Below are 71,174 nucleotides of genomic sequence, written 5' to 3' on the forward strand. Positions count from 1 at the left end.
TTCATAAAAGAACCCGGATATAATACATAGTATATATAATAGTAGTCTCTTTTCGGGTTCATTGGGGCTGTCCACATAAGCAGGGGGATTAAGAAAAAATAGGAGAAAAAAAAAATAGTAAGTAAGAGTCTCAATTAATTATGTTTCATTTATATACTAAATCTCTTTTCAAGAGTCCTAATTAATTATGTTTTCGGGCTTATTGGGGCTGTCCACGTAAGTAGGGGGATTAAGAAAAAATGGGAGAAAAAAAATAGTAAGTAAGACTCCAAATTAATTATGTTTTCTTTATATACTAAATATCTTTTCAAGAGTCCTAATTAATTATGTTTTTGGGCTCATTGGGGCTGTCCACGTAAGCAGGGGATTAAGAAAAAATAAATAGTAAGTAAGAGTCCCAATTAATTATGTTTCCTTTATATACTAAATGTCTTTTCAAGAGTCCTAACTAATTATGTTTTCTATTTCCTAATCTATACACATCCAAACAAAAAATAATAAGGATTATAGGAGAGGCTCTCTTCTTCAAGAGTCTTAATTAATTATGTTTCCTGTTCCTAATATATACACATCCAAACAAAGAATAATAAAGATTACAGGAGAGACTCTATTCAAATCAGGAGAAAAAAATTGCTGATAAAAAAGCTATAAAAAAAAGTTGCGAGAAAAAAAAAACTAAATAGGAACTAAAAGTCCTAATTCTTGAACTTCTAAGTATCCCATATTCTCGAGTTCTTCAATTTACAACTATTGTGCTGATTTCAAAAGTCTTCTTTCACTACCTCCCCAGTATGTGTTGATTTCAAAAGTCTTCTTTCACTACCTCCCCAGTATGTGTTGATTTCAAAAGTCTTCTTTCACTACCTCCCCAGTATGTGTTGATTTCAAAAGTCTTCTTTCTTTTGATTTGTGTTTACCATAAAGTTTGGAGTGTTAAGGGAGAAGGTAATACAGGTCTAACATTAGTACATTTGATTGTGACTTCCGAGATTGACAAACCATACACTTTACGTATATATACCAACCCTAATTGTTTATCAACTCAGTCTACTTCCTCATCTAGGGAGAATGTTAAGTTATTTATTTTAGTCGTCACTATCTATATATTATCCATATATTTTAGTATGTTCTATAAAAACGTTAGTAAGTGGATCTAAAGCTTTAAACTTTACATGTATAGTTTTGGAGTCATATGAGCAATTCTTGATCAATAAATTTTTTTAAGTAACTATTTTCACTCACCTAATCCTCATATACTAGCTGTATTTTATATAATGTGTTTAAGACTTATATTTCCTTTTTCTGTAGTTATTAGCATGCCCCATCCATGCTAACGGATAAATTTCTTTTGACATAATAATAAAATTTAAGTGCATCATAAAGATGTAAATGTAGTTACTTATTGATGGATCTGATAACCAAGTATCCCCCATATTCTATATTGTTTTTATTTTTATTTGTTTCAATATGTGGTTGTTAGTTATTTTTTTTTCTTCACTCTTAATTTCCTAAGACCAATTAATTTCTAGACCAATTCGTGCATGGGTAGACATAAATGATTCTATCCATAATATCTTTAAAAGTTGAAGTAATCCAAACTTACTTTCATGGTTGTTATTTGGTTATATTTGCATAATCTGATAAGTTCATGGTCGTTGTTTAAATTTTGAATGGGGTTCTTAGTGTTAGTAGTGTACTCAAGTTGGAATGAATTACTTTATACATATTTAAGGTTTGTGTGTTAGTAGTTTGCATCCCGATGGTATTTTGGAGTAGATAAATTTCTCAAGGAGTGTCAGTGGCGCTGCCAGAAATAGGAGATTCTTACATGAAAACACAAATAGGAGATTCTTCAACAGAATGTGAGTTAGTAGACTAAAAGAGGTTATATATATATATATATAATAATAATAATAATAATAATAATAAGTAAACCTTGCAAATATAATACAATATAACCGAGTTAGGTTGTGTTTTGTGAAGTTGTTGAACTATATATTCAAAACTTGAATCTGTACTTCTAAATTTTTTGGTCGCATTAATTTTATTGTGTACATATGTCTATGTTGGAACATTTATGCCGTTCAGACTACCATTCTTCAAATGCATACTTAAAGTAAAATGATGTAAATCTACATGATAATATAGATACGTGAAGGAAACTAAAAGGTTCCATGATCATGTACCATAATAGTTGAGTAATATGTTCATATGGATTTATTTTCTTAAAATTGAAGTTCAGGCACACAACATAATTAATATATATTTGATATTTCTTAAATTTTGTGGGAGTCGTTTTTCCTGATTTTTTGGTTCACAAGTTAATGTTTAATGTATCTTAAAGTTAAAGCAATCGGTACTGCGTTTTTCGACCTAGTTGGGTACGTTTGATTGATTTTCTAACCTGATTGTTTTGTATGTTCTTAGATTCAGGTGTGCTATTAATCTAATATAATGCTTATTTTCTTTCACATGCGTTGTTTTACTATATTTTTGTTAGCCTTACGCTACTTCATTGGTACTTTCGTCCCACTTACAATTACAAAAGGAAGGATTTCTTAGCACTTGGTTTCTTTTGCAACAAATCGAAGACGAAGAATCTTAAAAAACATCACATTTTGGGTATGAATTTGAAGGTCTCGGTTCTCCAAGTCATGGCTCAGTCCTGAAGGTTGGACGACTCATTGATGCTTATCTAGCAGAAATTGCACTTGATCCATATCTAGGTCTACGGAAATTCATTGATATCATTGAAATCTTGCTTGACTATGCCCGAGTTATTGATGATGGACTCTACAGAGCAACTGATATATATTTAAAGGCAACTTATCCAACTTTTTGTTTTTGTTAGTGTTGCAGTCTGAATTCATTTCTAATATAGAGTGATGCTGTGATTCAGTGTTAATTCGACTCTTTCTTATGTTTTACTTCACTTTAATTTGTGATGGGATTCTAATTAATAGATTTCTTTCGTAGAACAAAATTGAAATTTTTATCACAAGTTTGTTTTGAAATTTTCATGTTTTTAAGAGTGATTTTTTTTGTAATTGCACTATTAGTAAATTAAGTATTTATTTGCCTTCTATCACGGACCACATTCCACATTTGTCTCTTATAGTTTTCAAATATTAAACCATGAAGAGGAGTACCTGAGTTTTTTTGGAAAAAGGGTCATTGAATCAATAAACATATCAGTGCTCATGCTCTTTAAGTGATAACATGAATTAGCAAACGATGAACATTCTTATTATCTGCTTTGAGGATTGTACATAACGATAAATAGAAGTTGGTATTACACACCAACTTTGATAATTATCAGGAAATAAAAAACTGGACACAAATGCATTGAACCAACCCTAAAGAATAATTAATGGGAAATAGGATAATAATGAGAAATCGCAAGTTGGATGCAACAACATTGAACTAACCTCAAAGAATAATTAAAGAGAAATCGAAAAATGGATGCAACACTGTATTGAACTAACTTAGAATAATTAATGGGAAATAGGAAAATGGATGCAACACTGCATTGAACAAACCTCAAAGAAAAATTAATGGGTAACCGGAAAATGGATGTGAGTGCATCAAATTAATCTCAAAGAATAATTAATGGGAAATCAGAGACTGGATGCAACACTGCAATGAACTAACCTCAAAGAATAATTAAAGGGTAACTGGAAATAGGAGACTGGATGTAAATGCATCGAACTAATCTCAAAGAGTTATTAATACAAAATTGGAAAATTGAATGCAAATGCATTGAACCACCAACGTCAAAGAATATTAATGGGAAATTAGAAACTTAATGCAAATGCATTGAAGAAACCTCAAAGAATAGTTAACAGGAAATCGGAAATTGGATGTAACATTGCATTGAACTAACCTAAAAGAATAATTAACGGGAAATTGAAAATTTGATGCAAATGCATCGAACTAACCTCAAAGAATAATTAGTGGAAAATTGGAAACTGGATGTAACTGTATTGAACTAACGCCAAAGAAAAGTTAACGAGAAATAAAAAATTGGATAAAAATGCATTGAACTAACCTCAAAGAATAATTAACGAAAAATCAAAAACTAGATGCAACTGCATAAACTAACCTCAAAGAAATAATTAACGAAAAATAAAAAATTGGATGCAAATGCATCAAACTATCCTCAAAGAATAATTGACGTGAAATTGGAAACTGGATCCAAATGAATTTAACTAACCTCAAAGAATAATTAACGGGAAATTAGAAGCTGGATGCAACTGCACTGAACCAAATAATAATTAACATGACATCAAAAACTGGATGCAAATCCAGCTAACTAACCTCAAAGAATAATTAATGGGAAATCGAAACCGGATGCAAATGCATCGACTAATCTCAAAGAATAATTAACGAAAAATAAGAAACTTAATACAAATGCATTGAGCTAATCTCAAAAAAATAATTAGTAGGATGAAAATTGGAAACTGGATGCAAATGTAATGAACTAACCTCAAAGAATAATTAACGGTAAATCGGAAACTGGATGCAACACTGCAATGAACTAACTTCATAGAATAATTAACGAGAAATCGAAAACTGGATATAGCACTGCAATGAACTAACCTCAAAGAATAATTAACGGGAAACTAGGAACTGGATACAAGTGCATTGAACTAATTAACCTCAAAGAATAATTGACAGACAATCGAAAACTAGATACAAATGCATTCAATAAACCTCAAAGAATAATTAACGGGAACTCGAAAACTGGATACAAATGCATCAAACTAACCTCAAAGAATAATTAATTGTCGGAAACAACATGAAACTGCATCAAACTAACCCCAAAGAAAAATTAACAAAAAATCGGAAAGTGGATGCAATTGCATCAAACTAACCTCAAAGAATAATTAACGGAAAATTGAAAACGGGATGCAACTGCAAGGAAGTAACTTTAAAAAATAATTAACAGGAAATCAGAAACTAGATGCAAATGAATGGAACTAACCTCAAGGAATAATTAACGAAAAAACAGAAACAAGATGCCAATGCATGAAACTAATCTCAAAGAATCATTCAGGTGTAATAAAAAACTGGATGCGAATACATCAAACTAACATCAAAGAATAATTAACTGGAAATCGAAAACTAGATGCAAATGCATTAAACTAACCTAAAAAATAATTAACGGAAAATCGAAAATTGGATGCAAATGCATTGAACTAATTAAACTCAAATGATAATTAACTTGAAATAAGAAACTAGATGCAAATGCATTGATCTAACCTCATAGAGTTATTAACACGCAATCCAAAACTAAGTGCAAATTCATGGAACTAACCTCAAAGAATAATTAACAAAAATTGAAAAATGGGAAATCAGAAACTGGATATAATTGCATTGAACTAACCTCAAAGATGAATTAACATAAAATCAAAAACTGGATACAAATGTAATGAACTGATCTCAAAAAATATTTAACGGAAAATCAAAAATTAAATGCTAATGCATTGAACTAACTTCAAAACATTGTTGTTTTATGTGTAATGGAAATGTCTCAACAAGTATATGATTGGAAATGACTTGCTATTCAAGTATATTCAATATGAATTTCGCCTTATTGGGCATTCTCACAAAAATTTTATCAAACTTTTATTATTAAACAACAAAAAGAACTCGAAGGGTTTTTATAAAAGTGTGTTATTATTATCATTATTTTCTGGAGTGTGATTTTCATGTTGTAAGAAATTTGGATAAGTGACCAATGTAATATTCATATCTTATAAGTGGATCTATCTACATAGTTCAAATATTTTTTAGAATAATTTAATATAACGGTACCCGTTCGTAGGACGGGTTCGAAAGCTAGTGTCATACGGAAAGGAATGACGAATGAAGGGTGTAGCCAACATGTGACATTTTTGAAATCCGTGAGGTGGTAGAGCAATATAATTACCTAAATGCATTCATCTTACTCCCATTCTCCTGTCATGCATGGTTCAAGTATAATTAATTAATTATAATCTATGATTCCATTATATATTTTTTTTCTTTTTTTTTTTCTTTTTTTTAAAAAAAAATATTTAGAGGGTTAAAACAGACCCACATCGGTTACATCGAAGGATCCTAGCATGAAGACTTACGTTGCTCCTGGAGAGACACTAGCCCAAAAGCTTACATTGACTGAATGTTCATCAACCCCAAAGGGAAACTAGCCCGAAGGCTCTCGCAGATGCACCATTTTGAGTAGACTCACCCGTATCCATCTGCCTCGTAGCAGCACCCTGGTCACTAGCCTGAAATTCTCATGGCCCAAAAACCCATTACATAATTACACAAGAAAGAAATCTCAACCAACACTTTGTGGTATTCGAACTTGCAACTTCTCCCATGAGAAGAGGAATACACAACCCATTGAGCTAAAAACTCCCATGAGCAGAGGGATACACAACTGTTATATTGTTTAGTTATAGTGTTCTTAATCAATCTCAGACAAGGTATCTTTGAATGGCCGGTAAAAGGAAGAAAAAGCTGTTGGTACATATGCCTACTGCCATCTTTTTTCTTGTTTTGTCTCACCAAGATCCTTTCCCATCACATTCATGGACAACTAAGAAGGTCAAAGTTTGTTTTTTTCCTTTAATTAAAACAAGCACCTATATGTGGTTAAATAGTTACACATTAAATATGCCATCTCCTTCTTTCGCCATTTAAATTTAAATTTAAATTGAGCAATGGATGAATGACACTTGCGGTTAGGATCTTGTTTAGAAAAGAGTATCAGATTTTGTTGCAAATCAATGTTTAATTAAGTGTTTGCAAATCCATGTTTCAATACGTGGTTTTATGGCGTACTCTCTTGCAGAATGGGTTATATCTTTTCAATTGTCCTGTCCAGTATCATGCAACATATCAGTGCTCTAGGAAAAAGAAGAAGACTGTAATACAATAGATTCAGCTTCTTACCAGAAACACAAAAGTAAAATAAATTCAGCTAAAAGCCTAAAACCACTTAATTAAACAAGATTGTGCCAAATGGCTAGCTTAGAACTATCCCCGGCCTAGTCCCCTACTAATAGTATTACTAAACGCTCAAATGTCATTAACTTGCTGTCCCTATATTAAAATACTTCATACTAAAGTCCCAATATTAATATACAAAGGAGCTTAGTTAGAGTATAACATACAAAGCGATCATTTACTTGATCGTAGACAACATAAACAAGTGACCTATTGGTTTCATACTAAAGTCTCAATATTAATATACAAAGGAGCTTAGTTAGAGTATAACATACAAAGCGATCATTTACTTGATCGTAGACAACATAAACAAGTGACCTATTGGTTTGTAGAGTTCGACAATAATTTTAATAACTTTAAGTTTAAACTTAGGGGCCTAGACAAATGAATACTTCGAAGTTTTAATGATCATGCTGTAGGGACGATGTATTATACTAAGTATGTAGTTGACAAAGTTGAAAGTTATAATATGTATAATAGTAAAGTACTGCGCAATTGAATGGATCCAAAGCAAAAAAGTATTGGTCACCTAGTAGAAGTGGTTGAACTTATGGCCGTGGTTCGAATTCGAGATTTGATCCTTCCATATGCGCATAATATTAGGAAAACTCTAACTCGGTCACTCCCTTTCCGCTTAGATCTAATCCTGCATCTATGTCGGATATTTGAACGATAACTACTGTTAGGTGTATACTTCGACTGCTTTTTTTCAGTTGCAACATACGCAACACTTTGATGCCTAGAGTTCTGATTTCAGCTCATTCAGTGCTCATAGTGCCTTTGAATGTGCTCGAGCAGAACACCCCTAAATTTCTTCTACAAAATGCTCCACAAGCTCCTAATTTCCTGGTCCCATGTGGGAACCTTGGTTTGAGCCACATCAATTAATGCTAAGCATCGGCTCAAACACACCCAAGCATCGGAGGAAGTAATGCCACACTGAATTACTTCGATCAATCTCAACTTTACATATCATTTCAGTATTTCTTTCAATGGCTAGAACATTGCAGAACTGGATAAATAGTTTGTAGAATCGTACATGAGATATCAGTTACTCTACTCGAACTTTAACTTAAAAACATGTTTATGTACATACACATTGTTAAGAATGAGCATCTTCACCTTTTATTTACATTTTGTTTGAGGAATTTGCAACAATCAGTTCCAACGTTTCACATTCTTCAACCCTTTTGACTTTTGCTTCGCGTTCTGAAAAGCCATCCTCTTTTGTTTCTTCTGGGCTTCTTTTTCTGCCTGTTGGGGAAAAAGAGGAAACAGAAATCAGAATTCCCTACTATAAAATTTTAAAAACCTCATCATAATTATGCCCTACCAGATTTTCTCAAAGAACAGGTTGTATACATGTGCTTAATAATAGCTAATATATCCCAAGTACACACCGTGCAGGTTCAATAACAAATAATGGACGAGGCAACACGTAGTGGATTCTTTAAGCTAAAACCTACTTGATTAACAATCAAACATTCTTCGAAACACTTGTCAAGGTACATAACTTGGCAGTGCATACCTTTGACATTTTAGACTTAGCTTTCACCTTCGGGGCCTTCTCCTCTAGCTCTGCCTCACGTTGGAGGTTCTCTCTAGCATCAAGGTTCTTTTCCAGATAGTACTGCAAAGTTAAAATCAGGTGTTAATAATGGATGAGCTATGAACCTATTTTATAAGCATCCACATGTATATCTAAGAATGATACTGGAGGCTCCACAACTGTTATCCACCATTGCATTACAGCCATTACTTAAGGTGTTGTATGAGAATGCACAGTTAAGCAACTTCATATTATATTGCTATTTGTTTGCGATATGTTATACTACTAATGTACTGGTATCGTTAGCTATATGTAAATAGTGTGTAAATGGGACATACATTGTAATCGCCTGCATAATCTTGTAAGTTGTTATCCTTGACCTCCACCACTCTATTAACTATTTGTTTTATGGAGTATCGATCATGGGAAACAGTAATGACAGTGCCTTCGTACTCTGATATTGCCTCCTGTTAAAACATTAGAGAATATTCTCAGAGCAATTTCAAGATTCAAAAATTCATGAGTTTTGAAGAGAACAATATAAAGTTGTAATACACTGCGGAGGAAGGAAATGGCCAGAAGTACCTCAAGCATTTCTTTTGAAGGAATGTCCAAATGGTTGGTTGGTTCATCCAAGACTAATAAAGTTGATGGTTTCATCATAAACTTGCAAAATGCGAGTCTTGCCTACCTTATACGAAAACAAACATAAGGTATAAGTTTTTCGAACAGTTTAATTGACAAATATATTAATGCAGAGGAAATAATGAATCAGAAATCTTCCGTCAAAACAATGAGTGGGACATCGAAGTACACATTCTAAGAACCCATGAAAAGTATATCTGCTTTTTTGTTGTAGTTCCAACCACAATTAGGAGCAAAAGATTCTAAACACTTTTATGATGTGTAAAGATAAAACGTAAAGAACACATAACTCAGTAATATATTTACATAAACTAGAAGTCTCATTCAAGTTACCTTCTCGCCACCACTCAAAAGGGAGACCTTCCTATCAAGCATGTCTGCCTTGAAATTGCACCGACCAAGGAGTCCTTTAATATCATTAAGTTTCCAGTCCTCTGCGACTTCTTCTACTGTCTCAAGTACAGTTTTATCTAAATCAAGGGCCTCCGCCTAAAACATAACCAGATTAATCTCATTAATAATGAGTTTACATGCAGAACCCCAGTGGCAAATTCTTCATATGGATGAAGACAGCTTTATCAAATAAAGAATAGAAACAGATAGACCAGGGCAACTTATAGGCAACATCATTTTTTTTGGACATTTCTTCACCAAAAACAATGGGCACCAACCTAAGAATTGAAGCAGGACTTCTTATTATTCAGGGACAACAGAACCCCAGATACCTAAGCACATGATACTATCGATGATGTACTACACAGCTAAGACAAACAGGGCAACCTCAGCAAATGTAAGAACACCTCAAGTAGTAACAAACCTGGTTCTGTTCAAAATAGTTCGGGAGAACATTGTGCTCCCCAATCAACACTTCACCTCCTCTAGGCTTCTCTAAACCCATAATCAGTTTAAGTAAAGTACTTTTTCCACATCCATTTGGGCCAATGATAGCGATTTTCTCTCCTCTCTGAATTGTAAGACTTGCATTGTTAAACAGCACCTAGCAACCAAAAGAAAGTGAATTAGTGATAATGACTAATGACTAAAAGAAGGTATGACGCTCAAACAGAATTTGATATTAATTTATCATATCTAGCATGTGTTGCAAGATGCACAACCCACCTTGTCCCCAAAGCCAGATTCTAGATTTTTCATCTGAACTACAAATTTTCCACTTCTTCCACGCTCAGGAAATCTGATCTTTAATTGTTTCCGTTGAAACGGCTTCTCTATTTGCTCCTCTTCTTGACGCTTTTCTAGCTTCTGTTATCACAAAATAAATAAATTAATTAAGTGTTGATTTCAATCCACAGAAGTATGAAACATCACATCTTCACACTAAAAATTGTATGGCATGTCAAGGATATTTAATAATTCTATCTTTTCACTATGAAAAAATTCCAATGATTGTGATGTAACAAAAAAAGAAAGTAACATGCAACTTATCTACTTGAGTATAGAATAATAGAAGTATACACCACCTCAATGGAGACGGAAGAAATAAAGGAAAGACCCATTTCATTTGTTTGTAAAATCAGGTTCTCATTTGAATGGTGGGGTTCATAATTTCCACAATGAGAATCCCATGTTATAATGGAATAAGTATGTTATAGTGTTATACTGCATCAGCCTCTACACAATGAATCCCTAGTTATAGTATACTACATTGCTTCCTTCCAACACTTAAGGTTGTCTTGTCAATGCATGAGAAACGGGATCACCCTCTAAATAAATAGTACATGAAAGATGTTTTTTTTTTCATTTTAGAACTTAAATGTAACTTGATGCCATTTCAGTAAAGAGGGTAAAATTTATACTAAAACAGTGACAATAAGATATAGCTGCAAAAGAAAATGGTCAAAATACATAGTATCTAAGTAATCTAACAGATGTTTTCAAATTTCCCTTTAGAACTTATACAAAACTTCTGAGTTACATTGACACGAACACATGTGTCTGTATTCTACACAGATACGAAGTGTCTGACACACGGTGAAATATTAAAAACTGAGATATATCACATACAATGTGTCCGTATTGAATCCGACACAGACACGTGGATACCTGTCCGACACTAATTGTTCTTAAAATATGGTGTGTCCATGTAACTTAGCAAAACTTAAAGCAGTTCCAAAATAGTTTCAGATATCGTTTGATAATACATGCAATATATTGCTACAGGAAAGATATAGAGGCTCTATGACCTTACCAATTGAAGCTAATAAGGATTCCAGTTTTAGTGAGCAATGATACGCTTGTGGTATGACTTGAAGTTTAGATTACTCAAATAAATTAAAGAACCTTACACCACATCTAACCATACCTTCTCTGCAGTAGATGCACGACCAGCGTTTGCTCCAGCGCTCAACCGGCTAATTATGTCTCGTGTCTGATCAATTTGCCTCTGCTGCTTTTCCCAAGCAATGTATTGTGATTCAAACCATGCTGCTTTTGAAGCAATATACTGAGAATAATTACCAGCATATGTTCTGGATACGCCCATATCTGTCTCTACAATTTTATTACACAGTTGATCGAGGAAAGCCCTGTCATGAGATATGATGACCATTGGAACATCTTGCTTATTCAGATAAGCCTCAAGCCACTCAATCGTGTCAAGATGTAGATGATTAGTAGGTTCATCAAGAAGTAGCAAGTCTGGATCCTGAAAATGACAGTACACAATTGTACTTAATTATAGTAAAGCTTTGAGAACTACATTTGGTGCTACTTATTTACAATGTGCATTTACTCAGATGCACCAGCCCAACTATAAGATTGTAGATCATTTATGTGAGTGTGTATGCAAACTAGACCAATTCAGCCATACGATATAAGCATAAACTCGTCCCTCATTTGATATCCTTATTCCTCCTACAGTACAGTACTACTTGTTTACAATGTGCATGTGCTCAAATGCAGCAGTCTAACTAAGATATTATCATCCATGAGCTGAGTGTATGAAAACTAGACCAATTCAACAATAAGCTTTGAGCATGATAAGCTCATTTAATTTCCAAAATCAAACAACAAAGGGACACACACAAAAGTATACCTGAAGCAGTATTTTCCCTAGCGACATCCTCATCTGCCATCCACTGCTAAACAAGGCCACTAACCGATCAGAATCTTCAGGAGAGAACCCAAGCTCAGGCATCATTTTATTAATCTTAACTTCCACCATATCCAAATTAACAGATTGAGCTCTCCTCTGTAACAAATCCATCTCATTCCTAAGACATAAATGGTTACAGCTTTTGGTAATAAACCTACTGGTCCAAGTATCTAGTCTATAGATAGAACATTGAAATAAGTGCTTCATTTTAAGAGAAATTAGGAAGAATATAACACATCAACAAACACTCTACAGAGTCCAGATCCAGTGTACTTATGAGTTATGACTTTATGAGCGACAATCCAAGCATCATCTTCTTTTTCATTCTGCTTTTTCTTAATTAATAACCGCATGATTAAGGCAGTAGTAACTTTTTGGTAAATCACCATGTTGGAGGTATCTTGTTTAGTTTGAAAAATATGCATGTCCATAACAGGCGCATACATAAACCCCATAAAATGACAGTGTGAGAGTTCAACACATTAGTGTCACACAGAATGACCCAAAGATACCTGATACACAATCGTGCTTTAGTGTACCCACATGCATTCTTAAAAGGTGGGAAACAAAACAGTGTCTGAATTAGAGAAATTTAAAAAATGGAGTGACCCTGCTACAAGTTTCATGGTGTCTAGCTGTCTAGTAAAGGTAATGGAATTCTGCTCATTGGTGATATTCCTGTTAGTGGAGTTGGAGTTCTTCAGCAGACTACAAACTATCATGATTATAACTTATTGAAAAGCTACCACCATCATGGAGAAAAGCTGCGAGTATATAGTGGCGGAACGGCACATTGGCGAAATTACTTACAGGTGTGATCACAAGATCTGCAAAGCTAAACCTCTACTCCATCCCAAAAGTGGGGGTTCTGGTTGTATCTTTCACTCATTAAATTAACTATTCTAGTCAATTAAGAGATAAAGGCCACTCTAATTCCCCCTCAATAATTAACTATGAGTGGGATGGAGTAGAGGTACCTTAAGAACGGTTAGCTTTATCATACAATATCAAATTTGCTTAAGATTTCTCTAATCTACATTGCGCATACAATTTGTTACGTTCTGAAGTAATATTCTAGTTCTGCAAAGGTTACCTTGATCAATTCCAACAAAATATCACGTTGGGTATTCCCCTGTACCAAATTCCCGTACAGATTAAAGAACAATGATGTGTCACCAAGTAACCAACCACTGTATTTATATAGCAGCCTCTGAAGCTATGCACCCATCGTTAGCATCAGATACAAACAGTCGACCTTTATACTAGCGCAAGCCTACCATTTGATGACAATCTTCCCCCAAAAAGAGCTCTGTACTTTCCTTTTCAAGGATAACCACGATCCAACCGTATTCATACTCCAACTTTCCTCGACTTGATCTTCCAAAAGACATCATTCTTATTGAAACTTCCAATGATCACCAAGATGTGCTATCATTTGCCAATATGTGAACCAGGCAACAACGACCTTTAAAAAGCCAGTGTTATGGGGCTCTTGCAAGTTACACCTCTCCACTTCCATGCAGCAGAGGTCATCAAACTTTGGTAAAACTGCCACAGATAATGCACCCAAAATTCTCTACACCTCAATCATAAGATTGGCTCATTTGTATTCAAAGTCAGAAGTAATTGTCGAAACTCATATTCTTAAATGGCAATGGAAGCCTCTTTTTATAAGGCCACCAAACACGTCAAAGAGTCTAACAGGTAGATGCTTGATTCTGACGTCACATGCAAACACGATGCAAAGTCTTTCTCATACCATCATTCCTAATCATCTTCCTAAAGTCGGCTAGGTTGCTGTCTACAATTTAGCAATCAGGAGATGGTGTATTCAATCTTCTGGCCTCACCTCCAACATCTTAGTAGCCCAATCCATGATGGTTGTGTTCCCATAGATTCTAGATGCACTCACTAGAGTTGCTAACATAGCATGACTCGGTCGGTATGGCATCTCTGTGATAATTTGCACTGCCTTTCTTAGCAAACCAGCATTCCCAAAGAGATCAACCATACAAGAAAAGTGCTCTATCCGAGGGTTTATCCTATATACATTGATCATCTTCGCAAACATCATTTGGCCCTCATCCACAAGACCTGAATGGCTACAAGCTGAGAGGACAGCAACCATGGTTATATGGTCAGCTTCGATCCCAGACATGTTCATCTCATCAAAAAGTTTAATGCCCAATGCCCTCGACCTTGCATTCCATATCCAGCAATCAAAGAAGTGTATGTAACTTTGTCCTTCACGCTCATTGAGTCAAATATTCTTTGAGCTTCCAACATCTTCCCAGATTTTGAGTACAAGTCTAATAGAGAATTCCATAGTAACAGGTGATCCTTCAACTCTATCTTTTTCATAATGTAACAATGGATCTCTTTACCATGTAAAACGTTCATTCTTAAGCCCACAGAATGGAAGGATGCTTGCAATTGTCAATGTAATTTGGTTTAATCCCAGTCAATAGCATCTCTCTAAAAATGAACGAGGCCTCATCATACAGATCCAAATAAATACAACCTGCAATAATGGAGTTCCAAGTAACCAGGCTCTTATTTTCACTTGATCGGAACAGTAAATATGCAAGTCTAAGGTCATTGCACCTTGAATACATTGTGATCAATGCATTTTTAACAATATCAAATCCATCAAAACATCTATGAACAGCATAACCGTGAAGCTCTCTCCCCATTGTAATAAAACCAGTTTCAGAGCAAGCACCCAGACCAATCACTATTGTGACAGAATCCAAATTAACTCCACGATACCTCATATGAGAAATCAATTCAAGTGCCCCTCTGTAATTAGCCTCATTTAAACACCCTGCAGCGATAGTATTCCAAGTGACGGTATTCACCCTGCTATTCAATATCTGCATCGTCTCAAACAACTCAAACGCATGATCCCATATTCCCTTTGACACATAACCGGAAATCATAGCATTCCAAGTAACAACATCCTTAACTGACATTCTATCAAATATACTACGCGCAAAATTCAGCTCACCGCATTTCACATACATAGTAACCAATGCATTTTGCACAAACAAATCCCATTCAATATAACTACCTTCAATACACTTATGTACTTCTTTTCCAAAACCCAAATCCAATTCATAACCACAAGCTTTAAAAACAGACGGGTAAGTAAACTTATCCGGTTTCACACCTAATCCAACCATTTGTTTATAAACCAAAATAGCTTCTCTATAAAACCCACACTTGACATACCCAGAAATCAACACATTCCATTTCAAACTAGTCCCATCTCTTGAATTACTCAAAGTAATGAAATGAGCATCAGTTAAATAACCGAAACTCGAGTAAAATGTAACTAGCTTTGGAACTAAAAGTGGGTGTTGCTCAAAACCCAAAGTTATAGCATGAGCATGAAGGTGTTTACCTAGTGAACATGATTCAAGTGTACTACTACTATTATTATTATTGCAACATAAAAAAAGTGAAGAAATAGAATGTAGTATAGTTAATGAATATGATGAAGTAGTAGTAAAAGAAATAGTCTTTCGTAGTAATGAGTATGTTTTGAATGATTTGAGTAAGTTACCTTGGTTTGAGAACACTTTGAGAGATGAAAAAATGGAATGGATTTGAGAATTTGAGTTTGGTTTTTTATTAAATGTTGTGGGAATGTATTTTTGGAGTTGGGATAAATTATTTTCAACAAATGTTGTCCATGTATTATTCATTCATTATTTCTAGTGTCTTCAAACAAAGAAAAAAAAAACTTCAAATTTGAGGATAGTGAATAAACCCTATAGCTTAAACCCTCCTTAAAAATATTTGAAAAAAATGTATATGTGAGAATGGAGGTGCGGGGAATCGAACCCCGTGCCTCTCGCATGCGAAGCGAGCGCTCTACCATATGAGCTACACCCCCTTACGTTAGAATCTTACAAACTAGTTTACTTATAGAATGAGAATAAAAAGGATGTAGTAGAAACATGACACTAGGGGTGGAACTTGGACGGGTGAGTCATAGCCCAGCCCAACCCAACCCAACTTTCAAATGTTTAAATCCAAGTCCTAGTCGGTATTTAAATTTTCAGCCCAAGTCCTAGCCCAAACAATTCGGATTTGGTCGAGTTGGTCAAATTTATCGGGTTTTTTTTTTGGAATTATGAGATAAAAAACACCAAAGTCCAAAATATCGCCGATATATATCGTTTTTTTGTACACCGAAGTGGAAATATCCGATATATCTCAACCGAATATTGAATATGTTTTTTTTCCGATATATTTCGTAATTTCCGATATAACGATATATATATATATATATCAACCGATATATCCGATATAAATTGTTGATTTTGACTGATATAATTGACGATATTTTTGATATAATCGACGATATTTCTGATATATTGACATACAAAACGAAATTTTAATTGGTCAACAAAAAAATGAATATCTCCAATATATATCGGTTTTTGGGTACATCAAGATATTTACCGAATTCAATATTTTGGTCCTTGAAAAACACTACAATTGAAATCTTATAATGAAATCAAAGAAATTTAATTGTTTGAAAGGGAAACTGACCTTGTTAAGTACATTATTCTCTCTGAAATAGAGATTTTCAACCTTATTTTTTACAAAAATAGAATGATTGAAAAATATACATATATGCATACGAGCTCCGGTTTTTAGGTTTTTTGATATTCTAACCCGAGCTCAACCCAAATTTAGCCGGGTTTTGATTTTACAAAACCAAGCCTGGACTACGGATCTGACATGTTAGCCCAAGACCAACAAAAGTCAGGTTTTAGTCCATCGGGCTTGGGCTAACCCGACCCAACTTCCACCCCTACATGACACGTATGAAATAACCCAGGATACAGTCTTCGTGATTAGGATAAGGATATAAGGAAGGAAAAACAGCGTTTCTGTTATCCTCTATTGAGCTATCCATCTTCAGGTACTACTTCTCTATATGTGTTTTATATCTCTCTCTCCTTTTATGTATATGTAGTTCTAGAAAAGCTGAAATCATGTTTTGTTATTTGAATAGAGGCATTGAAATGAGTATATGCATGATTTATTTATGATTAGGTTCACTGCAGTTATATAGAACAAAAATCTATCAAAATAAAATGCCGAAATTCCGGAATTTTGATTAAAATGCCAAAACCCTGCGATATTTTAGAGGTTTTAGCATATACTAATAAAGTTATAATGCTTTTTCATTTGGAAGAAATGAGCAAAGATAAGAGGACATTGTGGACGCCACCAATGGATAGATTGTTCATCAAGCTTATGGTGGAACGAGTGCGTGATGGACAATTCCTTGATGGTCAATTTAGCAAACATGCTTGGAAACATATGGTGGACAACTTCAAAGTGGAGTTTGGGCCTAGTTATGATATAGAGGTTCTGAAGAATCATTATAGAGCATTGAAGAAGAATCACATTGCTATAAAGACTATATTGAGCGAGGGTGGATTTGGTTGGGACAAGGAAAGAGAAATGATTAAGGTAGATGATGATAATGTTTGGGATGATTATATTAAGGTAATGGTTTTACCTTTTAAGAGTTTATTAGTTTTTGAAAACCATGATTAGGAACAAACTTACTTTTACTATACACAGGCACACCCGGAATTCCAAATGTGGAGAACTAAGTCTATGGTTGGTTATGATGACTTGTGCACAATACTTTGTGATCGTGTGAAAGAAGACAAGTATTTGAAGAACGAAAAATCTAGCGCGAGGAATGGGGAAAACCTGAATGGCGAAGGGTCCAAACGTCTAAATCTTGTTGGTGAAGGTCTAGGTGTGTATGGAACTCTCTGACTATGTAGTGTGTATTAAACTCTTTGATTTTGAAGGCTCTGCTAGTTTTGTGATGGTTTAGTACATATTAATTAAGTTACATTCATTTTAATCAGAAGGATTGGACAAAGAGATGCAAAATGTCGAGAACCTTAGTTGCAAGAGGACGGTCTGGACACTACCAATGGATCGATATTTCGTAAAGCTTTTGATGGATCAAGTGAATGATGGACAGTACCTTGATGGTCAATTCAGCAAAAACGCTTGGAAGAACATGACTGATCACTTCAAAGCAAAATTTGGGTCTAATTACAATATAGATGTTCTAAAGAATCATTATAGAGCACTTAAGAAGAATTATAGTTCTATAAGGATTCTATTGGGAGAGAATGGATTTACTTGGGATAAAGATAGAGAAATGGTTAAAGCAGATGATGATCACGTGTGGGATGATCATATCAAGGTTATTTCTTTTCCTTACTTCGTTACAGCTTATGAATTTTGATGGATTGTAATTGGAAACGAACGCATTTTTAAATTATATGCAGGCACATCCAGAGTTCCAAATGTGGAGGACTAAGTCTATGCCTGGCTATGATGATTTAAGCATAATATTTGGTGATGGAGGTGCTACTGGGAGATTTAGCCATGCACCTGAAGACAAAAATTTTAAAAATGGAAAACCGGGCAAGAAGAATGGGGAAAACTTAAATGGAGAAGGGTCCCAAAGTTCAATTCTTGGTGGTGACGATTTTGCTGATGACAGCCGAGAACCAAAAAATTTGGATAGTGAATTTGAAGTTTTCAACCAACCCAAAAGGAGTAAATCAACGCCATCAAGCTCTCGGAAAAGTAAAAAACCACGGAGAAGCACCGGGGAGGGTATGGTAGATGCAATTCAAGGCATGGCATCTGCAATTACTCTAATGGCAAGCAGCAAAAAGAGGGAGAGTCATGATCCAAGTACTAGTCTTACACACGAAGGAAAGCTGGTTGCTGCCTTAGAAGCGGTGCCTGATATTGATGACAGTACTTTTATGCAAGCTTTGGATCTCCTTGAGGATGAGAAGAAAGCAAAGATTTTCTTGGAGTTGGGGACAAACAGGCGAAGGGGATGGTTGATGTATAAGCTTCAAAACTAATCACTTGAAAATTGAAAATAGTTCTTTAGGAGTTATTTTCTTGATCTTTAATGTCGTTGTAGAAAAATGTACATTTTGCTGAACATGAATGAGAATTTACACATTTTAAAATTGCAAAGTTTGCATGTTAGTTGTGATTTACGTAATTGAGTTTTATTGATAGAATTAATTTTGATCTATAATATTGAGTAGTGTTTATATTATAGGTTACACCTGTTAAGTAGAATGAGATACTTTGTCAAAACTTCTGTAGAACGTTTTCTTATTGGTATGCTGTATTTCATTTTGCAATTGTACGTTGTCTTACCGTCCCTATTGTATTTGCACTCGTTAAATGTTTGTAGATCAGAGGTTAATCATGTCAGACTCAGATGAGAGGATACGATAATAGCAGTCGCAAGTGCTACTGTAGCTTTAGCAGCTTGTTATTATGAGTCCTACATAAGTAAAACTCCTTGCTGGAATTCAACCCTTAGTGGCGCAGAGTATGTGCGGAAAGTGCTCAATGGACATGGTTGGCGTTGCCAGAAAAAATTTCGCATGGGAAAACATGCCTTTTTGCGATTGTGTCATATTTTACAAACAAAAGGTTTACTTAGCCACTCAAATGGAATAAGGGTTGAGGAACAAGTAGCAATGTTTATGCTTGCAGTTGGTCATAACAAACGAAACCGTTTACTTCAAAAACGTTTTCAACATTCTGGAGAAACTATCAGTCGTCACTTCAACAATGTTTTGAATCACGATTATGGGACTATCTGGAGATTTTCTTCAGCCGGCTAGGTCTACAACTTCTCCTGAAATACTTCAAGATCATAGATTTCTTCCATATTTCAAGGTATATTATTTGTCATTGATTATTAATTATTCTGAACTATTTCGTTTATTCAAGACAGCTCATATATAATGTATCATAAACAGGACTGTGTAGGAGCAATTGATGGAACGCATATCCCAGCATTTATCTGTTCAAATGAGAAAGTTCCATTTACAAATAGGAAAGGAGAGGTTACCCAAAATGTTATGGTGGCTTGCGCATTTGACTTGCAGTTTCAATATGTTCTTGCCGGTTGGGAAGGTTCTTCTACAGATTCACATGTATTAGATTCAGCGCTAACTAGGGCCAATAAATTGCATGTGCCCGAAGGTACCTTGCACTTTTTACATCTTTGTTTGTTCTTATGGGTTTTCTTCTGCTACTAGCTGATATCTTCTATAATGTAGGTAAGTATTATCTTGTCGATGGCAAGTATGGTAATGAACCAGGTTTCGTTGCTCCATATTGTGACACTCGCTATCACTTAAAAGAATACGATGCCATGGGTCCTAAGAACTGCAAAGAACTTTTCAATCTTCGACATTCGTCATTGAGGAATGTTGTTGAACGTGCTATTGGGATCTTGAAAAGGCGTTTTCCTATTTTGACAGTGGCACCTCCATATCCTTTCGAAACTCAAGTGAAGCTAGTTATTGCATGTTGCATACTACATAATCACATACGAAGAGAGAAAACTAATGATGTGTTTTTTGAAATGGCTGGTTGTGAAGAACAAGATCGATTTGAAATTGATACTGAAAATATGATCCGAGGTCCTGAAGATCTTCATGGAACAACAGAGCAAGAGGTCGCATCACAGCTTAGAAGGTCAATTGCAGATGCAATGTGGAGTGATTATCAAAAGCTATGAAGTATGATTTGTTAACTTTATATTTTATTTTAGACAATGCAAGAATGTAATTCTATTTCTTGTTTCTCCTTTTGAAATGTATTTGAAGTAGAAAATAAAACAAACAGATTCTTTGTAACAGGTTAAGTATCACGGTATCACCCAAAGACACAGATAAGCTAGACCTGCGACACAGAAACAACTTCTAGGATGTGAATGGTAGACTTTGACATCAATCTGTGTGAGAGTATGGTCAAACAGAATTAGAATTGTTAATGTTCATTCGTAAGATTAACAATACTCTTTATAAGTACGTGCTGCCCCAGAAAAAAAAAATTAATGTTTTTGGCAGTGAAAGGAATTGTAAAATGTTCAGTTTGGTATTCAACATTGCCTGCATGTTTTACTTTAATCTACAGTATTGTATATCACTACAATTGGATTCTCAGTAAATCCATTCTTAACTGTAACGTACATATATCACAACACTCGATCAAAATTAGGTAGCTGTGTCAGCTCAAGGTTGCAACATTGGCAGTAACAAATCTCTTGTCAACATTGGGTGTGTTACTTGAAGGTCTGGGACCCCCTCCCTCGGCATTGTTGTGTTGCTTCCTCTTCATCTATCGCATATCACACCCGTCTGACACTAAAATGTCGACTAGAAATTGTCATTGTATTATATGTGTAATATCAAACATACTCGCACACGTTCTCGTCTTATTATATCTTCACCATTCTATGTATGTATTATTGCCTTGCTTGAGAATTTAGACCAATGCTGATTCAATACTTCAATTATCATGAAAGTACATAGTACGTATGGTCGAAAAACCATCAGTTCGTTGTGAAAAACAGGTAGGTCCAACCAAAACAAATCAATCTAATCACCCAAAGCTGTCCATGTTTCATGGTCGACTAGCCGTTAATATCACACACATCCATCTCTACTAGAAAAACCAAAAAGAAACCGTTGCTTCCCACCATTTCCTCTCAACCTCACTATCTCTACATCCTTCCCTACGCCCAAAGACTGTTTCAACAACTATCTTCTCTCCTGTCAACATTCCAACCTGTATACTGCCATTTTCCAACCTCCTTTCCTTCTTTAGTCTTTCATTTTTCGCTCTTTCCTTCAGACAACCTTTTGCTTGTGTCTCAAAACCCCATCGACTTGACCTCTTGGCCCTCTCAATACTTTTTGCCCCTTTCTACCATGGGTAATTGCTGCTCCCATGGGGTGCCCCCCGGAGCTTCTAACGATATAATGTCTGATCAGTTTCCTGTCAAAACTGATGCCAATCCTGGGAATCCAAATCCTCAAAATGCCACCCCAAATAAGCACCCGGCAGGCAATGTAGTTCTATCTGCATCGCCTGTCAAGCCGTCCAAGGCTGCACCCCTTGGACCTGTTCTAGGACGGCCTATGGAAGACGTCCGTGGGAGTTATACAATAGGGAAAGAGCTCGGTCGAGGACAATTCGGTGTTACTCATTTATGTACACATAAGGTTACTGGGGAACAATATGCATGCAAGACGATAGCGAAAAGAAAGCTTGTTAACAAGGAGGATATTGAAGATGTAAGGAGAGAAGTTCAGATAATGCACCATTTGACAGGACAGCCCAATATTGTTGAATTGAAAGGCGCGTACGAGGATAAGCAATCTGTTCATTTGGTTATGGAGCTTTGCGCTGGTGGAGAGTTATTCGATAGGATTATTACCAAGGGTCATTATACTGAACGCGCCGCTGCTTCTTTGCTGAGGACAATTGTTCAAATTGTTCATACATGTCATTCAATGGGCGTCGTACATAGGGATCTTAAACCAGAAAACTTCCTTTTGTTGAACAAGGATGAAAATTCCCCTCTCAAGGCTACAGATTTTGGCCTCTCTGTGTTCTTCAAGCAAGGTTAGAACTGTGTGTTAGTTTTGATTCTTATTTTCTGCCAACTTGAAGCATCTTGCATTCTATTTTTGTTTCGTGCCTAGTTGATTTTTCTGTATGTACTACCTCAATCCGCATTGTTTTCAGTGATCCTCACATCCTTTTCTAGCTTTTTAGTTGTATTACGAAAATTGTCTCTTCACCCTATTTAAGCTCGGCCGATTCAATAACTATCTAATCCTTCCAACAGGTGAAGTATTCAGAGATATTGTTGGAAGTGCCTATTACATTGCACCAGAAGTCTTGAAGAGAAAATATGGACCAGAAGTCGATATCTGGAGTATTGGAGTCATGTTGTATATTCTTCTATGTGGAGTTCCTCCTTTCTGGGCTGGTACTTTATCTTCTTTTTTCTCTCTCTTTTTTACGTTCTTTCATTTACCTTGTTGTGTGTTTATGAGGAGAATTATGATGTCTTACCTAATCAAAAAAGCGAAAAAAATATAAATATACATATATTGACAGAATCGGAGACTGGAATTTTCAATGCTATTTTGCGTGGGCATATCGATTTTACAAGTGATCCATGGCCATCGATATCGAATGGAGCTAAAGATCTGGTCAGAAAGATGCTCAATTCAGACCCAAAGCAGAGGCTAACAGCATTCCAGGTTCTTGGTAAGTATGATACGGGTTAGCTCACTAGCTTAGATTTGCATATCTTAGATATAGCCAAAGACGTTTTATCTCGCCTGTTTGATGATTACTTACCAATATACTATACGAACTCTAAAATAAACTATATACAGACATTGTCTTAAGCATGTTTCTTAGTTTGTAGTGGGATCATCAATTTTTATTTGTTTTTATCTCTCAGATGAAAGTTCCTATTAGTTTTCACTGTTCTAATATAATATTGCAATAATGTATATTGTTTGATCTTCAGATCATCCCTGGATCAAAGAAGATGGAGAGGCACCTGATACACCTCTTGATAATGCTGTCTTGAGTAGGCTCAAACAGTTTAGAGCTATGAATAAGTTCAAGAAAGTTGCTCTTCGGGTAAACACTCGCCCTGACTTCTTCCTTCTCAAGTGTTATAATGTGAAATTGTGAATGGATATCTTCAATTGTCAATAGTTTGCTGAATCTCAATCGCATGATAATATTTATAAATATAAAAGGTCTGACTTATGGCGAAGTAGACATGATGCAACAGTTAAAATACATAAATTAGACAGTTGCGGCAAGTAATTATAGTTCAGAGATTTATCAAACAAACACTATCACAATAAGAGAAACATAGCTAAGATCAAAAGTATTCTTTTAACACTCAGTTAGGGGTAACACTATTCATTCTTTACCTTAGAACAACTGTTAGAAATCATCTATCCCCAGTAATTTAACACTCCAAATGACTTGGCACAGGATCCTAGCTGAAAATTTCCCTTTTTCTTTTATTGATGCTAGGTGATAGCAGGTTGTCTATCAGAAGAAGAAATCATTGGACTCAAGGAAATGTTCAGGAACATGGATTCTGACAATAGTGGTACCATAACGCTCGAAGAACTGAAGCAAGGACTATCCAAGCAAGGAACAAAGCTTTCCGAATATGAAGTTAAACAGTTAATGGAAGCTGTAAGTCCAATAAGATAGTGAGAAATATCGATAGTTGAGAAGTTCGAAGGAAAGCTTTTAGATTTTTCTTTATTTTGTAATCATGAAAATCGATCTTCAAAACAGGCTGATGCAGATGGCAATGGCACCATAGACTATGATGAGTTCATCACAGCGACAATGCATATGAACAGAACTGATAGAGAAGAGCATCTCTATACTGCATTCCAATACTTTGATAAAGATAATAGCGGGTACGTAGTATTAGAACATTTATTTGAGTCCAATCAAAAAATCAATAAAAATGAAAACACTAATTCGCTAGAAAATTATGTTGAAACTTCAAATTCAATGTAGATGATTTTCCTTCGTAGTTTAGATTTTCCTCACTGGTTCTCCTCCCTCTCAGGTACATTACAACAGAAGAACTGGAGCAAGCTTTGAGGGAGTTTGGCATGCATGACGGAAGAGACATAAAGGAAATCCTATCAGAAGTTGACGCTGATAATGTAAGCAACAGGAAGAATTAACCATCAGAGTTTTCCTTCTGCATTATTGCATATCAACAGGGAAATATGTACTGTTAATCTGTTAATGTATTTTTGCTTCATCTATTCATGATCACTCATGTTTTTGTCGTACCTTTATATTGGGAGCACTTCATAAACCCAATATCAAATGTTATCATTATCATTCTGACACACACATGTTTTACAGGATGGAAGGATAAACTACGAAGAGTTTGTGGCTATGATGAGAAAAGGTAATCCTGAAGCTGCTTCTAACCCGAAAAAGCGACGTGAAGTGTCTATATCAATCCCATAAGCACACATAGACTGGGAACACTTAAAGGTCGAGAGGCATGTGGTGTAAGGAGACGTGTTCCCCATCAATTGAGGAGCATATATACCTGAAAGTACTCCATTCATCTTAAGTTTGCATGGAAAGAGGATCAGGGGAGGATCATGTTGGGTGTATTCCTCTGTGGACGAGATCTATTGTAACAAGTATTTCATCTTAATGATAGGACAAATTAGTATTTGTGTGTTTTTTTTTTTCTCTTTTTGGGAAGTTCTCTCCACTTCTTTACTAAGCAGACAAACATATTTGTACTTGTGTGATTAAACCTGATTAGATATTGTATAGATGGCATTGCATATTTGAGCGTATGAATATCTATGGTTCTTATACAGTTATACTACATCTAAATTGTGATGACTTGCAATTGGCATAAAGGTCACAGTACACTTAACTCCAGAGTGTCGTCCAAGCAGATTCAGCTCCATGAGCATAATAAACTGGGATTCAAACAAGTTTGTCTCTGGAATCAACATTCAAACCTGAAAACTGAGACCAAGGAATACATTTAGCAAACTACTCTGTCAACCCAAAAAACCTTCTCCTGCGGCCGATTGCCCGTATAACCTTTCTTAGCAACTCAGGTTCACTTGTTACTAAGACAAATGAGCTAAAAAATGTAACATTTGCAGAAATTGCAATATTACGAAAATCATGGGGAATGTAGTTGAACTTCTTGCAATTGCTCAATTCAGATACAGCAACTCTCCCAGATTCAAATTTATTAGGTCAGATAAGAATATGAATAAACAAATACACGTACTTGATCATCAATAGACAAACATAAAGTTTTCCATCTCCTTGCTAGGAATATATTATTCAACAACCATAACAGTAAGAAGAAACCAAGCTGCTCAACAAAAATCAATATTTTCTGTATTGCAGGGCTAAGGGAAAACAATGCCTTAATAAACTCAGAGGAGTTCTTTCACTGCAACTACAACAGCCAAATGGAACTAACTTATATTCTCAAGCATCAAAGACGGTATCCATTGAACATATTCTAAAGATGAAACTTAGATGGAATAGTCTGGGATCATCAATATGCAGGGCCCACGCTTCGTAACACTTGCAAGTTTCACCAACGACTTTAGCATGAACTCCTTCAAGCCTCAGTTACTTAATATACTTGTAGATTTTCACCCATTGATCCAGACACATTACTTGCAGAGCCATCGCTAATTGTCGCTCCAGAAGGGATCCCTTGACCATAGCCTTCAGAAGTAAAGTTAGCTGTGTTTTCAAAAGTTCCCGTGTTTGAATAGTCAGAACCTTCATTGCTATACCCAGGAGCACTTTCGTTAAAATAGATCCTTGCTGGTCCTCTTCTGATGTTCCCTTGAGATTGATTCTTTGGCAACTGCAAGTCACTCTCACCATGAGCAAAATGACACTTATCACCAAATGGACAACCCTCAGCAGTGTTAAATCGGTTGCAAAGCTTTGTCTTAAAACCACTAATAGTGGCACTTGGATCCCCAATTGATGCCACTGGTTTCCTCCGGGAAGTAATAGATGGAGCGGCTGAAAGTGAAACAATGGGGGCTAGACCCAAAGAACTCAGACCCCCTGGAATATAGTGCAGGAAGTGGCAAGATTCTCCATATGGGCAACCTGAGGTGCTGCAAAGGAGTTTAAGAGAAGAGTTACAACCATTCATGTAGAGCAATTCATCGAAAGGGAAACAGGAAAGATGGCCTATGAACATCAGAACAAGGCATTTGATCTGCTACAAGCCTACAGCTAAAAAATATCAAGAGAACAAAACCAAACCAAGCAGCAGATGACTGTCTAGAGGTCCATTCCAAACCGTTTTTCATTACTTTTCATGTTCAAGGAACATAACAGATAGTTACGCTTATCTTATTGGATGAGTTTTCAGTCAGAATGAAATTTATGCTATTCTCCTGCCACTCAGAACCCACACTTACTGACAACCATAAGGTATTATCTATTTCCAGTACAAATTGAAAACTCTTGGTGACTACTTCATTTAAAAATTAACAAAAGTATAATTTTCAATGGATAAAGAAGAAAAGATACACTTGCAAAAGCACATATAGCTCAAAACTACATGGGGAAATTTCTTTTCAAAGAGTGTTCCAGTTGGACCTAATATGATTTCAAGGTAATCAGGTTTAATCACTTTGCGTTCGCAAAGACTATCCTCATCACTTATGCAAGTGCAGGACCCTAGCCATATTGGTTGATGTTTCAAAGTTTGTGAGGTATAAAGAGAGGGGTCATCCTCATCACATCAATTTTTTATTCAGTTCCTCCCCTTGAAGGTGTACCTGAGGCCTTTGACGCAGCAAATTTTCACTTCCAAGTCATCATAAGCGGATGTGAGAGTGAAACTGCTGTCTCGAAAGCAAAGCCAGACCTGAAAGACAAAAACACTGGTCTGGTTCAAGAATTTTCAAGTTTGGTGGGTTTTTTTTTTCCTTTTAGGCCATTCACTAATGAGGGATACCCTATATAGCAGTGTCGGTTTCAAAGCCTCCTAGATGAAAAGCAGATGTTTTAAGGTATCAGTAAAGATGAAAGAGCGAACCTGAAAAATTTCATGCAGGGTTTTGGTTTGCCTCCAGAAGAGAGGCTGTGGGGTAAACTATCTCGACCATCTGCAATACAAATATATAAGCTTTAGGAGGGAAAGAGATTGATGCCCGTTCAGTCATTCACCCAGGCAATAAAATCGGTAGCCTCCATTTTTTCCTTAATAATTTTATCAATCCTACCATGTTGTCATTAGTTTCGCATTCATTTCCAGAATGACTACAAACTTCTGCACAGTATAAACAAAGATGGCGAGATAGAAAACCAAATAATTTCAAATTATCGTGATTCTAGATTCAATAAACCATAATACACCTATGTCATAGATAACTGGTCAATGTTTACCAAACAACGCTGTGGAAATATACTTCTATAACATCTACAAGACGTACATGCCCAAGTCCTCCAACAGAGTTACAGGAAGAAGTGGGGGTACCAACGCCTCTCCTCGGGCAATGCTAGTGAAATCTACCTTCCAGAGGTGTGAAATTAGTTAAAACATGGTAATTACTGAACTCATTTTTCACTTTATCAGTGTAAGGTCCAACAGCATTCTACAAGAATCATAAACAGTTATCCATTTCTCTATGCTTGTTTATATCATTACCATTGACTACAGGTAGTACTTAATATGACGAATCAAAATAACGGGGTTATACAGGAAAAAACAATTTCCATAAACCATAAATTATTCACAGTGAAGTAACAAACTACAAAGGACGGGGTATTAATAAAAACAAATCAATTTTACATACTAGTAATTATTATATCAATGTTACTAAATGACCTTTCAAGTAAACAAATCATAACTGTCCATCAAGACATGTAATTACAGCATTTAAATACCATGGGACAAAAAATATCAGCAAATGTCATGTTAAAATACCACAATTTTAAGCACAACACAAAAAGCTACAATCTTTTAGGCTAATTAAAACATACCCAATCATCAAATGAACAAAAAGAACACAACCCAAACACCAATTGAAGAAAGGGGTGAAATTTGAAATTACCAGCTGAAACATGACGATATCTGCAATTGGAACCAAAGGGACAACCCTCAACAGACTTGAAACGTTTGCATTCGGGAACCACACCACTTCCACTACCAAATTGATTTGGGTTTGACCACGACCCACCGTTTTCAGAACGGAATCTTTTCCTTTGTGGCTCCATTTTTTTCTTTAAGGGTTTTGGGTGGGGGACAAAATTAGGGTTTGGAAATTAGAGATGTAGATTTTACTTTTTTTCAAGGGTCTGCTTGTTAGTTGTTTGTTTCTTTAGAGTTTTTTTTTTGGTCCTCCTAAATAATGGCTATTTGGGGTTTGGTCCTCCTAAGTCATCCTGATCAACAGTTGACCTCGTGTGTTACATTGCACCATATGAGAAAGATAGCCATGGCCATATTTAAAAACGAATTTCACTTCTTGGGCTGCATTGGGGCTAGTATTGGTGTCATCGCTGGAAGTTTAGCTCTCGTCCTATCTATGTACGAAGACTGGTTAGTGTTACGTAAGACCATTTGAATGCATGACCTTATCTCCACACTTTATACGAAATTCTCATAGCAGTTAATTGAGTCTTGCTTTTCTCGGGTATGTACCTCTAATTTACAAAGAACTGGGCGAGCATAAACTTGGTTTAGTGGTTCTGTGAGTGTGAGTGTGGGGGATTGGGGGCGAGGCGATAGTTAGACAACCCATGGAAAGATAAATTGCACCTGCAAAGCTATAGCATGCTTAGATTGAGCAATAAAAAAGTCATCCTTATTTTAGGAATGTGAACCTTTGGCAACTTAAGTTTGGTAGTGGCAGTACAAAAAATAAAACCAATATTGAAAATATAATATAATAATTATATAATAAAAACAATTAGAGATTTCCTTCCCGGTCTCCCCAAAAAGAGATGAGAAAATGAACTTTGTGGTTGATTATACTAATTTGAAATTTTGAAGTATGTAATAAATTTATATATCTAAGAGCATTTCCAATGCAAGTCACTATGAGAGAAAATAGAGACTTGTCACTCTTATAGAGCCAGAAACCAATGCCCAATGTAAAGGTGGCAATGAGGGTAGCTTGTAACTTAGTGATAATGAGAGTAGCACTTGCTACGGTGATAGCTACTGAGTTATAAACTTCGGACGAGATTTTTTATTCTGTCTCACGTCTATTTTCGTTTTTTTTTTTTTTTTTTTTTTTTGGACGGAACGTTTAATTCTGTCTCACGTCTATATTCGACTTTTTTTGTTTTGTTTTTTTTTTTCTTTCAGACGGGATGTTTCTTTCCGTCCAACCTTTTTTTTTCGATATTTTTTCATTTTTTACTTTCAGACATAATAAAACATTCCGTTCGAAAGGAAAAAAAAAACAAAAAAAAAATCACCTCTACTTTGGGCAACTCTTCGTAGTTTTTCACTAGAAAAGAAAAGTAACAAAGAGGAAAAATAGTCCTACGTAGAGGTGAAAAATTATTGTTTGCATTGGGAATGCTCTAACTAGTCCGTAGTTTCGATATTGCATCAAGACTTACTATATCGATTTTGTAGTACACTTTGACTGATATAAGTACCCCGATATAATATATGACTGAAACCGATATAATAAGTGTGTTTTACATATCGGTTACTAGAAATCCGATATTTTATAGACCTGAAATTATAGCATAAACTGTTGTAAAACCGATATAAGTAACAATAAAACAGATATAACAATTATTTAGAATATCGGTTACCATTGAGCTGATACAATATATATAATAAAACGATATAAAAAATCTATGTTTCATATGGGTTGGACTAGAGTATCACATCATTTCGTTTGTACCTGATATAAATCATTTCTATTTTAAATTAAAAAAAAATGCAATTCCAGAACCAGCCTCCAGCATTTATATCCTTGCAAAAGTACACCAAGATAACAAAAATTTCACTTGTATTATTAAAAATTTTACTCATGTTCTCCGTTGCCATGTACAAAAGAAATCTCAATACTAAACAAATAAGCAAAAACCAAGCTTCTAGTTAAAGCGTTTATCAATTTTCATCTACAAAAAGTTAAAACTAAAGCAAAGAAACAATAACAGAGCTGCATAAATGACTCCGCTGCATAAAGACTTTGCATATTCGTTCCACCATGGAAAAACTTGAATACCACCTGGAAGGAAAAAAAACAGGAACACATAAACAATATATATATATATATAAAATCAGTAGATTACTTTACAATAAACTAACAAACTATTTTCTAGTGTTATTTAAGTTAACCCTCTGGAACTTCAGGAGTGTGGGCAATAGTGAGACTTTGATCTTAGGGCTTAGTGATTTAATTAGGCTAATAATGCACAATTTCTTTGCATTGCTAAACATAAAGTCAAACCTATATATATAAGTGTTTTTGTTAATAAATCGAACTTGACTTTTCAGCAAGAAGTGCATAATGATGAGCCAGAGAGGCTGGGAAACATCTGGGTATAATGGAAGTTATGCATTGAAGTGCAACTAGTTGCCATGAGTCACCAACAAAGTAGCTTTACAGTAAAGAGTCTGATTATACCTTCTGTGCATGCCAACTGCAGGTCTGCAGCAAGTTGATGATGTCATGATGTCTAGCAGCCAAGCAGGCTATTGATATTACACGACGGAAGAAGCCACGGCAGACAACTGACCAGAGAAAAAGACTGCAAAACATAGATCACTGCCGCGTCGAAGAGTTGCGCGTGGCAGTCAGACGCAAGTGAAAAGGATAACAGAGATAGATAAAGAAATTGCTCGTCAAAGGAAAGTACGTGAAAGGAAGAAAAGTGATAGTGTACGAGTTGAAAAAAGCTTTAGATACTACTCGAAGGAGACTTGCACGTGAATGATTGCAAAGAAGTGGTAAGGCTTTGAACAGATCAAAGGACTATGATCGACAGGACCAAAAAAATCAGTTGTTGACAGATGAGGAACGGGTTAATCAGCAAGCACTACATACTGCTAGGCGAAGAAGAAGACATCGAGAAATGACTGCCTCACAACGTGCAAGAGACAGACTGCATAATAGTGCGCGCATAAAAGAGCAGCACGCACCTCACACATAGTACGGGATAACACTGCCAAAATAATTTGTAAAATAATTCCATTCCATTAATGCCAAAATAAATTTGTCAAAAATGGGTTAAGTAGTATTACCCCCACTAGATGAGCCAATTAGGATTTCCCCCCACTAGATGGGAAATTAGGGTCTCCCCCCTAAATACACACAAAAAAACACACAGTCAACGCTAATTCATACTTCAATTTGGAAAAACACAAACGAATGGTCCAAGACAAAAGTTGCGGATGATTTTTTTACAAAGACCGGCTATAGCAAGTGCTGATAATAACACGCAGTCAACGCTAATTCATACTTTTTTTGTTCGCCAATTCTGTATAGACCTCTGTCTAAATCAAACATGATCCAAGAAGTACTGCCTGTTCAAACAAAATAATTTTATGTGTTTAAGTGATGTTTGAAATTTAGAGAAAAAAAAAAAGTTAAATAAAAATGAATTTGAAGCATACCTGAACAGATTCTAGGTCTGCAATTGCAAAGGACCCGTCATTGACAATTGCCAATACTGTGAATTCGTCCTTAGTAAGGCCCAATAATTTTGCAAATTTGGTTGCTTCGCAAATTGCAATAAATGAATGGGACCGCTTCAAAAACGAAAACGAATTAGCACAAACAAATATTGATTCACTAACAAACAACACCCACAAAGCCTTATAACAATATAATCACCCCGATATAAATCTTAAATTCCATTGAGAAGAAAAAAGGAGTGCCTGGGTGCATGACAATTAAGCTGCACTACAAAGTCTTTGATCAAAATGAATGGAGCTTTGTCACCAATATGCTAAAATCTTTAGATTTAATGACAAATGGTGTTCTTGGATCTATACTGTTCCATTTTATCTCAAAATTAGCCAAAAAGGACACAAAACCTACTAGAGGTTAGTCAGAGCAGACAATCACTGTCTCCTTTCCTCTTCATGAAATGCACCTAGTATCTTTTTTTTCCTACTAAATTTGAATAAGAAAAGAAGAATCAAGGTACAAAAATTAGCAAAATCTCCATCCCATAACCCATATTTTCTTTATAGATGCCTGCTATATACTTCCTAGAGCCAATATAGATGAAGGTAATGCACTTTTTAATACTCTATCTGCCTACTGTAAGATATATGGACAGTCCATAGAGTTTAACAAGTCATCTATACTTTTCTGTCAAAACATACACAAAAGACATAAAAAACTTCTTACTAGGATACTGAAAATAAATCCTAATAACACTAACAAGTACTTAGGCTGAGTCCAATGGCTCCCTATCCCTTTAAAAGTAGTGTTAAAGTCAATAAAGTAGAGCTAAAGTCAATAAAGTAGAGCTAAAGTCAACATATTTTACTCTCTATCTCTATTTTACTCTCTATATATAGAGAGTAAAATAGAGATAGAGAGTAAAATCCTTTGTATATATACATAGAAAAATAATGATAGAGTAAAATATGTTGACTTTAGCTCTACTTTATTGACTTTAACACTACTTTTAAAGGGATAGAGAGTCATTGGACTCAGCCTTAGGAATCACATTTTACCCTATAAAAATCTAATAAAAAAAAGTGATAAATAAAGTAAAAGAAAAGACCAAAAAATTAGAAAACAGAATTTCTATGAGTCTGGTAAAACTACTCTTACAAAGAGGGATTCATCAGCCATTCCCACTTATCAAATGATGACCTCTTTGTTTCCAAAACATGACTATAAAACCCTTAATTTTCTTAACAAATCATTTTCATGGGGAGAAATTGAAGTAAACCCCTCTTACCAGTTGGAAGACTTATTGTAATAAGAAAATCGAGGACTTAATTTTAGAAAATCTCACATTCATTGCACAGCTCTTAGGGGAGAAAAATTGGAATATATTAAGTAATCATCTAATCCCATTTCCCAAGGGTTAAGCTTCTCAAATCTAAATCCTCTTAAAAATGTGATTTTTTTTCACTAAACCCAAATCCAATCACCCAAAATTCTGGAAAGATCTTATAAAAATTAGAGATCTTTTATTCTGGCCTTTGCTGGAAAATAGAAAATGGTGAAATCATACAAGTATGAGAGGATCACTGGATATCCTTTCTTACTCATCTAACTCCTTTTGGCCCTAGACCTAATTAAACCTATTGCCAAAATGTTAAAGATTTAATACCTTAGTTCGGAGCTTGGAACACAGATATTGTTGACTCCATCCTCAATGATGATATTGCTAAGGTCGGGGTGTGTTTCGGCCCAGTGTTTCAGCCCAGATCATAACGGATTATGGGCTTTTGGAATTACTTCCGGAATTTTTTGAACCTGATATGCTACACCGATCCGATCCGATTTTTTTTTTTTTGGAATTTTCGGAAATCGGATGAAAACTCGAATTTCGGAAACATTCGGGAAATTCGGATGTGAATATCGGAAATTATTGAAAATTCAAATATCTTAACATTCAATTTACTTTATAACTTGTACAATGTACTCCACTTCTAGGGTTTTTAGTTTGTTTCTACTATATACTGATTAATGCAAGTTTATCATCAATTGTAAATGGGCCAAAAATAGTGGGGTTCCTCAAAACAATTCTAATTACATTAGAATTTTAGATATATTGTATGTAATTATGCATAATTCCAAATGATAATTTGGCAAAATCGGATATAATTCGGAAAAATCGGATTGGATATGCATAGGCGGATTCATATTGGAAAAATTCGTAAAATCAGAATTTCATAAAGCATTCGACGCCGATCTAAATTTAAATCGGATTTTCGGAAATCAGACAAGTAACATTGATGCCAAATCCGAAAATATTTCAAATAGGAATTCAGAAAAATCGGAATTCTGGGAAAAAGTGGCACCCCTAGCTAAGGAAATCAAAAGGATCAAGTTTCTTCCACTCATAGAATCCAACTCTTCTAATGGATTTTTTTCTTTCAAAATTTAGCATATGAAGTATTAAGAGTGGACTAATGGTGATCTCAGGATCCGACGTGGTGGACTAATTGGCCAATTCAAGTTAGGAAAAATTAATAGTAGTACTTTTGCAGTTCTTACGCCAAGGGAAAGGACAATGTTTTCAATGAATCTGCGAGATATTGAAGTCATCTGAATATATAGAGGGGGGGGGGATAGTATATCTCTTTGGATTCTTTGCTGACAGAACTATCAATTTATCCAATGACTGACATTGATGATGCTTGCAAAAAGGCCATGTACATTGAGATGAAGAATCAAACCTTCTAAGGGAAAGAAATTCGAAAACACCTGTGAGAACTCGAACAAGAGAAATTTTCATTGTAGGTTCCCAAAATGGAGGAAGGAAGAATTACGACGTGGCGCACAAGGGCGAAAAATATTGTGATAATTATTGTACCAATCGTCACTCTAAACAAGTCTGAGTGGAAAGATGAATACAAGGCAGCAAACGTATGCGTCGAAGATGAGGTGGTAGATGTTCATCAAACACATTTTTACTTCTCCCTCCTATTCTTTTCTCTTACAGTACGCTTTTATATACTATAACCCCCCCCCCCTTTTTTTTTACTATAATAAAAGTAATTAAAAACCATTTCTACTTCATTTTCGAAAGTTAAGTTTTTGAAAACCTAATTCTCTTTTTCTCTCACTAATCCCCACCAACTCCCACCTTCTCTAAAACCCATCCTTCTTAAAATACATAACTTATCGACTTAACACAATAACTCCCCTTTTATGGAGTTGGTCCATCCAAGTTGGTTTAATTCCAACATACACTTCTTTACTAAGTCTGTTTTGTTTCCAACTAGGGCCCCACCAACTGACCCACCTCAATTGGCCGGTCTTCCACTTTTAAATTCTCCCTTTTATTCCAGTTCAAGTTTTCGTTTAGTCTCCCATATCCTAACCAAGCTGGTCAAACTCAGGTTTTACCAAGGACTAACAAACCTTATAAAGTAGGTCAACTCCACCAATTTTTATGCCAGTCCTATGAGTCTTTCCTGCCATTATTTTCTCAAAGCTACACCAGGCCATTCCTACATTCACGCAGTATCTTTAGTTAAAAAAACAATTATCACCCTAGTTATCTATTCCACTCACAACCACAAGCCTCTGCACCCTCCTTCTCCTGCAAAAACATTCTCATTGTCTCCTATTCGCTAATTTTACACCCACCACTCCACCTTTCCTTCAAACCCACTTCCAGACATAAGCATCTTACTATTTTCAATCACAAGCTAAGTCTAATTTAATGCAGGCCTACTATTATTCTATCTTTGCGATGTAATACGCACATATAGTGCGAGGGTAATTTAGTATTTTCTTATTATTATGTTTCAGGCCATGTTGGCCCAAGTCCAGTATTTCGGGTCCAAGCCCATTCGACTTAGATTATGGTTGAGGAGGTTTAGGTTTTAGTATAAATAGAATAGCATGCCTCCATTAGTGAGGTTTTTTGGTTTTAAGTTATTTGATTTATGAAAGATTGTTTTCATGAGTGATTTTTTAAAGAAATTATATTATTGAGTGAATTGTTCATTGATTGAAGCTTTTGCCAATCATAGTTCACATCACTTTGTTTCTCTTTTTATTACATTTTTATATGAGGACAGTTTTAGTTGAATATTGCTCCCCTCCATATTGGTCAGCAGCAGCGCTGCCTTTCTCCGTTAGTATGAATCCTCCTTTTTCTTTCTTTCCTACTTCAATACTAATTCCTTTCCCATTCAAGGATAAACCCAAACACAACTTTACAATGCATTGCAGTAGGGGCGTGAACGGAGCCCCCTGCATATGCTATGGTTATTTGACAAATTCACTCTCCCATCATTAGACTACATGCAAAGAAGCTTGATATCAAAGCATAACCAACAAACAAGAAGTTAGATATTGCATGCACAGCAGACGGAATATACCCAACAATAATGTCAATCAAGTTTAACACAACTAAATAAATTGTAAGGTAATATGTACTCAGTTTTTACTGACCTGCTAACAAGTTCCAATATATATGCAATTTAACAAGTTCTAATATATGCAACTTTCACTAGCTCGACTGTAAAATACCAAACTTAACTTCACCAACTCTGGAGGTATAAGGCCCGTTAACCCCATTACTAGTTACCACCGAAACTTAAATCGTAAGTCAAAGTCTTCAGTTCTCCCAGTAAGAATATATATATATACACTATCCTATATGAGCAGTGTTGTCAAAATCGTACGACTTACGAGTTGAACCGTGCGATTCAAATCAAGTCGAAGTTCAATAGATCTAAATCGCAGGTTTGAATCGGAGGGTAGTAAAATCGTTGGAAAATCACGATTTGAATCAGCAAAATCGTTAAAAATCGCACGATTCAAAAATCCGATTCAGTGAAAAAGGGAAAAAAGAAAGAAAGAAAGAAGAGAAGTTGCGTTTTTAAACTTGACTTCTTGTCTTCTTCGGTTTTTCTTCTTCTACCAGAATCAGTTCTTAACTTTGAGAGAGATGAGAGAGAGAGAGACAGTTGCGGCGCCTTTTGTTTTGGTTTGGAGATTAGGTTTAGTTAAAGAAGGCACGTGACTACTTTATAAAAATGGGTGGTTTAAGAACTAGGCCAGTTGTAATAAGTTACCTGATTTGGGCTTCATTCATTTAGGCCCTGTTTTAAATTTTCAGTATGACAATTGCAAATGGCTCATTTAAACTTGGGCCACCTCTATTCATGGACCTCAAAATATTCATTAATTGTTCATATTAATGTAAAATATACAAGAAAAAATATATATATAAAACGATTTCTATGTTTGTGAATCTTACGATTTGCGACTCGATCCGATTCTCGATTCACCTAAAAATAAAAACGATTCGCGATGCGATTCAAGAGTTGACAACTATGTATATGAGTAAAACATACAAACTTTTCTTTGTTCACAAATTTTGTTAAACAAGAGGAGAACTATAGTAAAACTTTATAATTATAAGAAACAAATAAGGATGAGAATTACCTTCATTGTGAGAGGAGAGATCATTATAACTAAAAAATCCCTACAAAACAAAATTTAATATAATCAGCTTTGAATATCCTTAATTAGGTCGAAAATATTGAATAGACTTTGTGAGAAAAACATGTTAATATATGTTAATCTTACCGTGTTGCATGTTGAAGGGTAAATATGTTAATATATGTTAATCTTACCGTAATGCATGTTGTGAGAAAAATTTCATGCAGGGTTTTGGTTTGCCTCCAGGAGAGAGGCTGTGGGGTAAACTATCTCGACCATCTGCAATACAAATATATAAGCTTTAGGAGGGAAAGTGATTGATGCCCATTCAGTCATTCACCCAGGCAATAAAATCGGTAGCCTCCACTTTTTCCTTAATAATTTTATCAATCCTACCGTATTGTCATTAGTTTCGCATTCATTTCCAGAATGACTACAAACTTCTGCACAACATAAACAAAGATGGCGAGATGGAAAACCAAATATGCAAATTTCAAATTATCGTGATAACTGGTCATAGATAACTGGTCAACGTTTACCAAACAACGCTGTGGAAATATACTACTATAACATCTACAAGACGTATATGCCCAAGTCCTCCAACAGAGTTACAGGAAGAAGTGGGGGTACCAACGTCTCTCCTCGGGCAATGCTAGTGAAATCTACCTTCCAGAGGTGTGAAATTAGTTAAAACATTGTAATTACTGAACTCATTTTTCACTTTATCAGTGTAAGTTCCAACAGCATTCTACAAGAATCATAAACAGTTATCCATTTCTCTATGCTTGTTTATATCATTACCATTGACTACTGGCAGTACTTAATATGACGAATCAAAATAACGGGGTTATCTAAGTAGACAGGAAAAAACAATTTCCATAAACCATAAATTATTCACAGTGAAGTAACAAACTACAAAGGACGGGGTATTAATAAAAACAAATCACTTTTACATACTAGTAATTATTATATCAATGTTACTAAATGACCTTTCAAGTAAACAAATCATAACTGTCCATCAAGACATGTAATTACAGCATTTAAATACCATGGGACAAAAAATATCGGCAAATGTCATGTTAAAATACCACAATTTTAAGCACAACACAAAAAGCTACAATCTTTTAGGCTAATTAAAACATACCCAATCATAAAATGCACAAAAAGAACACAACCGAAACACCAATTGAAGAAAGGGGTGAAATTTGTAATTACCAGCTGAAACATGACGATATCTGCAATTGGAACCAAAGGGACAACCCTCAACAGACTTGAAACGTTTGCATTCGGGAACCACACCACTTCCACTACCAAATTGATTTGGGTTTGACCACGACCCACCGTTTTCAGAACGGAATCTTTTCCTTAGTGGCTCCATTTTTTTCTTTAAGGGTTTTGGGTGGGGGACAAAATTAGGGTTTGGAAATTAGAGATGTAGATTTTACTTTTTTTCAAGGGTCTGCTTGTTAGTTGTTCTGTTTGTTTCTTTCCTTCTTTAGAGTTTTGTTTTTGGTCCTTCTAAATAATGGGTATTTAGGGTTTGGTCCTCCTAAATCACGTGTGTTGGATTGCACCATAAATCTATAAGAGCATTTGCAATGCAAGTCATAGTTTTCCCCCCCCTCTATCACCGCCACCTCATCACTTTTCACCCCCCTTTTCACCAACCCGGTGAAAAACAAGGTGAAGTTAATGCAATCTGCAGAGGTGATAAAAAATTTCGGACGGGATGTTGGATTCGATGCGGAGGTTTTAATACGAGACGGAATGTAACATCCCGTCTGATATTTTATAACGAGACGGGATGTAAAAACATCCCGTCTCGTAGCTCAATATCAACAGACGCGAACAGGCTCCATTTTCACTTCATTTCCAGCCAAAATTCCGATTTTGTAGCCTCCATTAACAACCTTTGAACACAAATTTCCATTCATAATGACTTCTCCACCCCCCAACCCATCCCCACCAACCTCACCACATGTAGAGCATTCCCGATGGTTTGGAAATGTTAAAATTTCCAAAAAAGGGGCAAAAGGATCGTCGTCGAGAACGCGCGTAATGTGGGCGGGAGGACCGAAATTGAACTTGGGTTTAATTTTCCACCGCGTTAATGAAATCGAGGACCACCCACCATTAAGCGTCAACATCGGTCCGACCGCGTAGCAAATCGAGTGGCGGAATCTCAAGTAAGTTTTTGATTTTTTTTTTATGTTAATTATTATTATTTATGTTAGTTTATATCAAGTTTGTTGTTGTTTGAATTTGTCGTATTATTTTAGTTTGAATTTGTATTAGTTTATATTAGTTTATTTTAGTTTGAATTTGTCGTATTATTTTAGTTTGAATTTGTATTAGTTTATATTAGTTTATTTTAGTTTGAATTTGTCGTATTATTTTTTTAAAAAAATAGTTGTAATTATATCGTATTGCGTGTTTGTTGAATGTAGGAAGTACACTTATGGAAAGTCGTTGTGCACTTTCAAATGTTGTGTCGTGGTGGCGTTGTATGAAATCAAAAAACGGATCCTAATTTTGTCACGGTTACCGATATTATATCCGCCACACCATTTGGGAGTTTTTTGAATTCTAATTTGGGACAAAATGATCAGGCGTTGTTGTTTGGGATAGTTGAGCGGTGGTGGCCAACTACCCACACATTTCATTTCCCATGGGGTGAGCTTGGGATTACCCCTCTTGATTTCACAATGCTCACGGGTATCCCAATTGGTTATGGAGATGCCGTTCCTTTTGATGAAACTTTAGAGGTTTTTACTACGGCGATGAGTTTCTTTGAAGGTTTTGATTTGGTTGAAGATGATGAGCAAGACGAGTTTTGAGATTATCGGCCGAAAGCGGTTTAAGGGAGGAGCTATAAATATGAGTTGGTTTACTTGAGATATTTGAATAGACTCAAGGAGAAGCCGAAAAGACTATCATATTGGTGAGGAGTCGATCCACGAAGTATGTATGCGTGCCTTCCTCTTCTACTTTGTTGGTGCGGTATTATTTGGATATCTTTGATAGTTATTTACGTGTCGGGTGGATGGCCATTTGTCTCGGGCATTAGAGAGGATGTGGGATTATGGTAGGGTCAATCCATCTTGGCATACCTTTACCGGCTAGACCTCGAGTTGAGGCGAAAGCCGCTAAAGGCAATTTGTCTCGCGCTTTGTTTGGATTATACCGGTAAGTCTTATTTATTAAGTTATTGTTTCATTTCATTTATTTATCTAATTATTAATGTTGACATGTTTATATATATATTGATATTGTATTTTATCTATTGATGACAAGATTGGTGGTAATGAGCATTTTAGTGTGATGCATCCCGTGTTGAAGAGGTTGGAAGAGGATGAGACTCATGACCTGATTCCACGTATTCAAGCATGGGGGCTTCATCGTAAAGCGAGGGGGGTATGGGGACCTATCACATAATATTCATAACACTCGTCAGCAGATTGAGCTTTTAGGAGCTAGTCGAATTGAGTGGCAACCCTGGGCCGAGTCCTTCATCTTTCAGACCCCTTATGCGGATATTCCAGATGTTCCGGAGAGAAAACGGTGAGTACCGTGAACTATCATATATGTGTCATAGAGCAAGGTTTCTTTCTCAGCGGCGAATGATACTTATAGGGTCAGTCACTGCATGGTACCTTGGGGACAGATGTTGGCGGCAAGTATCTGGAGAGATTGTTATACCTTACCCACCACCTATGGATATGACAGCCTCTGATATTCTTCCCCGCCGTTCTTTCACACTATAGAGCAAACCCAAATGAGTGGCGGACGATCGGCTTTTCAGTTTTCTGGGGCGACTATGACTTATATTGGAAGAGGGTTGGTCGAGGTCTCTTGCTAGGTGCGTTATACCGGGGGGCCAATTTTGAAGGGGTTACTTCGGAGCATTGAGGCCGACATTCATTTCCCGGAGGAGTGGAGTTGCCCGCGATCCGCGACCGTGGTGTTTCATGATATTCGGATGCATGAAAGAACTCCACGGATATTTGATGATGATGACCTTTGGCATTGGAGCATGATTACTTCGGGGGGGCAAGATATGAGAATACCTATTCTACCGAGATGCCGCAGTGGTAGCAGATTTGTCGATCTGATTCGGCGCGTTAGCGAGGTTAGTATGATTTGAATTTATTTATGATTTGTTATTATTAGTATTCACTATAACCCCTAACTTGCATTTGTTTTGTTAAACGGGATGAAGTAAGGTCGAGCTCCTTAACTACTGACTCTCTCGGTTATGCCATCGTGGAGTCCTTCATGGAGTCCTCTCGTCGTAGTTTTGAGTGCTTACAAGAAGAACGTGTCGAACTTTGGACTCGCGAGACGCGTGTGCAAGAGTTGGAGAATCTTTGGAAGTGGAGTACCTCAAGCTCAAGCTCAACCGGAGAGGTGACAACGGCGTAGGGGGAGAGCTCTTCGACCGAGCCTTCTCGTAGGGGGAGGAGGTCTCGATGAGATATTTTTGTAGTTTGTAATAACCGTAGCGCCATTACTTGTCTTATGGCGTTTGGGATTGTTGTTTGTAATGAATTTTTGATTAGCGGGTTTTCTTTGATGATTTTGGATATGAATATGTCATTAAACAAAGGAGGTTATGTCCAATTTTTTTAGAAATTATAAGTTAGTTTTTTTACCGAGTTTTACGTGTTAGACTTGGGTGTTGTTCATGATTGTTGTTTGTCTTATTTATTATTTTCAAAGTATATTAGCAGGTTTTGATATGAATATGTCAATAAAACAAATGAGGTTATGGCCAAAAAAAATTAAAAATTTATAAGTTAAGATGTTTCCAAAATGGAACATTCGTTTAAAACTCGTTCACATTCGTTTCACTTTCGTTTCATATTTGTTTCACTCATTTCCTGTTTTTGTTGAAACAGAAAAAATTTTAGTTTGGAATATCACTCATTTTTGCACAAGGTGAAGTTAAAGCGGTTCCGGACAGGGAATAGTGTATGGGGATGCCGAGGCGGAATGTAACATCCCGTCTGGGTTTTTTTCCCGAGACGGAATGTAACATCCCGGCCCGGTTTTAAAGCCTCCTCCCTCGCACATTTTACTATTCCAAATAATGCAATTTTATGTCGGAATTATTGAGGGTACATTTGGATAGACATTTGGATACAATGTGTTGTCACTTGGAGAGTGAACAAAAATCTAATAAAATGTGTTGTCAATTGGTAAAGTGGACCAAAATCGAAATTATTGAGGGTACATTTGGATAGACATTTGGATACAATGTGTTGTCACTTGGAGAGTGAACAAAAATCTAATAAAATGTGTTGTCAATTGGTAAGTGGACCAAAATCGAATTATTGAGGGTACATTTGGATAGACATTTAGATACAATGTGTTGTCACTTGGAGAGTGAACAAAAATCTAATAAAATGTGTTGTCAATTGGTAAGTGGACCAAAATCGGTATCACATGTGACCTTATCATATGTGACCTTACCTTTCATATTTCGTTTTACTCTTCTTTCTTTTAGATCAAACAAACAACCACGACCATCTTCTTCCCCACAACCAAGCTAAAAATAGGAAAAATGTCTAGAGAAAGAAAGAATTGCATATAACCAAAGGTTATGGGGAGGATCTAGTAGTAATAGTTAGCCTTTACGGTTTCACCGGTCGCCTTACACGTACTTGGCTGAAGATGACTACATGGAAAAGTAAGAGATGAGCATAATGATATGATGAGGCGAAGGAGGAGGAGGAGGTTGCAGTTATTATCCATCGCCGGGGCATTAATGACTCAAGACCATTGAAATTGAAGATGTGGATCTGCACAAACGCGTGGATCTGTGAAGGGCGAGAGAGTACACGTTTAGAGATGGTGGTGATTTCAAGAAACAAAAGATAATGAGGGATTACTTCACAACACCTTGTAGGTGGCCTCCCCTCATAAGTTTAGACGAAGGTACGGGGATGACAAGAGAGCTTTTTATGTATATGTTGCATCTTGTTGCATCATTCGGCGATTACTTTAAAGACAAGCTAAGGTGGATGGATTGGGTCGGCAAGCAATTTCGGGTTACAAAAGGGACTAGGCTGCGCAGTTGCACAATTAGCAACCGGTAGTTCTTCCGATTCAACGGATGAGTATTTACAAATTGGAGATTCCACAAACAAATGTATCTATGAAGCGTTGGTGCAAGGCAATTATCAATTATCCGTTTGAGGAAGAGTACTTGATACGACCAAGTGAAGGCGCATTAATCGCTAGGATATTAGCTGAAAATCGCGACAAGGGGTTTTCGGGAATGCTTGGATCAATCGACCGTATGCCTTTGGGTGTGGAAGAATTGCCCAAGTGGATGGGTCGGAACACATGTAGGGTACAAGAAGGAACCAACTTTGATACTTGAAGCCGTTCTTGGACAAACATTGTTGGATCCGGCATTGCTTCTTCGGCCTACGGGTTCGCATAATGACATTAACGTGCTTCATCGTTCTCATGTTTTGAATCATTAGAGCAAGGTGAGGCTCTGCAGATTTAATGTGAATGGTAATGACTATGATATGGGATATTATCTTGCTGATGGTATTTACCCAAAATGGGGCACATTTGTTCAAGCCATTCGTTATCCAAGAAATAAGCATGAAAAGATCTTTACTCAACGTCAAGAAGCTGTAAGAAAGGATGTTGAAAGGACGTTTAGAGTTTTGCACGCACGATGGCATATATTGTTAAGGCTTCTGCGCGTTGTCACAGTGTTGTTGTTCTTGGAGACATAATGAAGGCATGCATTATAATGCATAATATGATTGTTGAGAATGAACGTGAAAGTGGAGTTTGGAATTGGAAAGGTCGAGGAAAAGAAACAATACCCAAGCTCTTTTCGAAGATGATGGTTTTCATTTTGTCTATCGATGATTGAAGCAAGAAATAAGATCAGAAATGAAGTTACACATACTAATCTTCAAAAGGACTTAGTTGAACATGTTTTTAATTGGACTGGCATTGAAGAAACAGCAGATCCGGTACCAATTTATGATCCAAATTGGTCAGATCCAGATGAGGGAGAAGGAGGCGAAATTTAAAATGGAAATGAAAATGTATTTCCTAACGTGAACTATTAAGTTCCAACGTATTTCCTATGTATTTCCTAATGTATTTCCTATGTATTTCCTATGTATTTCCTATGTAGTTCCTAATGTATTTCCTATGTAGTTCCTAATGTATTTCCTATGTAGTTCCTATGTATTTCCTAATGTATTTCCTATGTATTTCCTAATGTATTTCCTATGTAGTTCCAACGTATTTCCTATGTATTTCCTAATGTATTTCCTATGTAGTTCCAACGTATTTAATCAGTTGTATTTTAATGAACTATATTACAATGTATTTTAATTTTATTGGTAATTGTATTTCTATGAAAATAATTATATTGGACAGAACATACATAGTGCATTAATTAAAAAAAAAACAGTTAGATAAAAATACATAGTTCATTAATTAAAAATACAATGAAATTAAAATACATAGTGCATTAATTAAAAAGACAGTGAAATTAAAATACATAGTGCATTAATTAAAATACATAGTGCTTTAATTAAAATAAAATACTAGATAATTAAAATACATAAGCTTAGTTAGAGCTAGAACCACCTCTAGCCCTTCCCCATTCAGCACGTATTTCAGCTTGTTGTTGCTTTCGATTATAAAAGCGGTATCGGGATGGAGGACACTTGTATCGGGTCGCTAAAATCTTAGCTTCATATTGCATCTTTTGAAGCCGATTTTTTTCAATTGAACCTGATTTTTTCTGCTTGAATCCGATTTTTTTCTTCTCTTGCCATCACAGTTCTTTGACCATATGCAAGTTCCCTTTCCCTAAGTTCTAAGCATTTTTGTGTTTCATTTGCATCCTGTGAAAATGTATCCTCTAAACGTGTAAAAGTAACCCTCCAACATACCAATTGATTTTTCTTGGTTCCTTTTGGACTTGGCTTTCTTGATCCAAGAGGGCGCTCCATTTCTTTTGGACGCTCTATTTCTTGAGAACCTTCCAATTCAACTCCACCAATACTTGGTGAATTAGAAGTTGAATCTTCACCATCATTTTTCGCGACCTTTTCCCTTTGTGGGGCGGCTTGACCTTGCCTCAAAAAACGTTACTCCACTTTGGATTATCCTTGAGTATAACGTAACAATAATCAAGTGAAAAAGCCGATTTTTCTTGTAGTTGATGCGTCATCCTTGCCTCGGACAACTAAAAAAAAAATGGTGGTAATTAGACTAAAATAATCACTAGGACTAAGATAATTAAACTGCAATAATAATTAGACTAAGATAATAATTAGACTAAGACTAAAATGGAAATAATAAATACACTAAGATAATTAGGCGAAAGACGGAAATAATTAGACTAAGACTAAGATAATTAATAAATTCCAAATTGACAACGTTGTAATTACCCGGCTTTGTATTGTTGTACCACTTGCATGTCGAGCCTCCACCGCATTCACAATTGCAACAAATTTGTTCATCATTTTTTGAAATATATTTCCACCTTCCGCTAATTGAATCGGAGACCTATCCGACCCACGTGCTTGATTGAACTTCGTTTGTTACATGATTCCAAAATCCTTTTGCATTTTGGAAAGCACCAACAATAGAGTCTTCACTAATTTTATCCAAGCAAGACATAGAGCTTGATCATCGGACATGCTAAAGTGAGCTCTCGCTTTGCTTGAGTGCTACCACTTGCTTGAGATGCTTGAGTTGATGCCATTTGATATTTGGTTTTTAAGAACTGATTTTAAAGAAGAAGAAATATGAAGTTCTGATTGTTGGAAGTGTGAGTTGAAATGAAACAAATGTTGTATATATACCAAAGTTTTTATTTTGACCGTTTTGACCGTTCGACTTTTTGACCGTTGGTAAACTAGCGTTAGGACTCGGACGGGATGTTGGATTCCGTCGGTGATTTTTTGTAATCCGGGCGAATCCAACATCCCGTCCGGTTAACAAGTCGTGAAAACTTCGGTGGAAAGTTTCACCTCGTTTTTGAACTGGGGAAAATTATCACCTTCATTATCACCCTGCATTGCACAGCAGTTTTGGACCCAAGTAGGTGATAGTTTTCACTACCCCCTCTCTATCACCTGCATTGCAAATGCTCTAATAAGAGAAAGGTAGCCAGGGCCATTTTATTATCTTTCATAAAAACGAATTTCACTTCTTGGACTAGTATTAGTGTCATTGTTGGAAGTTTAGCTCTGGTCATGTTTATTATACTATTAGAGCATTTCTAATACAAGCCACTATTATTCACCTCCACGTAGACTATATTTCCCTTCTTTTCCACCATTTTGGTGAAAAGCAAGGTGAGGCTGTCCAATGCAAAGGTGAAAAATAATCTCGGACGGGATGTTGGATTATTTCTAAATGTAAAAATTGCAAAAAACGTGCCAGACTGAAACATCCCATCTGAAATTTTAAAAAAAAAACGAAAAAAAATCGAAAATACGCGAGACGGAATCCAACATCTCGTCCGAAAAAAAACCAATTTAAAAAAAAAAAAACACACGAGACAAAATCCAATATCCCGTCCGAAGTTCACAACTCAGTCACTATTGAAAGTTTCACCCTTGTTTTGACTTGGGAAAATACACATTCCCACCATATCCACTTGCATTGGGCAAAAGTTTTGAACCATTTGGAGGTGAATATTTTCACATTCCCATCATATCCACTTGCATTGGGAATGCTCTTATTATTCAGACATTCTTTCCTCGCAAGTGAAGTGGCGAGTAAAACATATTATTTATGTACGAAGACTGGTTAGTGTTATGTAAGACCATTTGAATGCATGTCCTTATCTCCACACTTTATACGAAATTCTCATAGCAGTTAATTGAGTCTTGGTTTTCTGGGGTATGTACGTCTGATTTACAAAGAACTGGGTGAGCATGAACTTGGTTTAGTGGTTCTGGGAGTGTGGGGGTATTGGGGGCGAGGCAATAGTTGGACAATCCCTGGAAAGATAAATTGCACCTGCAGAGCTATAGCATGCTCAGGTTGAGCAATAACAAAAGCCATCCTTTGTTCAGGAATGTGAACCTTTGGCAACTTAAGTTTGGTGGTAGGAGTGCAAAAAATGAAACCAATATTGAAAACACAACATAATAATAATGATATAAGAGATTTCCTTCCCGGTCTCCCCAAAAAGAGCTAAGAAAATGAACTTTGTGTTTGATTATACTAATTTCAAATTTTGAAGTACGTAAGAAATTTTTATATATACTAGCTAAAATGCACGTGCTCTCACGTGGATGTAAAATAAGTGTAGGATGAATTTTGAGTATTTGCAGATGTCAAAATAATATAAAAGCAACATGCATCAATATTAGATTACACATTTTAGGCTTTCATGACTATACAACAGAAATAAAGCTCAGTCCAAAAGTACAAAATTGTTTATACTACTAATTTGTCAGCCTCTTGCAAGGTTTGATATTTTTATCTGAGTTTTATTTTTATAACTTTGTTGCCAATGATGGTCCAAAGTTGTTTGCAATACTCACACAGCTTGTTCTTGACCAACCCTGCCAAAAAAATAAAGGAGTCCAAATTCAATCTAATATGAGAAGGAATTGAAGAGCATATATAGTACAAAAAAAATAGGGTTAACTAGTATTACCCCCATACTAGATGAGCTAATTAGGATTTCCCCCAACTAGATGGAGAAATTAGGGTCTCCCCCTGAGTACACAAAAAAAAAAACACTGTCAACCTTTTTTTTTGTGTGTACTCAGGGAGGAGACCCTAATTTCTCCATCTAGTTGGGGTAAATCCTATTTGGCTAATTTAGTAGGGGGATAATACTAAAAGATCCAAAAAAATATAGAGAAGAGCTTACCAAAAGTGTAATGCAATTAAATTAGTCCGCCTAAAGATAAATGTATAAAACAACCTCATTCATGTCGCCATCCATAATTTTAAACCTTTTAATAATGATTTGTGCAACTCACCGCATGTAGTGGCATGACTGAAAAAATAATAAAATTGTCATTAGCTATAAACTAAACATTGTACACGCCGTCTCGGAAATAAAGCTATGGAAAGAGATTTAGTTTGCAGAAGAAAAACGTAATCAGAGATATCAACACATGATGATTAAGGATAAAATGAGAACTTAAATTTTTTGAAAGAACACTACCTTAAAAGAGAAAATTGATATATGAACCACCAGGAATTTTTAATGGTTCAGAGCTTTGTCAGATTGTAACTGTATGTGCATAAATGGTTCTCTTGGTAGACAATACCTGAATATCTTGATCACCTGCATGGTAGTTGAGCCTTTAAAATTAGCTTGCAAAATACATGTATAATATATTCAACCAGCTGGATATTCAAACAATATCAAAATTCCTAACATTTTTTTCCTTTTAAACTGATGATACATGAACATGATGATCAGGAGAACTTGATACTCGATATGATCCTCAAGTCACCCTCCCCAAACTAAATTTGAGGACTCAGTTACAAAACCATGTGTTGAAGGGAATCTAAAGTTCATGGTCTAGACTTGATCAACCAGTCCTTTAGAGACTCGTATACAACAAAGTTGAGGCCAACATACGGAACCTGCAAACACTAAAACCAAGTAAATTACACAGGGCACTCTGTATACTTTGGTGAGATGCACAGTAAACATTTTGAGCTCAAAATATGTCAACTCTATTTCTTGCTTAATATAGTGTCCAAGGTTGACCTTCAGATATGGTGCTAAAGACTGGGATAAAGTGAAGAAAGAATTTTAAGCACATACAATTGATCATACAGATTTAGCATCACAAAACTATAACCAAAGAGAAACTGGAATCTCATAAACTGTACAGTGAGATTCATTATGCCACAAGAGAACGAACAATAGAGAATCTTCTGCTTGCTGAGAATTCTTTCACTACATCCTTTGATAATTAATTATAACTGCATTCCTACTTGAGAGTGCCTTGAATGCTCAGCAGGAACAAATAATCAAGAGCCCAATACGGCAATACAAGTCGCTTGATAAAAAGCATTTTTTATGTACTTCCACCAAGTAACAATTGTACTGATAATGTATGCACATTAAGTTTTGGCTACTACAAACCGTTTCTCAGTTATGGATAAAATATGGAATATGCAAACCTTATGTACTTCCCCAAGCTGCTTCTCTTATGCAACTATTTGAGACGCAAATGACAACAACAGATAAAAACCTAAGGAAAGAGGGGAGGGTTAGTTCAGCTCCCATGTAGTTCATCTAATAATACAAAATATGAGAAATCACTATAATTTTGAAATATTGAACTTTTCATCACATGGAATAATTGCCAATTGGAGATCAGATTTTCTATAGTATATAAAGACTTTGATTGTTTATTATTGTCACTGAGTTAGCAAACTATCTATTTTCACACACATAAATGTACATACAACTCCAATAACTGAAGGAAGCTAAGCCAACCTTTATAAAGTGCCCTCGGGCCTTCCCGGAGAACAGTTGATAGAGCATGGAACATGCCCCTATACTGGTAAAGGGATTTCTCTGTCTGTACAAAGAGGGAAATGAATGTAAACATTAAAATTTATGATGAAATCTGAAAAAAGAAAAAATAGTTAAAATTTTCATACACACGGGGACATAGAAATTCCAATAGATGAAAGTCATAATTCATTACCCGCATGCGAGTCCGGCTTCCGCACCATGTCCATTGGGTAAGTAGGCGACATGGCAATGATTCCAAAGACATTGCTCCGGCTCAAGATGTAACGAGGGAGTTAAGGATGCATCTTCGCAAAAGATAAGAACCGGCCGAAAATTGAGATCTTCCCTCTCCGTTTCTATGCTATTTCATATCTAGTCAATCTCGATATAAATTCATCAAATGATGTTACAACAATCAGAATATGGAGAACATGGGGATCACAACAAAATTTTGAAGAGAAAAAACCCCAAATTCATCACATAAGTACCTTGGTACTGCCAGTTGTGTACAAGATCCACTTAGTCTGACTTATTTAGGATAATAGCAAAGAACATTTCCAATCAAATTGACTAAATAAAATCCAAGTGGAATGCACAAGGCCACTGCAAAGTTTCAAAAAAAGTTACAAACTCCTCAACAACCTCTTCGTCGAGCTTTGTTGAGCAATCAGTTGCTTCAGTTTTTCTTGTTCGGGTACTTTTACAATATCCGCCTTTTAGTCTCCCATATTTTTCTCTGTTTCTATGCTCGATTAGCCGTGTTGTTGACCCCCTTTATTTTTTTGAGATGGGAGAGGCCTTCTAAGTGATTTTATGTGAGACGAAGAAGGGGTAAGCATCGGTTTTAGGCTTCTGTGCTAGTTCCAGGATGTAGGAGAGAATGGAAAAGAATCGGTTCTTATTCTCTAATTAGACTTTTCCATTTCTTAACCTCTTATTAAATAACACAATTATTGCTAATTAAATGACATTAATAGTAATGCGTACAAATGAGAATGGCGTGGATTTGGTTTTCTAATATACTCCCACATGAAAAGACTGATTAGCCCTATTTAAAGGTGTTAAGCAATTGTTTTATTTAAGGACAATATCGGTACTGAAAATTTATAAACACATAAAAAGACAAAGTAGTCCTCATTAATAAATAGCTAGGCATCTTATTTTATTATTCATCAAGGGTATTATGCGTCAGAAAAAGTCCCGGATGAATTTAAGAGGCCACGATCATTATAAGCCATACTAGTTGTAGAAATATATATATTAACCAATCCGTAGTTTGGATATTGCATCAGCTCGCTACACCTAAAGTACCTAACACCCTCCTCCAATCCAAATCCCCCAACAGGTAGTCACCCACATCATAGGGGTGGGCAATGGGCTGGGTCGGGCTAGCCCGGCCCTAAACATTTAAAGCCCTTCAAATATTAGGGTCGGGTCAGTCCGGCCTTAAAGTCAGCATAGGGCCGGGTCGGGCCGGGTCACAAGTCTAAACCTCAAGCCCTTACCCTACCCTAAGCCTTCTTTAAAGGCTTTAGGACCGGGCTTTAGGGCCGGGTCTATATATTTTCTTTTTTTTTACTACATCAGTTTTAAAACTCATTTATATTACAAAAATGTACAATAATCTACAAACTCAAAGTCCAACCAATCTAGTAATAATCTTGTATAAGTCCAAAATTTAAAATGCACATCCACAATCTAATGAACCAAAGACATTGAGAGTTCGAATTTGTTCTTCCTTGTACTCAAACCTCACTAAAATTACATTTTAAATTGAAATACATAGACAAATAATTATATTATCATTTTAAAGGGAAGAAGTAATAGATATAAAGAAGAAACATAATAGTTTTGGTTAAGGGTCATGGAAGTTGTTAAACTATTTGTAATATCATAAATTATTTTTATAATAGATTCAAACAAATATAATATTACATTTCTTCTAATTTAAAAGTGATTCAAGCTTTGTATATGGAAATGAAAATATTGGCTTTTGAACAAGTGATGGAGAAAGGTTTGAGATTACAAATGTCATTTTTCTGACAAAGGTTGTTTTTTGGTTTCTATGTTACAAATGTCTGCTCTGTATTTTGCTTTAATGGTGTGGAAGGAAATCTTTAGTTTTAGAGTTTGCTTGGATGTGAATAAAAATATAATTTATAAGAAATAAGTGAGAAAAAGAAATTGAGAATAATAAGTTATGGACTTTGACTTGATGATCAAAAGAATAAAGTCTTATTTTTATTAAAGCTAGTGCTTCATTTTATTCACAAGGTACATTAAGTTGACAAGTTTTGTTATATAAGACAAGTTATTGGAAGTACCCTTGGAGGTGTAAGTGATAAATTACAAAACAATGTTATTATTTTAATTGAAAATATTTAACAAAGAGTTGGACAATTATGGTATGTGTATTTATAGTGAAAGTGTGAAACATGGCGGTTAGGGCTTGGTTAGGGAATCGGGCCGCCTATGTTTTAGAATCTTAGCCCTAAATACCTACTAGAAGGCATTAGGGCCGCCCCCCATTTCTAAACTCTGTGAGGGCTTTAGTTGTGAGGGCTTTATAGGACTTAGGGTCGGGTCGGTCAGGGCGGGGTTAGGGTCATTAGGGCCAAATTCCCACCCTATCATCTCTACTACTGTTGTCTGTTGCGCAGCATCAACAACCACCAGTCGCTACATCTTTCCAAAAGCAAGTGCATGGGCCGAACAAGAGCATTCTACCCGAATGCGGTCTGCCAAAAGTAGACTCCTTGCCTATTCTGAGTAAATAAAACAAACTAGGGCACTCCTCGTGTTTTCTTTCGCCGAAAAAAGACCATCCTTCCTTCACTTCACAGCCCTCTTCTCTTTTTCACCTCAGTCTCTCTCTCTCTCCACCATCAAGTAACTCTCTCTCTCTTAAAAGGGAAGAATCAGCGATGAAAAGGGAGAAGGGGGAGGGGTCTGTAAAATCAGCCAAATGGAGAAAAAAATTAAAGAAACATTCCCAAGAGACAATTAGTAGTATTTATTTGTCGGCCCTTTACCCTCAATTTCAAAACTTCTACTCTATAACACCAAATTTTAGCACCCAAGATAGTAGTCTTCAAATATCTCCAGTTGCTTCCTTTAATCCAAACTCCCAGTATAATTGCCATGCGGCTAGTTGCGTTCTAGGATCTAAAATATATGTGTTTGGAGGTTCTAAAAACTGCTTCCAAAGGGGACCTGGATTGGGTCTCCGAGATGTCCTCGTTTGCAAGCTAAATGGGAAAAACAAATGGAAGAGTCTCCCACCAATGCTCGCAGCGAGGGCGGAACCCAAAGTGATTACTTGTGGTGGAAATATCTACGTTTTGGGATGTTCACGATCATGCACTTCAGAACTAGTTCCGTGGGGGGAGGTGTTTAATCCAAAAGCGAAACTTTGGTCTCCTCTACCTCCTCTCCCTCCTCCATTCTTCTTATTAGGAGAGGAGAAACCATTCCCAAATTAAAGCTTTTGTCTTCTGTCGTTCTTCCAGATCGGAAGAAGATCTTATTATGTTTTGGTTGTAAAAAATTATTATCTTTTAATGTTGAAGAGGGAGAGTGGGAACTTCTGAATGTTCCCACATATTATGATTCTATGGTTAACTATGGTAACTCGGTTCCCACCTCAATGGTTGCTGTAGATAACCTTTTGTATATGTTTTTCCAACTCGACTTGTTTGTTTATGATTGGGAAAACCCTAATGTTGGTCTAAAACGAGTATATGGTTGTTTTCCTGAGTTACCTAAGCCTTTCCCTTTTAGCTATACATTTCCAATGTATCCCTTCTATGTAGGGGATGGAAACTTTTGCCTTGTTTGGTGTCCTAGCCCATGTATAACTATTAGATCTTTTCCCACTGAAGGGATGGTTTTTTGCGTGAAATTTCACGTCAATCGTGAAGTTGATTATAAAGGGAAATGCTATCTATATGCGACTTTTCTTGGCTGCGATATTTTTACCCCAGATGCTGGCCCTATCTTTTCGGAGTACGCCGCCGTCCAAAGGTATGTAACTTTGTATATTTAGTTTACTTGTTAGTTGTCTATGTTTTATCTATCGTACAAGCTCTTTATTGTCAAATTACACTAGGCAAGGCTCTGTTTATTAAATAATCTTTTATTGAAATTAAATAGGAGCAATGCATCAAAATTTATAATGCAAGAGCCTAGGTTTTGTAGTTCTTAACGTAATAGGTTTTAAAAGTAACAAGAATTATGTAGAAGTCAGAGTCCTTTAGAAGCTCTCTGGTAAAAGAAAATTAAAAGAGTACAAACGCGGTCGTGCTTGCAACAGGGTATAAATTATTTTTAATTTTTGGGTCATACTGTAATAGGGTAATTAGACTTTGGCCCACCCTTAATTGAATAATAGGTCTTGGCCCATTGATTGACCGTTGACCGTCACTTCTCCCATCCAAACTTGCTTAATGACACTTTTGCCCTCTCTCTCTGTTTTTCAGTAACGAGTCGAGGTACAGTTAGCTGCATTTGTTGGAAATTTGGCAGGTACGAATGTTTATTGTTTTAAATTGTTTTGTTATTATATATGTAATGTATTCGATTTAGGGGTTTGATGAATCTGAAATGTGGATTAATGTGTGTTCAATCTGTTTTTGTTATTACTGTCCTAGTATATTGTTGTGAAAGCGTGAATATCAGTTTTGATGAAAGAATTTAAACTAGTTGTAGTGATAATGGGAGTTTGAAATGCAATTTGAGTGTAAACATGTGGAATTGTTTGATTATTATGTATTTACTGTAAACATGAGAATCTGAATGCCACTCAGACCAGTAGCTGAGTTGTTGTACTTTATATTTATTCACTGTTCAATTATATTTTTTATCGAGGCTTATTCTGCTTATTTGGAGATTAGTAGTAGGTGTTTGAGCAATTATGAGCTCTCATGTAAAAGAAGCTAGGGCACTAATATAGATAGTGAGCATGATTACTACTTGAGATAGTGATAGGTTGGTTTTTGATACTAGTGTTAAGCATTGCATGAGCCATTGTTTGTTTAAACTGTTGAATCATTGAGAACGTAGGTGCACAGGTGCGTTTTTAAGCTTGGGTTTGTCACATCTTGTTAGATAGGGATTGATGGTGATTCCTTTCTTTCTTCGTTGGTTATTGGAATTCAAAAGTCTAAAAGCTTTTTTTTTTTTTTTTTTTTTTTTTTTTTTTTTTTTTTCTAAGTTAGAAATGTATTGATATGAAAAATGTTACAAAAATGTTGGTTTAATTGGGATTATATTTCCCAAGTAACCTCAATCAAACCTGAAATAGATTACAGCAGGAGATTCCCCCCTAATAAGCCATTGGGGCTTTCCTAGATATACCACCTGTTCTGGGGCAAATTGTAGACTATGCTTTGCAGCTTGGTCTGCTACGAAATTCACTTCACGCCACGTGCTTGAGATCAAAACATAAAATAACTTCTTTTTTGCGTGTTCCAATCGTGGTCTTATCTCCCATGGCAGTTCCGAAGTTCCAAATGTAGTGACAGCTGCTTTAGAATCCGATCATATCCAAATACCTCCCCTTCCCTTATCTATCGCCAGTTCTGTACTTTCTAGAATCGCCATAACTTCAGCAAAATACCTAGTGTTCTTACCTAAGTTTTTGCAAAGCACTAAGAGGACCTCACAATCGCTAAAAGCTTTTGTTGCTCGCTCAAGTGCATCATTGGTCTTGGTCTTGCTTACCTAGTTTTATTAATTTGGTTAAATCGTTTTTGAATATCGATTGGCATCGTTTTTATATATTAATTGTTTTGTTAAAATTGAGTATATTCATTTTTTTTTAAATAGGATACACATATGCATTTCTTCTCATTTTTTTCTTTGAATTCGTATATCGATTGTCATATTTTGTGCAGTGTGTGGCCTGGTGGTGGTGCAGTGGGTGGACCGGTGGTGTGCGGTTTGTGGACCGGTGGTGTGCAGTTTGGACTGGTGGTGGTGCAGTGGTGATTAACTAATAATGTGTCTTTTAGATGTTGTGGTGACTAATTGACAATGTGTCTTTCGGAAATTGTGGTGATATTTGGATATTATGTCTTTTGGATATATATTATGTTATCCCTTATCAAACAGATCATTAGGTCGTTGTCCCCTAAACACCAAATCTCTACAGAGGGTACTCTAGAAAGTAGGAGATGGCACCAACATATAATACCTATTTTATCTGAACTATGGATTACTATAAATGATAAGCCAATCTACTTTAGTAGATTTGCAAGCCTTGATGACCAAGGATGAGGTTCTTGGTGTGTTCAAGACTTTCCATAGCATGGTGGAAAGAGATATCGGAAAACCTTTGAAGAGTATTCGTACAGATAATGGGAGAGAGTACATTGGGCCATTTGAAAAGTATTAATTGCAAGAGTCTTAGGATTTGTCATGAGCAAACAATATCCAAGAAATTGCATCTCAATGGTATAGCTAAGAGGATGAACCGTACCATTGTAGAGAGGATGAGATGCATGTTGTCTCATTCTAAGTTACCAAGAAGCTGCTGAGTAGAAACAATGCGCACAGTCATACATATGATCAACTTATCGCGCTTTCGAAGTCTCTAAATATATAGTGATTATCGAGAGAGAGCATGGTCAGGCAGAGATTTTGATTATGAATACTTGAGTGTATTTGGATACAATTCTGGTTCTGTCAGGTTAGGATGTTTTACTTTGGCTTCAAAAGGCTGTCTTAGCCTTGCTATCGGGTAGGAATAAATGTAGGATGCTCTAGTTTGGTAGTAAATTACCGTCCTAGACAGTGGTTCTCGAAGATGTTCTTAGGCATCCGATTTGATTGCATTTAATCTTTGAATTCAGTAATTTTCGCCATGAAACTTATCTTCACATACAATGTAATCTTGTATAATCCTCCCCACTAGATAGGAAATTAGGGTCTCCCCCCAAACACACAGTCAACTTGGTTTGACTGTTAACTTTTAAGTCAAATGACTAAAAATAACAAAATTTCCCCTACCTAATTAAAATTGAACATTTGTTTTTTGAAAATAATGAGGGCATTTGTGTAATTTTCAATTGCTTAACTTGAAATTTAACGGTCAATCCAAGTTGACTGTGTGTTTAGGAGGGAGGCCCTAATTGGCCATCTAGTGGGGGAAAATCCTAATTGGCTAATCTAGTAGGGGGGTAATACTAGTTAATCCCTTAATAAAATGAAGTTGAATAGGAATAGACGTATTTTATTTCTCGTCCGTTGCTGCGCTTTCTTTTCTAGGAAATTTTACTTGATAGATGCTTGGAGCAGTGATTTGTTGACCTTAAGAGTTGGTCGTGAAAAAGTAAATATCAATCAAGGTGTGAAAATGTAGGTTTTATTCAAGAAGTTCGCAGTATAAGGCTTCGCCTCTCCAAAAAATGTAAGGATAGTGTATGCAATGTATACAAGGCCACAAAAAGCACTATCTATTAGTCTACCCTACTATACCCTTTAGGTTATGAAAAATCTTTTAAATTAGAAAAAAGAAAAAAGAAAAAGGGAAGATGACAAAGTTTAACCCCTTTATAGCTGCTTTCTTGCAGGTGGCAACTATTAATGGCGGAAAAAAACTCATCAGAAGCAGCTCTAAGAGGAATTCTGCCACCCTTCTTTTCATCGATCCCGAAAGTAAACATTGAAATCGCCAATAGTTAACCATGGTCGGTCGGTGTATAGGTTAGACATCTCAGTCCATAACTCTCTTCTGTTCACCCTGAGGCAGTCAGCATGTACAAAATTCACCATGTTCTCGTCCATCCACACCGAAATCTGCTGCAGAGAGATGGATGCTACATTAACATTGATGCCTCTTTTTCAGAGAACCCACAAATTACCCTTTTTGTTAGGTAAATCGTTATGTATGAAAGAGCAGTCAATGTTTTCAAGTCTCAGACGCGCAACACCATTACTACAAGGCCTTATGAGGGGATGAGCTATGCAAACTAAGTCTGGACCAAATGACTTAACATAGTCCTTAAGTCGACTAACAACCTTTTCTTTCTTATTAACACCTCTCATATTCCAATATATAATCCTCATTGAGAAGAATTGGGGGGAGAATTTACCTTTTGTTGAATACTAACAGTAGGTGTGGAACCAACTGCTTGAGAAAGGGCTTTGTTAGTACTAGTATCGCACTTTCCTTTCCCATTTAGCCTCTTAGTGTTTTTTTTCACAACCGTGAATCCAACACTGATTTCAGTTTCAACTTCAGCGCCTTGAGCATCCGAATTCTGAACACCACCAGAGCTACTAACATCTACTATAACATTTTCTTGTTCTGGGACAGCCACAACTTGAGTAGTCTCTGCATTCCCATGTAACACAACTTCAATTCTACCTTCGGGAAGAATCTTACATGCATCTTGTGCACTGTCTAGAGATGTAGCCGCCACCCATTCCTTACAGGGCAACTCATTGGTTAAGCTTGTAATCTCAGCATTGGTTTCTATCACCAAGGTCCTTACTGTGCAAATCAATTGCCTGCAAATCTTTTGCTTGAACAGATGCTATATCTTCTTCAACTACCATGTTATTGCCACATTAATCAGCTGCACTTACAATAACAGTTTCCTCTGTATCTCGCTCTTTCCCACCTTGATTATCAAGTGGAATTACCTCCAAGTTCGTGTTGTCTTCTACATTTTCAGGTGACACCAATATTTCCATTGCTTGCTCTAAGCCCACTTCAACATTAAGTGCAACTTCATTATCTTTGCTGCCCGAAGAGCTTGCTCCATTTGCATTTTTCCTTCTCCATATCTTCTTATGCTGCGTACTCATGCCCGTCAAGTCAACACCCACCACCGCATTGGGGATTGAAGTTTCCTTGTCGATATTTTGTATCACAGTTGACTTTTCTTTGTGAAGAGCATTATCCTTCTCCAGAGCACTCTTCAAAAACTTGCATCGAGCAACTGAATGGCCAACTCCCTTGCAATGGTTGCAGAATTCTGGAGTCTTGCCTAGTTTCACAGGTTGCGAGAATCCAACTCCATGTTTCTTAGATTCTACCCATATTTTATCAGGGACTGACTTTGATAGGTCCAAATCAACATAGACACTGGCATAGTAGCCCATTTCACGTTTTGCAGTGGTCTCATCCACATGGATTGGCCTACCAAGTGCACGTCCAAGAGCCAGCAAATTCCTCACCTCCCAATATTCCAGACTAAGACCGGGAAAACGAACCCAAACCCCAGCATGTGATTGTGTTTCCTTCTCGGTGGAGAAATTTGGAGTCTATTTCACTAAACGCAGAATTTGGCTATCAAAAATCCATGACCCTTGATCCCAAATCTTTTGGAAGTCCTCAACTTTATCAAACCTGAACATAACATGGCCTCTTCCAAGTGGTGTTACTTGAACAAAGCTAGATGTCTTCCAATGAACTTGAACCAGAACCTTTATGCAATCCAAATCGAGTTTGTTCATATCTAGTCTACCAACAAGGGACTGAGAACAATGCTTTATCCCTTTGTCGACTTCATCTTCAATAAGCGAGATAGTAGGGAACTCACCTTGCCTTCCAGGAGTTGGAAACGAGGAAGTATCCACATTTCTTCCATATTTCGATTTGAGCACCGCTGCTACGCTACATAAGATCTTGAGGGTCTTGCCTGAGTTACTAACTCTGTCTCTTGCACTATGTTTGTTGTATGTTCTTGGTTTTAAGTTGCCTCAAAGTTCAGGAAACCCCATGGATAGAAGGAAGTGACTTTCTCCATAATAGTTTACTAAAATGTTAGGATCTCCGGCGGAGAAACCCCGGGGGCTCAGTCAACGGCTGTAGAAGCCAGTCAACCCATTTAAAATGGAAAGTTTTCCCTCCAAATAAGGGAGAAAGGAGCCTTATATATCCACTGAAAGAACTAAAAACGGAAAAGAAAGAGGCTAAAGACTAAAGTACCCTCATAAGCTGTGCAGTTTAAGTGCTAATCGGGAGCAAGTCGTTCCAAGAGCTTATAGCGATTAATCGGATTAATTGGAGATTAATCAGAATTAATCGCCTTAGTTAACCTATAATACATATATAAGTTATATAACAACCTAAAACAAAATAAAGTAAAAAAAACTACAAGCCTTAGTGGTGGAGTGCTAGCTGGTCTAAGAGTTTTCTTTGGTGGTTTTTCACTTTTTACGGTTTTGATTATTTTTCCTTGATGAAGCGAAACGTTTTCAATATATAGATTCGTGGGTTTTTCTTTTTTGGGCTTTTTTGTGAACTTAAATTTAAAAAAAAACAAACAAACAAAACCTGTAAACCTATTAATTAGCACTTTTTTTATACCGATTTTCCGATTAAGCGGAAGAAATCGTCCGTTTTATGGCACCCGCTCAAACCTTTAAATTTTTTCTTGATCGGATCGGTCGAAAAGCGCATAGCGCTTATGCGCCAATTAAGCGGCGATTAATAAGCGCTTAAACTGCCCAGCTCATAAGTGCCTGCTTTCATCAAGAGACAGTGTCCTCATAAGTGCCACATACATCAGTATGTACTAGCTCTAGTAGCTCCTTGGCTCACCATGCCTTTCTAGATGAAAATGGTTGTCGAGCCTTCACATATATCTTCTTCCTCTTTTATGGGGGTTTCTTGTGCATAATGCTATTGGATTGGACCATTGCGATTCCTTTACATTTTAATTTTTCAAATCTTTAATATATAGAAAAATATGGAGTTGAGTGAACAGTAATGGTGTGTGGACGTAGAGGCATTTTTTGTCATTTTATAAGGGCAAAACCGTAATATTATGGTTTTTTAAGATTGATTTTTAATTATAGTGTGGGCCCTAAAGAGAGAGAAAGAAAAATAGGAGAGAGAGTAAAAAAAGAGAGAGTTCCCACGTGCTTCTAGCTAGTCGTATATAATACATGAGTCTCTCTCAAAATATAAGGGGGTGTTTGGATCCTATTTATTTATTGCTAAAAAGTGTTTATTAGTGAAAAAACATTTTTTGAAAAAATAAATGTGTTTGGTTTCTATTTAAAAAAAACATAGTTTTTCATCCAAAAAACATTTTTTGGTCTAAAAAACTTGATTTATGATAATTTGGTAAAACTTGTTTTTCAAGTTAAAATACTATTTTTTTTTTAAGGAAACACTTTGGGTGCTAAAGGCAAATGAACTCTCATGTTTTAGACTTTAGTGATTTATGCCACTATATGCCAAAATATATCGAGAATTATAGTGCGAAATCTGATTTTATAAAATAGCTTTTAAGAAAAATTACAACCAAACATGTTTATTGAAAAATTGTTTTTAGAATAAATACTTTTTCATAAAAATATTTTTTAAGAAAAAATGAGAACCAAACACCCACTAAGGATTATATCCATCCATTAAGTGGATTTTGGAACAAGTAGAACATGTTTCATTTTCTACTTCACTACACTAACTTTTGCCCGATGTTTTTATAAAATTTGAAAAGCCGATTCGAAACACCAATAAACCCCTGGAGGACGTCATCCGAACGATGTTTTTATGAATAAACAAAAAAAAAACGAATTTCGCTTGAGTTCATTCTTCACTCGTTCCTCTTTATTACATCTCTCTCTCTCTCTCTCTCTCTTAGATCACAATTGCGCTCAACAACATCATCTCTGGTCTAGATTATATTTAAAGGTTACTTCTTTATTCATATGGGGTTTCTTGATCTTAAAATTTTTATTCATCTATACATTTTTGTCTGAGTTCTGAGTTCTGAATTTTAGTTATTAGTTGATTTTTTTGCTTTGATCTAATGTTGGTTTTGTGAAGTGAGTGTTGACTGTTGAGTGTGTTTGGATCTTTGTATTGCCTGATTAATTGTCGAGTTATCTTTAATTCTGATCAAATACATTGGGTTACTATCAAAACAAGGAAAACTACGAATAAATGAAAGTTTCCAGTTGGGTCATAGTTGTTTTCAGTAAATTCTTTGTAATTCAGTACTATTCGGGTTTTGATATGGCCGGATTCAATGTATAGGGTAAAGTTAAGGGGGTATTTGGATCCTATTTATTTATTGCCAAAAAGTGTTTATTAGTGAAAAAACATTTTTTGAAAAAATAAATGTGTTTGGTTTCTATTTTAAAAAAAACATAGTTTTTCATCCAAAAAAACATTTTTTGGTCCCAAAAACTTGTTTTATGATAATTAGGTAAAATTTGTTTTTCAAGTTAAAAAACTATTTTTCTTTGAAGGAAACACTTTGGGTGTTAAAGGCAAATAACTTTCCGGATGTTTTAGACTTTAGTGATTTATGCCACGATATGCCAAAATATATCAAAAAACATAGTGCGAAATCTGATTTTATAAAATAACTTTTAAAAAAAATCACAACCAAATATGTTTATTGAAAAATTGTTTTTAGAATAAATATTTTTTCATAAAAATGTTTTTTAAGAAAAAATAATTTTTTGAAAAAATGAGAACCAAACACCCACTAAAGTTTGGAACTTTTCCATTTGATTTATGACGTTAAATTAGAAAAATAAATACAAATTTTAGTGGATATCCTGCATTTATGAGGTAGGCAGGGGTGGCCGGGTGGGTATGGTTGTACGTTTTTATATATATATTAATGATAAGAAAATCAATGATTGTCAAAATGTAAGTACATGTGGAGGGTCATGCTGAAGATGTCCATGGACCTGTTATCTATACGAAAATACTTAAGTAAATGTTCGGATATACTGCAATTGGTCATGCTTATATATGTAAACTCTGTCTTAAGCTTAAACAACAATGATGATTGGTAGGATTAGTATCCTTTTATAAGGGGTTTAACATGCATTTCTTAGATGAGCCATGGGTTTGCTAGAACTCTGACTGAGACACTAGTATGTCGTATCTAGTGCTGCAATTCGTTTGTTAGAATAAGGAGTCTATTACTCGTCCTTTGACCTCGAATCCAAATTTATTGTCTCTTTCCTGTCCATGATCTATCATGAACCAGATAGGAGGTTATAATGCTCAAGGGATACATTGAATTTCATGGCATCACATAACAGGTGCCTAAAAGAGGCATTAACACTTAGTCTCCTGATGCATCTAATTTCATTTGAATATGTTGTATCTGATTGTATTCAATTCTATTGTATTGATTTAGTTGAAATTCTCAAGTCATATGTGTTGTGTATGTGCACTTGTGAAGTGAGTGTTGAGTAGTGTGGGATCTTTTTATTGTGATTAATTGTTGAATTATCGTTAATTAGACACTGGTTACTCTCAAAACAGACATCTTGTGCAGCAACTTGATGGAAAACACACGCGTTTACTTTGATCGGCTCGCTGCGTGCTTTTTCTCAAACAAATAGAGACTCATTCCGGCTTTCCTACCCTAGCTGTGAACCCACGTACAAGTACAATGTTAATACATATGATAAGAAGTATCCTATCTCTCTTTTGAATGCGGCTTGTATAGTTTCGCCACACCATACAATACGCTTTGGAAGCATTGGACAAGCGATCATCAAGATGTTAAGCGTTGGACAAGATGATCGCTTGTCCAACGCTTCCAAAACGCACCGTATGGTTAGGGCCGGTTCTACCCTATAGCAAAATAATCAGCCGCTTAGGGCCCGCCGTCCAAGGGGCCTAGTATATCTTATCCCACCTACAGTCATAAGTCTATTATTGTTTTATTGTGAAAAAAAAGCTCACTATTTGTTTTTCATTTATTTTAATTTGTTAGATAAACGGTTTTACATTGGAAAATTGAAAATTAGAAAATCGCATTAAACCTCTCCGTTTCCCTAGCATTTTCGCCTTCTCCAATAAATAAACAGGCACGAAATTTATCAAATTGAAGCCAACACTTTAATATTATTTATATCATTCTTTTGTCTTATTTGGTTTTTCTATATTGTTTAATTTATTCTCTCTCTCTCTCTCTATCTCTCTAATTCTTTGTTAAATAAATCTATTGAAATTTAAAGTTTGTGACATTGTTGTTTGGCCATGATTTGCTACGATGTTATAGGTGTAGGATATTTTTTTATTCTTCCACTCTTCCTTATGTATTTATGGTGTTTTGTCTTAGATCTCTCTGTATGTGAGGATCTCCCTCACAACACTCCTATGTTTCTACTTCACTTTGTATTTTTGTTTTTTTTATTAATAAAATTCAATTAAAAAAAAAGTTTGTGGAGACTATTCAAGAAAGAATAAAGAAAATGTTAGGATCAATTTTGACAATAATTGTTATCTTCTAAATTTTTTGTTATAAAAAAAAAATGTTTGTGGAGGAGACTATTCAAGGGAAAAAAAAATGTCAGGATCAATTTTTACAATAATTGTTATCTTTTAAATTTTTTGTTATATAAAAAAAAATGTTTGTGGGGGGAGACTATTCAAGAAAGAAAAAAGAAAATGTTAGGATCAATTTTTATAATAATTGTTATCTTCTAAATTTTTTGTTATATAAAAAAAATGTTTGTGGGGGAGACTATTGAAGAAAGAAAAAAGAAAATGTTAGGATCAATTTTTACAACAATTGTTATTTTCTAAATTTTTTGTTAAATAAACTAAGCGTTTGCATTCATATGAAATAACGTAAACAAATCATATCGATCTATAAGATATAACAATTTTATTGGGACTTTGCTTAGGGCCCCCGATTGACTTGAGCTGCCTATGCGTATGGTGTGGCGAAACTATACAAGCCGCATTCAAAAGGGAGATAAGATACTTCTTATCATATGTATTAACATTGTACTTGTACGTGGGTTCACAGCTAGGGTAGGAAAGCCAGAATGAGTCTCTATTTGTTTGAGAAAAAGCACGCAGAATAGCAGTCAAAGTAACACGTGTGTTTTCCATCAAGTTGCTGCACAAGATGTCTGTTTTGAGAGTAACCAGTGTCTAATTAACGATAATTCAACAATTAATCACAATAAAAAGATCCCACACTACTCAACACTCACTTCACAAGTGCATATACACAACACATATGACCATGAGAATTTCAACTAAATCAATACAATATAATTGAATACAATCAGATACAACGTATTCAAATGAAATTAGATGCATCAGGAGACTAAGTGCTAATGCCTCTTTCAGGCACCTGTTACTCTTTTGAATGCGGCTTGTATAGTTTCGCCACACAATACGTGCGCTTTGGAAGGGTTGGACAAGCGATCATCAAGTAATCTCTTACTCTCCTCAATTGGCCACTTATTTAATCTCATCAAGTAATATATATATATATATATATATATATATATATATATATATATATATATATATATATATATATATATATATATTTATTATTTTATTATTTTATTATTATTATTATTTTTTTCTTAACTGGCCACTTATTTAAAAGAAGAAAGCATTTGATCAAGAAAATTGTTAAATTGATCATTTATAAAGATTGACGTTTATAAAACTTGCATCTTCGTTATGCTTGAAGTATGTTCTGTTAGTGGTATCCAGTTTTGCATTGTTTCTGCACATAATGTTGATATCCATTTAGCAGGTTCATCATTGAGTCTTGAGATCGTGGATTTCAACGTTAACAGATTAGGTTTGAGCTTGGTATGAAAAATTGCATATTGTTCAAGGCAACTACTCAATGGATTGTACCATATACTTATCCTATTATCAACCTGCAAGTCATAATTTTGTTGGGACATGGGATTTTTTCTTTTCACATTTGACCATGGTTTGTAAGCTTAAAGAAAGAGTCGTAATTCGTAAATTGCCTCTATTGTTTTTAACGGGAGTCGGGATATGAGGTCATTAGTTTTGACTTTGCTTTGGAACAAAGGGAGATTACTTCAGTAATAAAGCTAAAAAACAGTTGATATGCCCTTGAGTTTTGGTGTGGATGCATGAAACAGTGGCCAATTAAGAAGATTACAATGTTGTTACGTAATTTTTCGTTTCTATTATATATTCTGTAATTATATTTATGCCCTTGATACAGACTTCAATGTAATATCTAACAGGCTTGGAAGGGTGGAATTCAAGCTGAGCTTTCCTATGCTCAAGTTTGGCTCGTTTATTACACGAGTCTTAAATTGAACATGAGCTCGGCTCATATAGTTAAACGAGCGAGTTCGAACCGAGTCCTAGTAGCTCGGTTATTTTACACTACAAAAATGCTATTTGAGCTAAATGAGCCGAGCTTCATCAAGTTCATTTGTTACACGAGCTTTAATTTGAGCTCGAGCTCGAGCTCGGCTCATAACCTCATATAGTTACTATATACGAGCGATCTCGAACCAAGCCGAGCCCAAGCCGCTCAGCTCAAATTCCACCCTTATGCTTGACTAACAACTTGTTGGCATACCCCATCATTCTTATACACACACTTTTCTTTGACTAGTTACTGACAATGTTTTTTCTGTATTTAAAAAAAAAATATATATATATATAAAATCAAAGAGCAATATTCAGTGCTATTCGCTGTCACCACATCAAGAACAACACCGCAGTTGGCACTGTGGCCAATATGGATGCAATCTCTTTTGAATCGGGGGTTTACACAAAAGCGTACTTATCCTCAGAAGATTATACCACCAGTAAGTATAACAAACATTACTAAGTTTTTACTCTCTTTATCAATTACGAGATTCTAATCATGACGAGCCCAATTGTGCAGATGAAATGCCGGCGCTGGAGCATGATTACACCGCAGTAAAAACTCTTATTCAACTCTTTGAAGACTACTTCAATATCGTACCTGTTGAAATACCTAATGAGATATTGAGCCTTAAAAGTCTATTAGATCACCCTCAAGGGTAAGCAGACTTGTGTTTAAATTTTGTGCATTCTGATTGCAAACTTTCGTTTGGTTTGCATATCCTAGTGCTTAAGAAAAATATATTTTATTCCTTTCAAACTCCAGCAATGGTTGCTCATGCCGTTGAAGTGAGATCTACAATTTTGAAAATTAAAAACTACTAAATGCTTTTATGGTGTGCAGTTTAAATATATGTTTGGATGTCATTCCAAGTGACGCCCCTCTCTAATTCTAATTTTGGCTATATGTAAACGTGAGAATCGGTGTCACTCGGAGTGACATAAATGACGCCCACGTTTTACAATCCAAATATGTAAGATTAATACGTAGTGGGAGTTTTTCGTATGGCACGTACGTGGAGGTGCAATTCTACACCCCCATTGGAGATGACCTAAAATGTGTTTATTAGAGTATGAGATGTTTTTATTTAGAGCACGTTAATTTACTGTTTCAAAATAATCATAAAACGTTATTCAAGCAGACTTCCTCAACAGTATTTATAAAGTTTAGACGCAATCTGAACTGCACATTGACTCGTCTACCCTCAAACACAATTCTAATTATATATGGCTAAATCTTCTGTGCGCAGGGTGTAGAGAATCTGGACCACTCATCACAAAGGGGTGAGGGTGTATTGCATCACAACGTACTGAATCTATGGTTTCTTGAGGCTTGCGCACCATACAGCCTGCGTACCGAAGAACTGCTCTTTATATATATATAGTCCGCGTTGTATACATATTATATTTTGAACCACTATTGCCTATGGAGTTCTGCCAGAAGAAGAGACTTTGTGTATATGTTAGATTCTTTGACTCATAATTCAGTATTTTGGTATGAAATTAATGATACGTTGGTAGGACTTCAGCGTGAACACCCGTATTTCAATTTTCAGTATTACATTACTGAAGGTTCAGTAATTCATGAAAGATATGCTCATTACGAAGATCCCGGGGAACCATCTTTTCTGAACTTGTTTCATTTTATCCGTTATACTTTTCATCACAGACAAAATCGTTTGGTAACTTAATCATTATTTTTTCTTATCTTTTTCGGCATTAATTTTCTCGGCAAAACAACTAAGGTTTTTTATTTCTTTCTTTCGTTTGTTTGTTTGTTTTACAGAATTTCCTAACTATCCCAACAGATAGAATATGAACTCCACCAGACTTTCCCTTTTGCTTTTAATATGTTATGTCTCAAACTTGGAAGTTCCAATTTTCTTCAAAGGTTTTGGTCCACAGGTACCATATTTTAGCCTTCTCTTTTTTGATTTAACTACTTTCAAATATTTTGATAACTATTTACAACTGAGGTAGATTTGTCTATCCAGACACAGAAGTCTAGAAAAAGTGGTTGATGTTGGAGCTAGCAGGTGTTGATCAAGATACCATTAGATTCAATACGTTGATTGCAAGCCTTTGTAAACATTGGAAAGTGGCAAGAGTGGAATTTTTATCTATCAGCAAACTGACTGAACGTCTTAACTCTGCTGCAATTTTTTTTTCCATCCTTCTGTGTTTCAACGAGGAAGCTGATTGGAATGAGTGAACTAAGAGATAGACGTTATCACTGTGTCGCCTAATATTCTAATAACTTCTCCTCAGTAGTCATGCCAGTGAGTCGTCACCATGAATCCAGTGTTGGCATATGCACCTTGGACATCCGTCTTTAAATAAAATTTCTTCTAGTTGCCCTTCTGTCTTTACGTTTAATTCTCATTGTGTTGTGTGTTCATTCTAAACAAACTTGTAAACCTTTTAATAAGATTGCTACCAGATGCACTAACTAAACCTTTCGAGCAATTTATTGTGACATTTGCGGTGGTTATCATATCAAACCGTATCTCACGTTGGAACACACTAATTCTTGACAATAGCTGATGATTACACACAAAAATGCAATTGGGTGTACGGAGTACGTGTACCTCGTGCGTTTTAAGTCAGGAGCTTGCATCACCTTCAAAATATTGCAACATGGTTAAAGCTCAATTTTGTGTCAAGTTTGCGATAATGGAACTGAAGCAGGTTGCAAGAGCACTAGGATTTAAAACCCATCTTCCTTTAACATTTTGGGGTGAATGCCATTTTAACTGCTGCCTACCTAATAAACCGCATACCCACGCCAAATCTCAATTGGAAAACACCCCATGAAATGCTTTTTAATAGTGCTCCGCTTTATGACCACCTCCTATTAGCTTATTAAGGATACAGAGTTTACGACCTTAAAAGTCACCGCATCTCGCTTCTCCAGATGTCTTTCTCAGACAACGCCTACTATGAACTCTTCTCTACATCAGTTATTCCTAAACACATACTTGAACAACAATCTGAGTCAGCGAACAGATATATAAAATTCATAAATAATACCAGAACAAGCAGATATGAGACCCAGAGCATAGTTGTATACTTTTTCAAGATAAAATAAGCAAGTCTTACCTTGTTCTCATAATATCCATTGCCTCTGATAACTGTAGATGGTAATGTCCAGCTTAGATTGAAGACTTTTGACCAAAAATCAACCGATACACAGGGTTAATCTCAAACGTAAGGTGAAACAAGTAATCAAGAAGCAAATCAAGCAATTCACAATATTTGAACATGAAAAAATATATAAGCCACAAATGCATGGCAAGGTTACAGAGACACTAGAGACACTGATCTCAAAAACTCACTCCACACACGTAGATTCAAAACATTTTCCTTCTGCATAAACACAACCGTTCTCAACACGTCCAACTGACAATTAATCATCAAGCACAAATGCCGGACCCCCGTCATTTCTTATCTCCACTTTCCCGCAACGATCTACAACTTCCCTTCATCTTCCTCTCCCTCCCTCTCCAAAGCGCAGTAATTTCTTCTCCCCCTTCTTCTACCTCTTAACCATCTCTTTTCCCCCCTTTTCATTTCCTTATGGTTTCGTGGCGACAACTATTCACACGGTTACACTGATTTTCAGAGAGCTACATTTCAAGAGGCACATAAGAGTATAAGACATACTACATCGAACCCTGGTTACACTGATTTGTGTTTGGACAGTAGTACAAATTTAATCTGATAACTGTTAACCAATTAAGCCTCATACAACAGTACAACAGTTAAAGTGTTGCCAAAATAGAAACCGTCTAGCATTGGACAATGCTTATGTCAGACTTGGTAAGGAGCTTTTAACAGTTGGTGTCATCCTAAACTTTGTGCCCCATCCTAGGAGGCTAAGCTTTGCTTTCACATTTAATGTCACTCTGTTCAGTAACTTCTTGTGTCTTGGATGAAGAAGGGGTAGTCTTTGAAGCTGCAGAAGAAGACTATTCACACGGTTACACTGATTTTCAGAGAGCTACATTTCAAGAGGCACATAAGAGTATAAGACATACTACATCGAACCCTGGTTACACTGATTTGTGTTTGGACAGTAGTACAAATTTAATCTGATAACTGTTAACCAATTAAGCCTCATACAACAGTACAACAGTTAAAGTGTTGCCAAAATAGAAACCGTCTAGCATTGGACAATGCTTATGTCAGACTTGGTAAGGAGCTTTTAACAGTTGGTGTCATCCTAAACTTTGTGCCCCATCCTAGGAGGCTAAGCTTTGCTTTCACATTTAATGTCACTCTGTTCAGTAACTTCTTGTGTCTTGGATGAAGAAGGGGTAGTCTTTGAAGCTGCAGAAGAAGTCATCTCTTCCTGGAAGGCAATCTTATAAGCTTTTATCTTGCTAGCAGGTTGTGGTTGGAACTTTTCATATTGATTATTGCGTAAAAGTTCCGCTTCAGCTGCTTGATCTGCTAAGACTTTTTCCTTCTCTGCTTCAAGATACTGGACACACTAGCTAGCTACCAGCACAAACACTAGCTGCCAGCACACACACTAGCTAGCTACCAGCACAAACACTAGCTGCCAGCACACTCACATTACCACCTGCACACACTCACATACACACACACTGGCTAGCAGCACACTCACACCACCACCTGCACACACTAGCTACCAGCGCACTCATCACCACCTGCCCACACTCACATTACCACCTGCAACACCTACCAGCACACACTCACACAGC

General features: G+C 35.9%; 5 protein-coding genes, 1 long non-coding RNA gene, 1 other non-coding gene and 1 pseudogene across 18 annotated transcripts; 3 read left to right on the plus strand and 5 right to left on the minus strand.

Annotated features, from left to right (window-relative positions):
- Nucleotides 1–7,979: 7,979 nt before the first annotated feature.
- On the minus strand, nucleotides 7,980–15,999 carry LOC147484544 (ABC transporter F family member 5-like). Of its 2 annotated transcripts, none has more exons than XM_086580391.1 (10): nucleotides 15,868–15,999; nucleotides 12,243–12,420; nucleotides 11,511–11,852; nucleotides 10,310–10,450; nucleotides 10,008–10,187; nucleotides 9,524–9,679; nucleotides 9,131–9,232; nucleotides 8,884–9,012; nucleotides 8,525–8,626; nucleotides 7,980–8,250 (listed from the first exon to the last, which is right to left on the minus strand). In XM_086580391.1, exons 2-10 carry the CDS (start codon nucleotides 12,411–12,413, stop codon nucleotides 8,155–8,157), a joined length of 1,419 nt encoding a protein of 472 aa, XP_086436517.1. In that variant the 5' UTR covers nucleotides 12,414–12,420; nucleotides 15,868–15,999; the 3' UTR covers nucleotides 7,980–8,154. The 2 variants fall into 2 exon arrangements, with proteins under 2 accessions (XP_086436517.1, XP_086436516.1); XM_086580390.1 differs by lacking the exon at nucleotides 15,868–15,999 and adding an exon at nucleotides 13,396–14,148.
- On the minus strand, nucleotides 14,104–16,009 carry LOC147484545 (pentatricopeptide repeat-containing protein At1g71490 pseudogene; annotated as a pseudogene).
- Nucleotides 16,010–16,127: 118 nt separating this feature from the next.
- On the minus strand, nucleotides 16,128–16,200 carry TRNAA-CGC (transfer RNA alanine (anticodon CGC)). Its single transcript has one exon. It is a non-coding gene; the product is annotated as a tRNA-Ala (tRNA).
- A 901-nt stretch (nucleotides 16,201–17,101) lies between these two features.
- Nucleotides 17,102–19,345, plus strand: LOC147484547 (L10-interacting MYB domain-containing protein-like). Its single transcript, XM_086581241.1, has 5 exons — nucleotides 17,102–17,238; nucleotides 17,515–17,831; nucleotides 17,910–18,093; nucleotides 18,209–18,555; nucleotides 18,641–19,345. Exons 2-5 carry the CDS (start codon nucleotides 17,517–17,519, stop codon nucleotides 19,232–19,234), a joined length of 1,440 nt encoding a protein of 479 aa, XP_086437367.1. The 5' UTR covers nucleotides 17,102–17,238; nucleotides 17,515–17,516; the 3' UTR covers nucleotides 19,235–19,345.
- Nucleotides 19,346–22,102: 2,757 nt separating this feature from the next.
- Nucleotides 22,103–25,580, plus strand: LOC147484548 (calcium-dependent protein kinase 17-like). Its single transcript, XM_086581240.1, has 8 exons — nucleotides 22,103–22,814; nucleotides 23,041–23,184; nucleotides 23,316–23,468; nucleotides 23,737–23,852; nucleotides 24,261–24,428; nucleotides 24,534–24,661; nucleotides 24,817–24,916; nucleotides 25,125–25,580. Exons 1-8 carry the CDS (start codon nucleotides 22,118–22,120, stop codon nucleotides 25,230–25,232), a joined length of 1,614 nt encoding a protein of 537 aa, XP_086437366.1. The 5' UTR covers nucleotides 22,103–22,117; the 3' UTR covers nucleotides 25,233–25,580.
- Nucleotides 25,581–26,039: 459 nt separating this feature from the next.
- Nucleotides 26,040–29,094, minus strand: LOC147484549 (uncharacterized). The gene is made up of 3 exons (XM_086580806.1): nucleotides 28,838–29,094; nucleotides 27,820–27,889; nucleotides 26,040–26,887 (listed from the first exon to the last, which is right to left on the minus strand). The coding sequence occupies exons 1-3, from the start codon at nucleotides 28,998–29,000 to the stop codon at nucleotides 26,386–26,388; spliced, it is 735 nt and encodes a 244-aa protein (XP_086436932.1). The 5' UTR covers nucleotides 29,001–29,094; the 3' UTR covers nucleotides 26,040–26,385.
- Nucleotides 29,095–30,740: 1,646 nt separating this feature from the next.
- On the minus strand, nucleotides 30,741–39,396 carry LOC147484550 (uncharacterized). Of its 10 annotated transcripts, XR_015206776.1 has the most exons (8): nucleotides 39,062–39,373; nucleotides 38,041–38,125; nucleotides 37,850–37,889; nucleotides 37,662–37,692; nucleotides 32,368–32,502; nucleotides 32,214–32,277; nucleotides 31,379–32,055; nucleotides 30,741–30,979 (listed from the first exon to the last, which is right to left on the minus strand). XR_015206776.1 is itself a non-coding variant. In XM_086581242.1 (6 exons), exons 1-5 carry the CDS (start codon nucleotides 39,222–39,224, stop codon nucleotides 32,248–32,250), a joined length of 453 nt encoding a protein of 150 aa, XP_086437368.1. In that variant the 5' UTR covers nucleotides 39,225–39,371; the 3' UTR covers nucleotides 30,741–30,979; nucleotides 32,214–32,247. The 10 variants fall into 10 exon arrangements, 1 of the variants encoding a protein (XP_086437368.1); XR_015206774.1 differs by lacking the exon at nucleotides 37,662–37,692 and having other exon boundaries at nucleotides 31,996–32,055; nucleotides 39,062–39,371; XR_015206773.1 differs by lacking the exon at nucleotides 37,662–37,692 and having other exon boundaries at nucleotides 39,062–39,371.
- Nucleotides 39,397–66,747: 27,351 nt separating this feature from the next.
- LOC147484551 (uncharacterized) lies at nucleotides 66,748–68,627 on the plus strand. 2 transcript variants are annotated; one of them, XR_015205848.1, is made up of 4 exons: nucleotides 66,748–66,887; nucleotides 66,968–67,106; nucleotides 68,234–68,352; nucleotides 68,442–68,627. It is a non-coding gene; the product is annotated as an uncharacterized LOC147484551 (long non-coding RNA). The 2 variants fall into 2 exon arrangements; XR_015205847.1 differs by having other exon boundaries at nucleotides 68,234–68,627.
- Nucleotides 68,628–71,174: the final 2,547 nt, after the last annotated feature.

The sequence above is a fragment of the Coptis chinensis genome, chromosome 8, assembly GCF_015680905.1.
Source record: "Coptis chinensis isolate HL-2020 chromosome 8, ASM1568090v1, whole genome shotgun sequence".
Classification (NCBI taxonomy): Eukaryota; Viridiplantae; Streptophyta; class Magnoliopsida; order Ranunculales; family Ranunculaceae; genus Coptis; species Coptis chinensis.

Coding starts and splice junctions, on each gene's coding strand:
- LOC147484547 (XM_086581241.1), top strand. CDS start 17,517: ATGAGCAAAGATAAGAGGACATTGTGGACGCCACCAATGGATAGATTG. Junction 17,832..17,909: donor TTTGGGATGATTATATTAAG/GTAATGGTTTTA, acceptor TACTATACACAG/GCACACCCGGAATTCCAAAT. Junction 18,556..18,640: donor TGTGGGATGATCATATCAAG/GTTATTTCTTTT, acceptor AATTATATGCAG/GCACATCCAGAGTTCCAAAT.
- LOC147484548 (XM_086581240.1), top strand. CDS start 22,118: ATGGGTAATTGCTGCTCCCATGGGGTGCCCCCCGGAGCTTCTAACGAT. Junction 23,469..23,736: donor AACAGCATTCCAGGTTCTTG/GTAAGTATGATA, acceptor TTTGATCTTCAG/ATCATCCCTGGATCAAAGAA. Junction 24,917..25,124: donor CAGAAGTTGACGCTGATAAT/GTAAGCAACAGG, acceptor CATGTTTTACAG/GATGGAAGGATAAACTACGA.
- LOC147484544 (XM_086580391.1), bottom strand. CDS start 12,413: ATGGATTTGTTACAGAGGAGAGCTCAATCTGTTAATTTGGATATGGTG. Junction 9,680..10,007: donor ACTATTTTGAACAGAACCAG/GTTTGTTACTAC, acceptor GTTATGTTTTAG/GCGGAGGCCCTTGATTTAGA. Junction 9,013..9,130: donor CTTCAAAAGAAATGCTTGAG/GTACTTCTGGCC, acceptor ATGTTTTAACAG/GAGGCAATATCAGAGTACGA.
- LOC147484550 (XM_086581242.1), bottom strand. CDS start 39,224: ATGGAGCCACTAAGGAAAAGATTCCGTTCTGAAAACGGTGGGTCGTGG. Junction 32,503..37,849: donor TCTCTCCTCTCACAATGAAG/GTAATTCTCATC, acceptor TCGTTTTTGAAG/CGGTCCCATTCATTTATTGC. Junction 32,278..32,367: donor CAGACCTAGAATCTGTTCAG/GTATGCTTCAAA, acceptor TTGTTTGAACAG/GCAGTACTTCTTGGATCATG.
- LOC147484549 (XM_086580806.1), bottom strand. CDS start 29,000: ATGGAGCCACAAAGGAAAAGATTCCGTTCTGAAAACGGTGGGTCGTGG. Junction 27,890..28,837: donor ATATCGTCATGTTTCAGCTG/GTAATTTCAAAT, acceptor TTTGTATTGCAG/ATGGTCGAGATAGTTTACCC. Junction 26,888..27,819: donor CCCTGCATGAAATTTTTCAG/GTTCGCTCTTTC, acceptor ACTCCTTTGCAG/CACCTCAGGTTGCCCATATG.